At 52.5% G+C, this 71,348-nt stretch overlaps 2 protein-coding genes across 2 annotated transcripts in view; one reads left to right on the plus strand and one right to left on the minus strand.

The window, feature by feature from the left end:
• Positions 1-29,577: 29,577 nt before the first annotated feature.
• fam131c (family with sequence similarity 131 member C) lies at positions 29,578-49,802 on the plus strand. The gene is made up of 6 exons (XM_031906422.1): positions 29,578-30,040; positions 44,237-44,394; positions 45,656-45,749; positions 48,092-48,274; positions 48,381-48,491; positions 49,218-49,802. Exons 1-6 carry the CDS (start codon positions 29,992-29,994, stop codon positions 49,547-49,549), a joined length of 927 nt encoding a protein of 308 aa, XP_031762282.1. The 5' UTR covers positions 29,578-29,991; the 3' UTR covers positions 49,550-49,802.
• Positions 49,803-51,520: 1,718 nt separating this feature from the next.
• Positions 51,521-71,348, minus strand: part of LOC116412401 (chloride channel protein ClC-Kb-like) — a 26,287-nt gene continuing 6,459 nt past the window's right edge. Inside the window, exons 3-19 of the mRNA XM_031906587.1 lie at positions 68,891-69,109; positions 68,635-68,774; positions 66,915-66,992; positions 66,753-66,831; positions 66,485-66,610; positions 65,595-65,679; positions 65,344-65,445; positions 62,387-62,471; positions 62,063-62,236; positions 60,801-60,870; positions 60,440-60,550; positions 58,347-58,560; positions 57,880-58,013; positions 56,085-56,182; positions 54,401-54,475; positions 53,535-53,621; positions 51,521-52,420 (exon numbers count right to left, since the gene is read on the minus strand). Of these exons, the coding sequence (XP_031762447.1) occupies positions 52,382-52,420; positions 53,535-53,621; positions 54,401-54,475; positions 56,085-56,182; positions 57,880-58,013; positions 58,347-58,560; positions 60,440-60,550; positions 60,801-60,870; positions 62,063-62,236; positions 62,387-62,471; positions 65,344-65,445; positions 65,595-65,679; positions 66,485-66,610; positions 66,753-66,831; positions 66,915-66,992; positions 68,635-68,774; positions 68,891-69,109 (1,916 nt within the window). The 3' untranslated portion in view covers positions 51,521-52,381. The remainder of the gene's footprint in view (positions 52,421-53,534; positions 53,622-54,400; positions 54,476-56,084; positions 56,183-57,879; positions 58,014-58,346; positions 58,561-60,439; positions 60,551-60,800; positions 60,871-62,062; positions 62,237-62,386; positions 62,472-65,343; positions 65,446-65,594; positions 65,680-66,484; positions 66,611-66,752; positions 66,832-66,914; positions 66,993-68,634; positions 68,775-68,890; positions 69,110-71,348) is intronic.

The raw sequence follows: 71,348 nt of genomic DNA on the forward strand, positions 1-71,348 counted from the left end.
TACTTGGAACCACAGGGGGGGCCGCCTGTCACCGGGGCAGTAATGGATTTGGCAGCTGATAGGACTGGCCTGACACTTAGGATGATGACAGATGGATGGAAGGAGCTTTAGATGTGTATGGGGGGCTGTCAGAGCCTGGGGGTCCGGTGACGGATAAACCTGCACAGGAACTGCCTGTTGTACTGACAGATCCGCGCGTCACCATCATCTTCCTCCTCCATCTCCTTCCCTATAAACCTTTTGTGGGTACCCCTGGAACTATAGTGGGGTGACTGTTACCCCAATGTCTCTATATATCTGTAACCTTGTTATGGGCTAAGGGGGCCCAGCCTGAAGGCCAGTTAGGGGGGGATTTGGGGTGAGTGCTTATTTGTGCCCTGGGTACCCCTGGAACTATAGTGGGGTGACTGTTACCCCAATGTCTCTATATATCTGTAACCTTGTTATGGGCTAAGGGGGCCCAGCCTGAAGGCCAGTTAGGGGGGGATTTGGGGTGAGTGCTTATTTGTGCCCTGGGTACCCCTGGAACTATAGCGGGGTGACTGTTACCCCAATGTTTCTATATATCTGTAACCTTGTTATGGGCTAAGGGGGCCCAGCCTGAAGGCCAGTTAGGGGGGGATTTGGGGTGAGTGCTTATTTGTGCCCTGGGTACCCCTGGAACTATAGCGGGGTGACTGTTACCCCAATGTTTCTATATATCTGTAACCTTGTTATGGGCTAAGGGGGCCCAGCCTGAAGGCCAGTTAGGGGGGGATTTGGGGTGAGTGCTTATTTGTGCCCTGGGTACCCCTGGAACTATAGCGGGGTGACTGTTACCCCAATGTTTCTATATATCTGTAACCTTGTTATGGGCTAAGGGGGCCCAGCCTGAAGGCCAGTTAGGGGGGGATTTGGGGTGAGTGCTTATTTGTACCCTGGGTACCCCTGGAACTATAGCGGGGTGACTGTTACCCCAATGTTTCTATATATCTGTAACCTTGTTATGGGCTAAGGGGGCCCAGCCTGAAGGCCAGTTAGGGGGGGATTTGGGGTGAGTGCTTATTTGTGCCCTGGGTACCCCTGGAACTATAGCGGGGTGACTGTTACCCCAATGTTTCTATATATCTGTAACCTTGTTATGGGCTAAGGGGGCCCAGCCTGAAGGCCAGTTAGGGGGGGATTTGGGGTGAGTGCTTATTTGTACCCTGGGTACCCCTGGAACTATAGCGGGGTGACTGTTACCCCAATGTTTCTATATATCTGTAACCTTGTTATGGGCTAAGGGGGCCCAGCCTGAAGGCCAGTTAGGGGGGGATTTGGGGTGAGTGCTTATTTGTGCCCTGGGTACCCCTGGAACTATAGCGGGGTGACTGTTACCCCAATGTTTCTATATATCTGTAACCTTGTTATGGGCTAAGGGGGCCCAGCCTGAAGGCCAGTTAGGGGGGGATTTGGGGTTCCAGTTATTATGTATAGGGCCGGGGGGAATAGGAATACAGGGTTGGGCGGCAGATGTGCCCTGAATGAAATGGACCAATAACCCTACATCCTCTGTGCCTGACAGTGAGACAATGGCCCCAATGTGCCATAGAGATCCCATCAGTCACAGCCGCTCCTGTAATGAATGAGTTAGGGGCTCCATCTATCAATCAGTTGCCATGTTGGCCGGAGTGGTAACGGGGCCACAATAGATTCCCTATGGCAGCGTCACACATAGCAACGCAAATGTACATTTAATATATCCCATTACTTTATATTTCTCCCTAAAACCTTCAAATCCCTTCGTTTGTGCAATTCAGCAGCAGATCCCTTCCATATGGGCAAAAAGAGTCATTTTCTCCAATTATCTCCCATTTCTGCCTGTTAGATTTATACCCCACGTCAGTCCGACACCGGCAGCTCTTTCTCTCCTTCTACCGAGTCGGGAACGTTCCCTCTTTCATTTCCTCGTTACGTTCCGAATGGGATCCGACTCCGGAAATGAATTGTGTCAAAGAAAATTACTTGGGTCTCAGTCTCACACAGAACATTTAGTCCCGAAATATTCCTGCGAGAAATGACACGTTCCAGGGAAAGTGTTGGAAGGGTTACTGCCTGCCCTGCTCTCATTTCCCTACAGAAATAGGGGTTGGTAGCACTAGGTAGGTACCTAATATATAGGGGCAGAGACAGGGGAAAGTGTTGGAAGGGTTACTGCCTGCCCTGCTCTCATTTCCCTACAGAAATAGGGGTTGGTAGCACTAGGTAGGTACCTAATATATAGGGGCAGAGACAGGGGAAAGTGTTGGAAGGGTTACTGCCTGCCCTGCTCTCATTTCCCTACAGAAATAGGGGTTGGTAGCACTAGGTAGGTACCTAATATATAGGGGCAGAGACAGGGGAAAGTGTTGGAAGGGTTACTGCCTGCCCTGCTCTCATTTCCCTACAGAAATAGGGGTTGGTAGCACTAGGTAGGTACCTAATATATAGGGGCAGAGACAGGGGAAAGTGTTGGAAGGGTTACTGCCTGCCCTGCTCTCATTTCCCTACAGAAATAGGGGTTGGTAGCACTAGGTAGGTACCTAATATATAGGGCAGAGACAGGGGAAAGTGTTGGAAGGGTTACTGCCTGCCCTGCTCTCATTTCCCTACAGAAATAGGGGTTGGTAGCACTAGGTAGGTACCTAATATATAGGGCAGAGACAGGGGAAAGTGTTGGAAGGGTTACTGCCTGCCCTGCTCTCATTTCCCTACAGAAATAGGGGTTGGTAGCACTAGGTAGGTACCTAATATATAGGGGCAGAGACAGGGGAAAGTGTTGGAAGGGTTACTGCCTGCCCTGCTCTCATTTCCCTACAGAAATAGGGGTTGGTAGCACTAGGTAGGTACCTAATATATAGGGGCAGAGACAGGGGAAAGTGTTGGAAGGGTTACTGCCTGCCCTGCTCTCATTTCCCTACAGAAATAGGGGTTGGTAGCACTAGGTAGGTACCTAATATATAGGGGCAGAGACAGGGGAAAGTGTTGGAAGGGTTACTGCCTGCCCTGCTCTCATTTCCCTACAGAAATAGGGGTTGGTAGCACTAGGTAGGTAGGTACATTTTTCTCCTTTGCCACAATGTGCTGCTCAGTACAGAATAGTGCGATATGATTGGTCGGATGGGCAAGTATGTTATTTTAGGCAAATGGATGGCAGACTAAAGCTCAGGGCCTATAAATACCTCTGGGTTTACAGTTTGGCATAATGTGTAACTAGGGGAATCATACGAGGGAATGGAGCAATCTGATTGGCCAAAGGGTGAATTTAGGGGTAAACGTATTGTATTGACTGAAGCTCAGTTCCCGTAAAGTTGTTGTTCACCTTTGAGTTAATTTAAGTAGGATGTAGGGAGTGGTATTCTGGGACAATTTGCAATTGGTCTTCATTTTTATTATTTGTAGTTTTTTTCATTATTTCATTTTCAGTTCAGTGGCTCTCCAGTTTGGAGTTTCAGCAGCTTTTTGGTTGCTAGGGTCCATGTTTCCTTAGCAACCAGGGAGGGGGTTTGGATGAGGGGCTGGTATATGAATAGGCTAGGGGCTGAGTAGAAAGATAAGGAATAAAAAGTAACAATAACAATAAAACTGGAGCCTCACAGAGCAATAGGGTTTGGCTGCCGGGGTCAGTGACCCCCATTTAAAAACTGCAAAGAGGTGGAAGTAGAAGGCAAATAAATAATGAAGACCAATTGAATAGTTGCTCAGAACAGGACATTCTATAACAGACTGACAGTTAGAGAAGTTTCATTCCATTGGGCCATACTGGGCCCCAGAGAAACCTTATATATAATATACAATATAGGGTGCTGGGGCTTTCCAGAGCTGAAGGGGTTAAATGGGCCAGTGTCGGAGCCGGTTTGGCTCTTGTTAGAGGGAATTATTATGGCTACAGCGGGGGCTCTGGGATGTCAGAGAGAGAATTCCTGCAGTTTATGGGGGGAGCCAGACAAAGGGGGTTTATCCGCGGCTCATTCCCGGGGCCCTGGCAGCGAGGATATTAAAAATCCAGAAGCCATTGCCTAATTCTGGCTGCGGGGCCAGGAAAATGACATACAGATGGGCTCGTACGTGAGCAGCGGGGCGGCCAAACATCTGCAGCAGGGGGGGATTGGGTTGCACGCCCCCCCCCCCATCCCAGGGAGATTTATATGTACTGTCAGTTCTGCCCAAATAGTCACTTTGTGCCATTAAATATCCCTGGGCCCAAACCTCCCCCTGAGTAAGTGAATCCAATCTCCCCCCAGTACTTACCCAGGTACAGAGCTCTGATTCTCTGTACTTCCTGCTCCTGGGCTGCTCTCTTTCCCATGGTCAGGCAGGAACCTCCCCCTGGGTAAGTGAATCCAATCGTCCCCCCAGTACTTACCCAGGTACAGAGCTCTGATTCTCTGTACTTCCTGCTCCTGGGCTGCTCTCTTTCCCATGGTCAGGCAGGAACCTCCCCCTGGGTAAGTGAATCCAATCGTCCCCCCAGTACTTACCCAGGTACAGAGCTCTGATTCTCTGTACTTCCCTGCTCCTGGGCTGCTCTCTTTCCCATGGTCAGGCAGGAACCTCCCCCTGGGTAAGTGAATCCAATCGTCCCCCCAGTACTTACCCAGGTACAGAGCTCTGATTCTCTGTACTTCCTGCTCCTGGGCTGCTCTCTTTCCCATGGTCAGGCAGGAACCTCCCCCTGGGTAAGTGAATCCAATCTCCCCCCAGTACTTACCCAGGTACAGAGCTCTGATTCTCTGTACTTCCTGCTCCTGGGCTGCTCTCTTTCCCATGGTCAGGCAGGAACCCCCCCTGGGTAAGTGAATCCAATCTCCCCCCAGTACTTACCCAGGTACAGAGCTCTGATTCTCTGTACTTCCTGCTCCTGGGCTGCTCTCTTTCCCATGGTCAGGCAGGAACCTCCCCCTGGGTAAGTGAATCCAATCTCCCCCCAGTACTTACCCAGGTACAGAGCTCTGATTCTCTGTACTTCCTGCTCCTGGGCTGCTCTCTTTCCCATGGTCAGGCAGGAACCTCCCCCTGGGTAAGTGAATCCAATCTCCCCCCCAGTACTTACCCAGGTACAGAGCTCTGATTCTCTGTACTTCCTGCTCCTGGGCTGCTCTCTTTCCCTTGGTCAGGCAGGAACCTCCCCCTGGGTAAGTGAATCCAATCTCCCCCCAGTACTTACCCAGGTACAGAGCTCTGATTCTCTGTACTTCCTGCTCCTGGGCTGCTCTCTTTCCCATGGTCAGGCAGGAACCTCCCCCTGGGTAAGTGAATCCAATCTCCCCCCAGTACTTACCCAGGTACAGAGCTCTGATTCTCTGTACTTCCTGCTCCTGGGCTGCTCTCTTTCCCATGGTCAGACAGGAACTTCCCCCTGGGTAAGTACTGGGGGGAGATTGGATTCATGGGCAGAAATCCACAAGCCACCAATTATCTATTGGCACATTCATTAATACACTTCCCAGCAGCATTTATACAATTTACACCCACAGTTTTACAGCAGCCAACCAGGATTGTTAAATTATTGGAGCCAATCATGGGGACTGATACTAAACACTGTGATGCACAGCCAATCAGGAAAGGGGTTCCCATTTCTTCTGTAAGTCGTCCAACCCCATAATACTATAAAGGCCTTGCCCCTTTCCCAAACCCTAGTTGAGCCAATCAGGAAAGCCGTTGCTAAATCCTATATTACTACACTTCAGCCAGTCAGGAAGGTCATTACTAGACCTTATACTTGACCCCTACACAAATATTCTTCAGCCAATCAGGAAGGTCATTACTAAAACCAAAAGAGTCTCCCTGTGAGACAGAGGGCAGATCAGCAGAGTTGCACCCTAAGGGGCAGTTATTCACAAACTGCCCTGACCCCCCATTAGCCCCGCCCACTCATTTTCCTGCCATTTAGCCCTTCTGATGTTTTTGCATATTCCGAATGCCAGGATGACAAGATCCCTCCCTTTGTTCCGAGCTCTCATTAGTGAGTGCAGGGTTTAATGAGCGGTACATTTGGCTACTGAGTCGCAACCAGGTGCACTTTTGTCCCAGGACATGTTTTTGCCATGAGCGCAGCAGTAAAAAGACAAAAAGCGCCGGGGGCTCGGGGCAATAAAGGGAGACATTCCACACGCCCCGGCAACGGCCGCCCCTGGGAATAAATTGGGTGCTATGTACATACCACTGAGTAAATAGCCTGGGGGTCCAAGGGATAATGATGGGGGGAACAGAGATCCTTCCCAATAAACTCGAGACCCCCACATTCATAACCCGGACCCCTGGCAGTGAATATACGGATCAGAATCTATTGTGCGTCTCCTTGGCAACCCTCGAACTATGTCGGGCCCAACAGCGACTTGGGGCAAAATACCCCGTGTGTGGCCCCCACTTACCCCAGTGGCTGGCAGGGAATGCTGGGGCTACAGGCTGCAGGGTGGGATAAATCCCATGTCAGACTGGGGACCCCTGAGCCCACCAAATTACTCAACCTCAATAGCCCCCCACCAATGCCGACCCCCCGTGGGGTAACTACTGAGGGTTCAAGTGGTGGCAATGCACCAGGACCACGACCCCTTGGGGGGGAATAAGATATTGTCATATGTGTGTCCAGAGAAGGAGGCAAGTATGGGGGGGCCCTGGGAAAAAAGCACCCCCCCTAGGGCATCTACTGATAAAGGGCAAGGAACCCGGGGCAGATGCAAAAATTTTATGTTGCTTGTGGAGAAAGGGTTAATTGGCCGTTGCTCCCCATGAAAGCCACCAGTTTTGGGGTACAGTGCTGACTAAAGAATATGGCCGTGGTTTAACCTCTGCATTGCCAGGTGCCCCGAGCTCCTCTGTCAGCTGCTCCTTCTCCATTAACAGAGGAACAAAAACTCATGAATCTTTAGTGGAAACTTCTATCGGAACGGGAAACCCACCGAGACCCCCCCGCCCCCCCCGCCCCCCCGAGAGATCCAATTCCTGCCTTTGTCTCATTCTCTTACACTCACATTCTCTGTTTATTATCCAATATCTGAACTCACAGAGTCGCCTGGGATAATAAATGGGGGGTCCAACAATCACAACTGCCTGATATCTATTGATTAATAGCCCCTGGGGCTGGGGGATAGCAGGTATAGTAGGGAGAGATGGTGCCTATAGTAGCAGTGGGGGGATAATAGCCTCTGGGAAGGGACTGGGGCTGTGGGATAGCAGGTATAGTAGGGAGAGATGGTGCCTATAGTAGCAGTGGGGGGATAATAGCCTCTGGGAAGGGACTGGGGCTGTGGGATAGCAGGTATAGTAGGGAGAGATGGTGCCTATAGTAGCAGTGGGGGGATAATAGCCTCTGGGAAGGGACTGGGGCTGTGGGATAGCAAGGTATAGTAGGGAGAGATGGTGCCTATAGTAGCAGTGGGGGATAATAGCCTCTGGGAAGGGACTGGGGCTGTGGGATAGCAGGTATAGTAGGGAGAGATGGTGCCTATAGTAGCAGTGGGGGATAATAGCCTCTGGGAAGGGACTGGGGCTGTGGGATAGCAGGTATAGTAGGGAGAGATGGTGCCTATAGTAGCAGTGGGGGGATAATAGCCTCTGGGAAGGGACTGGGGCTGTGGGATAGCAGGTATAGTAGGGAGAGATGGTGCCTATAGTAGCAGTGGGGGGATAATAGCCTCTGGAAGGGACTGGGGCTGTGGGATAGCAGGTATAGTAGGGAGAGATGGTGCCTATAGTAGCAGTGGGGGGATAATAGCCTCTGGGAAGGGACTGGGGCTGTGGATAGCAGGTATAGTAGGGAGAGATGGTGCCTATAGTAGCAGTGGGGGGATAATAGCCTCTGGGAAGGGACTGGGGCTGTGGGATAGCAGGTATAGTAGGGAGAGATGGTGCCTATAGTAGCAGTGGGGATAATAGCCTCTGGGAAGGGACTGGGGCTGTGGGATAGCAGGTATAGTAGGGAGAGATGGTGCCTATAGTAGCAGTGGGATAATAGCCTCTGGGAAGGGACTGGGGCTGTGGGATAGCAGGTATAGTAGGGAGAGATGGTGCCTATAGTAGCAGTGGGGGGGATAATAGCCTCTGGGAAGGGACTGGGGCTGTGGGATAGCAGGTATAGTAGGGAGAGATGGTGCCTATAGTAGCAGTGGGGGATAATAGCCTCTGGGAAGGGACTGGGGCTGTGGGATAGCAGGTATAGTAGGGAGAGATGGTGCCTATAGTAGCAGTGGGGGGATAATAGCCTCTGGGAAGGGACTGGGGCTGTGGGATAGCAGGTATAGTAGGGAGAGATGGTGCCTATAGTAGCAGTGGGGGGATAATAGCCTCTGGGAAGGGACTGGGGCTGTGGGATAGCAGGTATAGTAGGGAGAGATGGTGCCTATAGTAGCAGTGGGATAATAGCCTCTGGGAAGGGACTGGGGCTGTGGGATAGCAGGTATAGTAGGGAGAGAATTTTATTAAAATATATTAAACAAATACAATTAAACAATAATTACATTTCAATCAAGCAAAAAACAAACAAACATATAAATCAATATCACATCAAAAAAAACAAAGCGTACCTCCCTCCAAAGCATCTTATTTCTTACAGATCATTATAAAACACATATCAAGAGGCATCTTTATGTTTCTTTTTTTGAAAATTGTCCAAACATTTCCCAGCAGACCGTTTAACCTGTACCCGCACACCTGCCCCCTGACTCTCCATCACATCTTGCTCCCCCAACTCCCCTTCCTCCAGTGACTCCTTTTCTGCCCCCTGAGACTGAAAAGCCCCTTCTCTTTTGCTCTTCTTCCTGCTGGAGATGATATCAGATGAGAGACTTTTCCTTTTCTCCCTCTCCTCCTCCTCCTCCTCCTCCTCCTCCTCTCCCTCCTCCATTCTCTCCAACTCTACCTGTTCCTCTGCTAAATCCCCCCATGACTTCCCTCCTGGCAAAACAAACCTATTTTCAGTTGGGAGGGTAATTACACCCGGGCACTGAGCCTCCTTAGCTTTATTAGATTTGCTGCCCACCACTATCCAACCATCCCCTCCACCTCCCTCCTCTTGGGCTGCCTGTACCGCTGCCTGTACCTTTGTCTGTTTGTTCTCTCTCTCCTTCCCTCTCACCTCTGTTGGGCGCCCCCTGTCTGTCTCTTTTGCCCCACCTGCCCTCTCCTCCCCCCTTCCCTCAGTCTGGGGCAAGTTCTCCCCTGGCATTGGGGTACTCATTACTTTTTCCAGATTGGGACAAGCCTTCCTAATGTTGCGCCAGGCGTCGGGGCAGGCCCTATAAGCATGGCCGGATTGCATACACAGGTTACACTTTATGGCCTTTACACACTCCTTGCTTGGGTGCCCAGTCTCCCCACACAAAGCACATTTCTGTATGTTGCACTTTACAGCATAATGCCTGTTGGACCCACATTTATAGCATAGCCTGGGCTGGCCCACATAGAAACAGACACCCCTTGCTTTCCCAATGAAAAAGGAATTTGGGAGATGTTTCTGAACATTCTGATCCACATGCAGTTTCACTTGGACTTTATACCCCCCTACCCAGAATCCCTCCTCATCAAACACCGGCTCCAGGGGGGATAGGACAGTGCACTGGCGCCGGAGCCATATGAGGATGTCCTGCTCATGCACTGTCTCTCTCTTCATGATAATGGTGACCAGTTTGGTTTCGGGTTTGGACACCGGTATTACCCTAAACCCCTCCCACTCCTTGGCCTCTTTACTCAGATGGTACCGCCTCCAGAACTCCTCTAACCCTTGGGATAACTTATAGCTTAAATCAAACTCTGTGTCTGTGACACTCAGCAAGGCATAAACGTCCTGTGGGGTAAAACCCAGCAACTGTTTAATGATGTTTCTGCCCACAAACCTGCTCCCCGGGAAATCCTCCCTCTCTTTCTCCCACTTAATTTTCACAACATTCTTCCTCTTATCAAACTCCTCATCAAACTCCTCATCCTGCTCACGTGCAAAGAATCTCCTTCCCTCCCAAACACTGCCCCCCGCAGCCCCAGCAACACTCTCAGTCCCCCCGCAGCCCCAGCAACACTCTCAGTCCCCCCGCAGCCCCAGCAACACTCTCAGTCCCCCCGCAGCCCCAGCAACACTCTCAGTCCCCCCGCAGCCCCAGCATCACTCTCAGTCCCCCCGCAGCCCCAGCAACACTCTCAGTCCCCCCGCAGCCCCAGCAACACTCTCAGTCCCCCCGCAGCCCCAGCAACACTCTCAGTCCCCCCGCAGCCCCAGCAACACTCTCAGTCCCCCCGCAGCCCCAGCAACACTCTCAGTCCCCCCATGCACATTGCTTTCCCCAGCAGAATAAACAACATTTTTTCCTTCCCCTCCCCCCTCACTCACACACATTGCATTACCTGCAATCACCTGCACCTCAGCTGCACCACTCCCAGCCGCTTGCACCTCAGCTGCCCCAACACTCACTGCCCCTCCCCCCTCACTCACACACATTGCATTACCTGCATGTACCTGCACCTCAGCCCTCATCCCACTCACGGCAGCTGCACACACACCATCAGTATTGGAAAGACCGTTACTATGCACAGTATCAGTAGCAACGCTACATTCTGCAACAGTTTTTGAAACCTCAGTCTCTTTGAGCAGTTCAACGACTTTAAGCAGTCTCTCAGTAGTCACATTGCCTTCTTTCATCTGCTCAAACCTCTGCTTGTTGCCATACAGCTCCCTCCATGGCTCTATAACAGCCAGAATGTCTTTAATGTAGATCTCAGTCTCTTCCAGCTCCTTATTGAGGAAAGTCACCTCTCTGATAAATCGAGCTCTCCTCTCTCCTTTCAGCGAATCCTCACTCCAGAGATGGTACCTATAGTAGCAGTGGGGGGATAATAGCCTCTGGGAAGGGACTGGGCCTGTGGGATAGCAGGTATAGTAGGGAGAGATGGTGCCTATAGTAACAGTGGGGGATAATAGCCTCTGGGAAGGGACTGGGGCTGTGGGATAGCAGGTATAGTAGGGAGAGATGGTGCCTATAGTAGCAGTGGGGGGATAATAGCCTCTGGGAAGGGACTGGGGCTGTGGGATAGCAGGTATAGTAGGGAGAGATGGTGCCTATAGTAGCAGTGGGATAATAGCCTCTGGGAAGGGACTGGGGCTGTGGGATAGCAGGTATAGTAGGGAGAGATGGTGCCTATAGTAGCAGTGGGGGGATAATAGCCTCTGGGAAGGGACTGTGGCTGTGGGATAGCAGGTATAGTAGGGAGAGATGGTGCCTATAGTAGCAGTGGGGGGGATAATAGCCTCTGGGAAGGGACTGGGGCTGTGGGATAGCAGGTATAGTAGGGAGAGATGGTGCCTATAGTAGCAGTGGGAGGATAATAGCCTCTGGGAAGGGACTGGGGCTGTGGGATAGCAGGTATAGTAGGGAGAGATGGTGCCTATAGTAGCAGTGGGGGATAATAGCCTCTGGGAAGGGACTGGGGCTGTGGGATAGCAGGTATAGTAGGGAGAGATGGTGCCTATAGTAGCAGTGGGGGGATAATAGCCTCTGGGAAGGGACTGGGGCTGTGGGATAGCAGGTATAGTAGGGAGAGATGGTGCCTATAGTAGCAGTGGGGGGATAATAGCCTCTGGGAAGGGACTGGGGCTGTGGGATAGCAGGTATAGTAGGGAGAGATGGTGCCTATAGTAGCAGTGGGGGGATAATAGTCTCTGGGAAGGGACTGGGGCTGTGGGATAGCAGGTATAGTAGGGAGAGATGGTGCCTATAGTAGCAGTGGGGGGGGGGAGGATATAATAGGGGTTTGTGCCAATGAATGTATTTATTTGCCATAAAAAATCTCTATGATTTCACCTTGGAGGAATCTGGCAGAGCGTTAGTTATGAGTGGGGGGGGGTAGGGGGGGGGGGGGCAGATAAAATGGGGACACAGTGACACCCTGCCAGTTCCCAGTACAGAGACGTTTAATGTTCCGGATTCAGTTTCTAAAATGGAAAGAACTGACAACTTTGCTCCGACTTTGCACCTGATTGGCTCCCATGATTGCTGTTACCAATATAATTATTTGTAATCAATAATCTGTGAGTGCTTTGTGTGATTGGGCTGAAAATGTTGGGGGGATCCATCTAATGTGGGGGGCAGAGATCTCAGCACAGCCCTGCCCAGTGCATTTCCCATAAGCCCCTATATAAAGGGGAATGTTGGGGGGGATACACCTAATGTGGGGGGCAGAGATCCCAGCACAGCCCTGCCCAGTGCATTTCCCATAAGTCCCTATATAAAGGGGAATGTTGGGGGGATACACCTAATGTGGGGGGCAGAGATCCCAGCACAGCCCTGCCCAGTACATTTCCCATAAGTCCCTATATAAAGGGGAATGTTGGGGGGATACACCTAATGTGGGGGGGCAGAGATCCCAGCACAGCCCTGCCCAGTGTATTTCCCATAAGCCCCTATATAAAGGGGAATGTTGGGGGGATACACCTAATGTGGGGGGCAGAGATCTCAGCACAGCCCTGCCCAGTGCATTTCCCATAAGCCCCTATATAAAGGGGAATGTTGGGGGGATCCATCTAATGTGGGGGGCAGAGATCTCAGCACAGCCCTGCCCAGTGCATTTCCCATAAGCCCCTATATAAAGGGGAATGTTGGGGGGATACACCTAATGTGGGGGGCAGAGATCTCAGCACAGCCCTGCCCAGTACATTTCCCATAAGCCCCTATATAAAGGGGAATATTGGGGGGATACACCTAATGTGGGGGGCAGAGATCTCAGCACAGCCCTGCCCAGTGCATTTCCCATAAGCCCCTATATAAAGGGGAATATTGGGGGGATACACCTAATGTGGGGGGCAGAGATCTCAGCACAGCCCTGCCCAGTGCATTTCCCATAAGCCCCTATATAAAGGGGAATGTTGGGGGGATCCATCTAATGTGGGGGGCAGAGATCTCAGCACAGCCCTGCCCAGTGCATTTCCCATAAGCCCCTATATAAAGGGGAATGTTGGGGGGGATACACCTAATGTGGGGGGCAGAGATCCCAGCACAGCCCTGCCCAGTACATTTCCCATAAGTCCCTATATAAAGGGGAATGTTGGGGGGATACACCTAATGTGGGGGGCAGAGATCTCAGCACAGCCCTGCCCAGTGCATTTCCCATAAGCCCCTATATAAAGGGGAATGTTGGGGGGATACACCTAATGTGGGGGGCAGAGATCTCAGCACAGCCCTGCCCAGTGCATTTCCCATAAGCCCCTATATAAAGGGGAATGTTGGGGGGATACACCTAATGTGGGGGGCAGAGAGTTTAGAGGAATCTCCCCCACAAGGGCTGACAGTCCCAGTTTGATGGCGGGGGTGCAAGTGAACGCTCTTTGCCCCGGGGGTTAATGTTCTGGGGGGCAGCGGGGCCAGGGGGCGGGGCCACACATTACTGGCTGCTGATTATTCTGTAACTTTGTTTCTATGCTGAATCCTTTGAAGTCGCTAATTACGTTCTCGTTTGGTTTATAAATTGTATAAATAAATCCGGCGTCTCTCTGACTCCATCGCTGATAAGGCTCCCTGGCACCCTGACCTGCACCCTGGGGGGCAGTGCCTTCATTTCCAGGGTGGGTTCCAAGCTGAAGGTATAGAGCACCCCACCTGGACACACAGGGGCACCGACCTGCGGGAACACACGGGCACCCACCTGCGGGGACACAGGGACACCCACCTGGACACACAGGGGCACCGACCTGCGGGGACACAGGGACACCCACCTGGACACACAGGGGCACCGACCTGCGGGGACACAGGCACCCACCTGGACACAGGCACCCACCTGGACACACAGGGGCACCGACCTGCGGGGACACAGGGGCACCCACCTGGACACACAGGGGCACCAACCTGCGGGAACACACGGGCACCCACCTGCGGGGACACAGGGACACCCACCTGGACACACAGGGGCACCGACCTGCGGGGACACAGGCACCCACCTGGACACAGGCACCCACCTGGACACACAGGTGCACCAACCTGCGGGAACACACGGGCACCCACCTGCGGGGACACAGGGGCACCAACCTACGGGGACACAGGGGCACCCACTTGCGGGGACACACGGGCACCCACCTGAAGGGACACAGGGGCACCCACCTGCGGGGACACACTGGCACCAACCTACGGGGACACAGGGGCACCCACCTGCGGGGACACACGGGCACCCACCTGCGGGGACACAGGCACCCACCTGCGGGAACACATGGGCACCCACCTGGGGGGACACAGGGGCACCCACCTGGGGGGACACAGGGGCACCCACCTGGGGGGACACAGGGGCACCCACCTGCGGGGACACAGGGGCACCCACCTGCGGGGACACAGGGGCACCCACCTGCGGGGACACAGGGGCACCCACCTGCGGGGACACACGGGCACCCACCTACGGGACACACGGTGGGCTAATACAGGGCGAACTTGGGGCTAACATGGGGCTAATATGGGGCTAACATGGGGCTAACATGGGGCTAACATGGGGCTAATATGGGGCTAATACAGGGCGAACTTGGGGCTAACATGGGGCTAATATGGGGCTAACATGGGCTAACATGGGGCTAATATGGGGCTAATACAGGGCTAACATGGGGCTAATATGGGGCTAATACAGGGCTAACATGGGGCTAATACAGGGCTAACATGGGGCTAATATGGGGCTAATACAGGGCTAACATGGGGCTAATAGTTACAGTTAGGTGCCCAGACTGCTCTCCTTCACACAAGGTCTCACCCAGGCAGGGGTGGGGGTATCAGCACCCAAGCATGGACCCCTATCCCTAGCAGCCATCTGCACCCTGCCTATAGAGACCCCCAGATCTCATTCTGGATTTGCCTCCAGCTATAACCTCCCTGGGTATCTATAGGGCCCATACATGGGCAGATTTGGGTCCTTCAGACCGATTCGGCTGCTTATCTGCCCCGGGGGGGCTAACGACCGATATTCGGCCTAAAAATTGGGCAGATCTTGATTGGCAGGTTTGATTTTCCATAGAATCGGGGGGCACATCGTTCCGCACGTTGATGTCCCCAATCCGACGGCGCCTATGCCCCGCCTTCGTAGATGGTTTGGCCCTAGGGCCCAATAATTCCCTGCACTTGCCCTTCCTGTGTCCGTCCCTTACGGATTCCCTGCAGCAGTTGCTGTTATTGTCTCAGACCCCTGTTTCCATGGTAACCAAGCAAGAAACACACGTGTGACACGGGAGGCCGGTGGGAGGGTCTTCACTTCCCCTGAAACCAAACCTGCTGTCCTACAACTCCCATAAGCCCCTGCCAGCTGAATTCTCAAGATAAGCTTTACCAGAACCAGATCTTGTATTGGGCTAAATGGGTCACATGGGGGATTTTATTTAACTGTGGTTTGACCATGGGAAAGAGAGCAGCCCAGGAGCAGGAAGTACAGAGAATCAGAGCTCTGTACCTGGGTAAGTACTGGGGGGAGATTGGATTCACTTACCCAGGGGGGGAGGTTCCTGCCTGACCATGGGAAAGAGAGCAGCCCAGGAGCAGGAAGTACAGAGAATCAGAGCTCTGTACCTGGGTAAGTACTGGGGGGAGATTGGATTCACTTACCCAGGGGGGGGGGGTTCCTGTCTGACCATGGGAAAGAGAGCAGCCCAGGAGCAGGAAGTACAGAGAATCAGAGCTCTGTACCTGGGTAAGTACTGGGGGGAGATTGGACTCACTTACCCAGGGGGGGGGGGGTTCCTGCCTGACCATGGGAAAGAGAGCAGCCCAGGAGCAGGAAGTACAGAGAATCAGAGCTCTGTACCTGGGTAAGTACTGGGGGGAGATTAGATTCACTTACCCAGGGGGAGGTTCCTGCCTGACCATGGGAAAGAGAGCAGCCCAGGAGCAGGAAGTACAGAGAATCAGAGCTCTGTACCTGGGTAAGTACTGGGGGGAGATTGGATTCACTTACCCAGGGGGAGGTTCCTGCCTGACCATGGGAAAGAGAGCAGCCCAGGAGCAGGAAGTACAGAGAATCAGAGCTCTGTACCTGGGTAAGTACTGGGGGGAGATTGGATTCACTTACCCAGGGGGGGGGTTCCTGTCTGACCATGGGAAAGAGAGCAGCCCAGGAGCAGGAAGTACAGAGAATCAGAGCTCTGTACCTGGGTAAGTACTTGGGGGGAGATTGGATTAACTTACCCAGGGGGAGGTTCCTGCCTGACCATGGGAAAGAGAGCAGCCCAGGAGCAGGAAGTACAGAGAATCAGAGCTCTGTACCTGGGTAAGTACTGGGGGAGATTGGATTCACTTACCCAGGGGGAGGTTCCTGCCTGACGATGGGAAAGAGAGCAGCCCAGGAGCAGGAAGTACAGAGAATCAGAGCTCTGTACCTGGGTAAGTACTGGGGGGAGATTGGATTCACTTACCCAGGGGGGGGTTCCTGCCTGACCATGGGAAAGAGAGCAGCCCAGTAGCAGGAAGTACAGAGAATTCTATGCCTCCTCCTTTCTCTATGTGACATCTTTGCACCTTTGTCCCTGGCAGCTGCTCAGTAAATCTCCTTAGTATTTACCTGGGGGTTATTAACCCATATACAGTCAGACAGGGCAGAGATTAATGGGGGGTCGGAGGGGATCGCGTGCTGCTCACTATGAGGTGTGAAATGAAAATCGCTCCGAATGCGTCAGGTCTTTGTCAGGGGACAATGCTATTTGCTGAGGGCTTATCTGGTCTCCATGGAAACAAGATCAAACTGCCCCGTCCCTCCTCTTGTTCAAAGCCGCAAGTGACCCCGAGACATTTCCCTGCGCGTGGGGATCAATGGCCGCCGCCCCGGGATCTCCTGTTTGTACAGAGAGGTGCAGTCGGACTTTGCCCCCGGTACTCCACTCGCCCAGGAATTGGGGGATAAAGGAGCTGATCTGTCCCCAAACACAGCTGCGTGGGGCGCTACCGGGGGGGTCACTATGGGTTAATAGGAGGGGTGGGAACGCCAAGGGCAAATAAAGGGACTTGGCTACTATGGGGGTATATGACATTGTTGGCAGTGGCGGATCTACATGGTAAGAGATTCCTTTCAGGGCCCCCCACAAACACCCACCCCTTCTTGGCCCCGCCCCCACTACCCACTCACCTTGCTGCATACATCTCCTGTCTCCGCCCACTCTCAGGTAAGAGGGCGGGGGGATTTCTATAACTGTAGAAGAACCAGACCCTGCATTCCGGGGCCCCCGTCCCCCTTGACCATGGGTCAATTTCCTCTAGGGCTGGCACCTCTCCGGGCAGGGAGGCGGGGCGTGATGTCACAGGGACAGGGCTATGACATGGCTATGACACAGGTTATGACACGGCTATGACACGGGCTATGACACGGCTATAACACGGGCTATTACATGGCTATGACACGGCTATAACATGGGCTATGACATGGCTATGACACGGCTATGACACAGCTATAACACGGGCTATGACACGGCTATAACATGGGCTATGATACGGCTGTGACACGACTGTGACACGGCTATGACACGGCTATAACACGGGCTATGACATGGCTATGACACAGGCTATGACACGGCTATGATGTGGGCTATGACACGGCTATGACACAGGCTATGACACGGCTATGATGTGGGCTATGACACGGCTATAACACGGGCTATGACATGGCTATGACACAGGCTATGACACGGCTATGATGTGGGCTAAGACACGGCTATAACACGGGCTATGACACAGCTATAACACGGCTATAACACGGGCTATGACACGGCTATAACACGGGCTATAACACGGGCTATGACACGGCTATAACACGGGCTATAACACGGGCTATGACACAGCTATAACACGGCTATAACACGGGCTATGACACAGCTATAACACGGCTATAACACGGGCTATGACACGGCTATAACATGGGCTATGACACAGCTATAACATGGCTATAACAGGGCTATGACATGGGCTATGACACAAGCTATGACACGGCTATAACAGGGCTATGACACGGCTATGACACGGTCTATGACACTATGACATATCAATCTTTGAGAATCCTGCTCGGGTTTCCAAATTGGGAACACCGGGCAGGTAGTTTTGACCCAGACAGTCCTACCGAAAACTGGGCTGTTCGGGTCAAAACCAGACAGGGGGCCACTTTGGCTTCCTCTGCATTAGCCACTGATATTGGGGGTGAATTAGAGCCAAACATAAGGGGCCTCCCGCCCCAGTTAGCAGGGAGCGATACCTGTGAGAAAGCCGGACTGGGATTGGCCGGGGGCCCTGACAGATTGGGCCAAGAGCCAGCGCAGGGTGAGGGGAGTCAGGAGAGGGGGCCGCTTGCCGCCTGGGCCCTTTGTACTTGCCCCCCATTATCAGGGGCCGGAGACAGACAGTTCATGCAGATGAATAAGCAGCGCGGCCGGAATGTCAGGAATGTTCTGCTTCTCCAGCGGGATGTGACTCACACACATTCCAGCCCGGAACGTTCCCCGGATCCCCATTGGGTTCCAGAGTCCATTCCCACCTGCCAGTCCTGGACTCCCGGCCGACTCCCTGATAAAGGGGATATAAACCCAACCATAACGCTGCCCCACTGCGCCCCCTAGTGTTGCTATAGTCGTAATTCTAGGTGCAAGGAAATTGCCCAATGAGAATTCTACTGAGCAACAATGTGAGTGTAAGTGCAAGAGAAGTGACCAATGAGAATGCTGATTCCCTGTGTCAGGCCCCTTGCTGGTACCTTACATATAGAGATAATGATGGCATTTTCCCCTCATTATATGGCACAGGAATCAGACATGGGGATAAAGGGACAGACTTGTTCAGTGCTGGGAAACTGTGCTTATTGCTCCCAACTCCAATTGCAGGAACAGAGAACAGGGAGCCGGATTTACTCACATCAGCTGGGATTCTCATTGGGGGATTTCTTGCATTTTAATGCAGTTTTATTGGGCAATATTGCTTTAAGAATACAGCCCTGATGTTGCTGGACTACAGCTCCCAGCATGCCTCACCCTTCATTATATGTTACATTATTCTGGGATTTGTAGTCCGGCAACAGCTGAGTAACGTTTGGTTGCGCCGCGCTGTGCCGCAGGGTTTAGTTCCCCTTTAACTTGACTAATAATCTCTACTGATACAGGTATGGGACCTGTTATCCAGAATGCTCGGGGCCTGGATCTTTCTGTAATTTGGATTTCCATAACTTAAGCCTGCTAAAAATCATTTAACCATTAAATAAACCCAATAGGGCTGTTCTGCCCCCAATAAGGGGTAATTATATCTTAGTTGGGATCAAGTACAGGTACTGTTTTATTATTACAGAGAAAAGGGAATCATTTAACCATGAAATAAACCCAATAGGGCTGTTCTGCCCCAATAAGGGGTAATTATATCTTAGTTGGGATCAAGTACAGGTACTGTTTTATTATTACAGAGAAAAGGGAATCATTTAACCATGAAATAAACCCAATAGGGCTGTTCTGCCCCCAATAAGGGGTAATTATATCTTAGTTGGGATCAAGTACAGTTACTGTTTTATTATTACAGAGAAAAGGGAATCATTTAACCATTAAATAAACCCAATAGGGCTGTTCTGCCCCCAATAAGGGGTAATTATATCTTAGTTGGGATCAAGTACAGGTACTGTTTTATTATTACTGAGAAAAGGGAATCATTTAACCATTAAATAAACCCAATAGGGCTGTTCTGCCCCAATAAGGGGTAATTATATCTTAGTTGGGATCAAGTACAGGTACTGTTTTATTATTACTGAGAAAAGGGAATCATTTAACCATTAAATAAACCCAATAGGGCTGTTCTGCCCCAATAAGGGGTAATTATATCTTAGTTGGGATCAAGTACAGGTACTGTTTTATTATTACAGAGAAAAGGGAATCATTTGTAAAAATTATATTTATTTCATTAGAATGGAGTCTATGGGAGATGGCCTTTCCGTAATTCGGAGCTTTCCGGATAACGGGTTTCCGGATAAGGGATCCCATACCTGTACTAAAAGTAGTGTCTGTCCCTTTCTGTTCTCTGGTTCTGACTCTTGAAACAATGTAGCAGAAGTCAGTTCTCTACCAGGTCTGCCAGTCACTGCTATAAGCCATGTTGCTGTAGGAGTCAGAACAAGCAGTGCAGAGAATATAATGAGAGGGAGCAGGTACCCAGGGACTGGAAGGGCAGGGAACCCAGAGATAAAAGTCATAGGGAGAGAAGGGGGCACAGAATATTTCCCAGCATGCTACTTGTGTGTTAGGGGTGGTCTGTTTGTCATAAAGCACACTCTGGAAAGTGGCGGGGTAACTAGCCCCCCCATAGAGGGCAATGCTCAGTGCCAGCCTGAAGCTGCTCATATCCCTACAGGATTTCATGGTGCTGCTCCCTATAGTCCTGTGTGGCCAAACTGCCCCCCTGGGTACCACTGGGCATGGGATTCACCCACTGCCCCTGCCTAATTGTGCCACTCCCTAATGAGTTTGACTCTGGCCTTGGCTTCAGCGCCATCTGCTGGCAACTAATAAGAACTGCCTTCAGTTAGAGATACAGTCACAGAGGGGGAGCAATAGGGGCAACTACCCTGGGGCAATAGTGGGAAAGCAAACATGTCCCCCCCACAGATTGCTCAGAAGGGCAACAACTATGGGATAATACGGCACAACTGAGCAGCTTTGAGTATATAGATATAAGTAGCTCTTGTTAAACTACAGCTCCCACAGACTATCGACTGCCGAACCCCAAATCTTCCAACTCGCTGTCTTGATTCCCTCGATCCTGTAACCGACTCTCAAATACTCGTTATATTAATGAACTCAGGATCTTCGGGGAAAGGGCCCCACCCTGTCCTACTGAGAGCTGCCCCCCCCCAGCCATTCTAGGCTTTGGGGACAATAAAGAGCCAATCAGCTCATTCGTGAGATTATCAGGGTACATGTGCGCCCCCCGCAGGTGGTACAACCCCGCTCATACCTGCCCCACCCTGACACAAGCGGCAGCTCATATAACACTAAGTAAATATCAGTTGCGCCCGAGGAGCCGGGGTGTTGCCTCTTCCGCATAACTGAGCGCCGGGTCATATAATGTAAAAATAGATATAGATGGATCCTGGGGCCAAGTGAAGCCAACCAGGGCCGCCATCAGAAATCACAGGGTCCCTCACAACAAAATTTTCTGGGCCCCCCTCCTCCCATGCCCCGCCCCCAATGGCCTCTCCCCCAGTGACTCCTCCCATCAGTACAAGGACACACAGACATTGGTAACCAGGGCCCCCCTTAAACATTGGTGGGGTTACGTTTTGCAGTGGTGCCAGGAGGGCAGGGACCCCTAAAACATTGCTCTCTCCCCCCAACTCTCCCCCCAGCATCTTCCAACTCTCCCCCCAGCATCCTGCAGCTCCCCCCCAGCATCCTCCAGCTCCCCCAGCATCCTTCGCAGCATCCTCCAACTCACCCCCCAGCATCCTCCAGCTCCCCCAGCATCCTTCGCAGCATCCTCCAACTCACCCCCCAGCATCCTCCAACTCTACCCCCAGCATCCACCAGCTCCCCCCCAGCATCCTCCAACTCTCCCCCCAGCATCCTTCCCAGCATCCTCCAACTCTCCCCCCAGCATCCTCCAGCTCCCCCCCAGCATCCTTCCCAGCATCCTCCAACTCTCCCCCCAGCATCCTCCAGCTCCCACCCAGCATCCTTTCCAGCATCCTCCAACTCTCCCCCCAGCATCCTTTCCAGCATCCTCCAACTCTCCCCCCAGCATCCTCCAGCTCCCACCCAGCATCCTTTCCAGCATCCTCCAACTCTCCCCCCCAGCATCCTCCAGCTCCCCCCCAGCATCCTTCCCAGCATCCTCCAACTCTACCCCCAGCATCCTTCCCAGCATCCTCCAACTCTCCCTCCAGCATCCTTCAGCTCCCCCCCAGCATCCTTCCCAGCATCTTCCAACTCTCCCCCCAGCATCCTCCAGCTCCCCCCCCAGCATCCTCCAACTCTCCCCCCAGCACCCTCCAGCTCCCCCCCAGCATCCTTCCCAGGGGGCCCGAGCTACCAAGGAAACTGTAACACGGCCAGGCCCCCTTTAATGGTAAATTCGCCCCCTTTAATGGTAAATTCGCCCGGGCCTGGGACGACTGTCCCCCCTCTGCCCCTGATGGCGGCCCTGATGCCAACCGATGCCAACCTGCACAGGCACAGGGGGTAATGGGCTGCTATGGTTTAAAGGGGATATAAACCCAACCATAACGCTGCCCCACTGCGCCCCCTAGTGTTGCTATAGTCGTAATTCTAGATGCAAGGAAATTCCCCAATGAGAATTCTACTGAGCAACAATGTGAGTGTAAGTGCAAGAGAAGTGACCAATGAGAATGCTGATTCCCAGCACTGTGTCAGGCCCCTTGCTGGTACCTTACATATAGAGATAATGATGGCATTTTCCCCTCATTATATGGCACAGGAATCAGACATGGGGATAAAGGGACAGACTTGTTCAGTGCTGGGAAACTGTGCTTATTGCTCCCAACTCCAATTGCAGGAACAGAGAACAGGGAGCCGGATTTACTCACATCAGCTGGGATTCTCATTGGGGGATTTCTTGCATTTTAATGCAGTTTTATTGGGCAATATTGCTTTAAGAATACAGCCCTGATGTTGCTGGACTACAGCTCCCAGCATGCCGTACAATCTGTGGCTTTGGTGCCAGGCCATACTCACAGCTCATTGTGCAAAGAATTACCCAGAAGTCGGGAGCAGATACATGGGCCATATACTGTATATAGATATGTATAAAATAAATGGCCCTGGATTTAGTATTTGGTATTACAGGTGGGCTGCAGGGGCTGCTGGGTAAGGCTATGGCATTCTGGGTAAGTGTTCTGGTTCGGCCTACAGATGCAGTTATTTCAACTGAGCCCCATCATCCTCATCCTCCCTCTGTACATCAGTGACCTTCAGAGACGCGCTGGGTGCAAATGAAGTGCTCAGGCTCCCCCTGCTGGCTGCCCAACTGAACTGCATCTAGTGGGTTCTCTGTTGGTAAAACAAATGAAACCCTGTGTTGCTGTAGTACAGTGCTGTCCAACTTCTGTTGTACCGAGGGCCGGAATTTTTCCGACCTACGTGGTGGAGGGCCGATAATGGAAGCCAGTTTTGACCACTCCCCTTTTTGAAACCGCACCCACTTGAAACCACACCCATGTTATCACATGACCATACCCATATTAATGGTTGTAGTACAGCAAAAACCTGCCATACTCTGCCTGCCCTACCCTGCCTTTGTGTGTGCCATACTCTGCCTTCCCTACCCTGCCTGTGTGTGCCATACTCTGCCTGCCCTACCCTGCCTGCGCGCCATACTTTCACTGTGTGTGCAATTCTTGGCTGGTTTGTGCCATACTTGGCCTGTGTGTGCCATACTCTGCCTGCCCTACCCTGCCTGTGTGTGCCATACTCTGCCTTCCCTACCCTGCCTGTGTGTGCCATACTCTGCCTTCCCTACCTTGCCTGTGTGTGCCATACTCTGCCTTCCCTACCCTACCTGTGTGTGCCATACTCTGCCTTCCCTACCCTGCCTGTGTGTGCCATACTCTGCCTTCCCTACCCTGCCTGCGTGTGCCATATTTTCACTGTGTGTGCCAGTCTTGGCTGGTTTGTGCCAAACTTAGCCTGTGTGTGCCATACTCTGCCTGCCCTACTCTGCCTGTGTGTGCCATACTCTGCCTTCCCTACCCTGCCTGCGTGCCATACTTTCACTGTGTGTGCCATTCTTGGCTGGTTTGTGCCAAACTTGGCCTGTGTGTGCCATACTCTGCCTGCCCTACCCTACCTGTGTGTGCCATACTCTGCCTTCCCTACCCTGCCTGTGTGTGCCATACTCTGCCTTCCCTACCCTGCCTGCGTGTGCCATATTTTCACTGTGTGTGCCAGTCTTGGCTGGTTTGTGCCAAACTTAGCCTGTGTGTGCCATACTCTGCCTGCCCTACTCTGCCTGTGTGTGCCATACTCTGCCTTCCCTACCCTGCCTGCGTGCCATACTTTCACTGTGTGTGCCATTCTTGGCTGGTTTGTGCCAAACTTGGCCTGTGTGTGCCATACTCTGCCTGCCCCTACCCTGCCTGTGTGTGCCATACTCTGCCTTCCCTACCCTGCCTGTGTGTGCCATACTCTGCCTTCCCTACCCTGCCTGCGTGCCATACTTTCACTGTGTGTGCCATTCTTGGCTGGTTTGTGCCAAACTTGGCCTGTGTGTGCCATACTCTGCCTGCCCTACTCTGCCTGTGTGTGCCATACTCTGCCTTCCCTACCCTGCCTGTGTGTGCCATACTTTCACTGTGTGTGCCATTCTTGGCTGGTTTGTGCCAAACTTGGCCTGTGTGTGCCATACTCTGCCTGCCCTACCCTGCCTGTGTGTGCCATACTCTGCCTTCCCTACCCTGCCTGTGTGTGCCATACTCTGCCTTCCCTACCCTGCCTGCGTGCCATACTTTCACTGTGTGTGCCATTCTTGGCTGGTTTGTGCCAAACTTGGCCTGTGTGTGCCATACTCTGCCTGCCCTACTCTGCCTGTGTGTGCCATACTCTGCCTTCCCTACCCTGCCTGTGTGTGCCATACTTTCACTGTGTGTGCCATTCTTGGCTGGTTTGTGCCAAACTTGGGCTGTGTGTGCCATACTCTGCCTGCCCTACTCTTTCTGTGTGTGCCATACTCTGCCTTCCCTACCCTGCCTGTGTGTGCCATACTCTGCCTTCCCTATCCTGCCTGCGTGTGCCATACTTTCACTGTGTGTGCCATTCTTGGCTGGTTTGTGCCAAACTTGGCCTGTGTGTGCCATACTCTGCCTGCCCTACTCTGCCTGTGTGTGCCATACTCTGCCTTCCCTACCCTGCCAGCGTGTGCCATACTTTCACTGTGTGTGCCATTCTTGGCTGGTTTGTGCCAAACTTGGGCTGTGTGTGCCATACTCTGCCTGCCCTACTCTTCCTGTGTGTGCCATACTCTGCTTGCCCTATGCTGCCTGTGTGTATGGCACACACAGGCAGCATACAGTGACACAATGCTGGCACTGCTCCTACAGTCTGCACAATAACTATATATTAAAAAACTTTTTAATTGCATTACCACCTCAGTATATGTTCTTTTTGTAGTGTGCAGGGATTATTTGTGGGTTTCTACTGCTCCTGAGGTGGGAACAGGGGAACAATGGGGTTGATTTCAGCCTGAGCCTGAGGTGGGAACACTGCAGGGGTTGAACAATGCAGAAACTAAAAGGTGGAACAACACAGGGTATTACATATTTAAACAATACAGCCTGATTACAGCCTGAATCTGAGGTGAGAACCATGCAGGGGGGCAGTTAATCACAGTACTGATACCATTTAAAGCTTACACAAGAGTAAACCATCAAAGCAGCCAGACAGGTGGGGGGCCACACAGAGGGGGGTCACGGGCCGCATGCGGCCCGCGGGCCGCCAGTTGGACAGCACTGCTGTAGTAGAACTGCAGCCTGGAACTGTCTCTCCTGGAACCCCACACTCACATTTCTCCTAATAATTTGGCCACAGGGGGCGCTATTGGTTCTACAAAGCGTGGCGTCCCACTGTTTAACTTGCATTTCAATAACTGCAAAATATATACATAGTTTTAGCTATGTTAGTGGGGGCTGCCATAGTGGTTGCTGGGAAAATAGTGACCTCTATGGCCAAACAGGCATAAATGGGTTAAGACTAAACCCTGCGGCACAGCGCGGCGCAACCAAACGTTACTCAGCTGTTGCCGGACTACAAATCCCAGAATAATGTAACATATAATGAAGGGTGAGGCATGCTGGGAGCTGTAGTCCAGCAACATCAGGGCTGTATTCTTAAAGCAATATTGCACCTTAACTCTGTTACAAACTGGTTCCTGTTATTTAAATCTGTTACTGTTCCTTTAAGGGTATGGCAGTAGGGGGGTCAGCAGTGGGCCAGTATTAATACTAAGTACCCTGAGTAATACTTTTCATATTGACATTGAGTGTTGCTCTCTGAACTGCAACTCCCAGAATCCTCTGACAGCCAAAGGCCACTAGTTTGAATGTTTGTCCATCCCCGGCTGCAGGGGGCGCTGGAAGTGAGTGGGTTAAACACAGATATGGGGGTGCCCTGGCCGAGGGGAGACACGTGAGGGTGGAGTGACTTTGCCCAAGGTCGCACTCGGCTTCACCAAAAAAGGGCTCATTCCCACGAGCGCAAGGTTTTTCCAAGGAACAAATGTGCCAACGCCGGCGCCCGCTGAGAGGAACAAGTGTATGGGAGCGGGCACTGCCCTGTGCCAACAGCCAACCCGCGATGGGAAACAGGTGCCCACGGGGAGAGACAGACTGCTATGTACAGAGAGAGAGAGACTGTTATGTACCGAGAGAGACTGTTATGTACAGAGAGAGAGACAGAGACAGACTGCTATGTACAGAGAGAGACAGAGACAGACTGTTATGTACAGAGAGAGAGACAGAGACAGACTGTTATGTACAGAGAGAGAGACAGAGACAGACTGTTATGTACAGAGAGAGACAGACTGTTATGTACAGAGAGAGACAGAGACAGACTGTTATGTACAGAGAGAGAGAGACTGTTATGTACCGAGAGAGACTGTTATGTACCGAGAGAGACAGAGACAGACTGTTATGTACAGAGAGAGAGAGACTGTTATGTACCGAGAGAGACTGTTATGTACCAAGAGAGACAGAGACAGACTGTTATGTACAGACAGACAGACAGAGATACACAGAGACAGAGAAAGAGAGAGAGAGAGACACAGACAGAGACAGACAGACAGACAGAGACAGACAGACAGAGACAGACAGAGACAGACAGACAGAGACAGACAGACAGAGACAGACAGAGACAGACAGAGACAGACAGAGACAGACAGACAGAGACAGACAGACAGACACAGACAGACAGACAGACACAGACAGACAGAGACAGACAGACAGACAGAGACAGACAGACAGAGACAGACAGACAGAGACAGACTGTTATGTACAGAGAGAAAATTCATGAACAAGTCAAAAGGCTTGAGGAGACCGCCTCATACGTATGCAAATAAGTCAAAAGGGATTCTGGGAACAAAAATGTGTTCAGAGAGAGAGAGATTTAGAAACTGCTGGATACAGAGAGATAGAGACAGAGACTGTTATTTACAGAAAGAAAGAGAGAGCAAGAGACTGTTATACACAGAGAGAGAAAGAGATAGAGAGACTGTTGGATACAGAGAGATAGAGACAGAAATATTGCTATGTAGAAAGAGAGAGACTGTTATGTACAGGGAGAGAGACTGCTGGATCCCCAATGCAAGCAGTACTGCAATGAACCAGCTCCCACTGCCGCCCCCGTCCCACAGATCCACTTGGGGGGCCCCCATGTATCTCACTTACACCCCCAAATGCAGTGTTTGCCCCAGAATTAAGCAAAACCACCGGTGCCCATATAACAGGGAGCAACTGGGGCAAATTACTGCCCACATTGGTAAATTGTATGTTGTGTGTATGAATGGGGCCCCCCAGTACAGAGACGGGCAGAGCAGCAGCATCACTATTAATTAAAGGGGAACTAAACCCTGCAGCGCGGCTCAACCAAACGTTACTCGGCTGTTGCAGGACTACAAATCCCAGAATTCTCATTGGGGAATTTCCTTGCATCTATAATTACGACTATAGCAACACTAGGGGGCGCAGTGGGGCAGCGTTATCGTTGGGTTTATATCCCCTTTAATTCTGCTCTGATTAAATCCCATGAGTTCCTGGGCCGGGGCAGTTCACCCTAATTACAAGCACTAAGCGCTCACAGCTTCTTATAAATGCCTTGGCAAGGAGGGGGTTAAAGGCCCATAGCCAACTTGGAAGCCTCATTCCGACCATCAGGACTTGGCCACGAGCCGAGGATTCCTTGGGAACGTCCCACACACTGACAGGGATGTAGCAGCAATGCCCGGGCTGTTCCTGCCAGAACCCTATGTACTAGAGACTCTGTGCCTACAGGTGCCCAAATGGGTCATGGCTGGAGTTTGCACCAGCGCTGCCCCAGGGAAAGCCTTGTGGGGTCTCAGTGGGGTCTTCTAGCCCCCCCGCTCCCTGGGCAGATGCCCAATTCGACCAATCTGTAAGCGGATAGGCTGCGAGGCTGAAGGGCAATGAAAGGTGCAGGATCAATGATTCAATGAGACTGAGGCCCCGGGGCCCTTCCCTGAATCAGCAGCCGCCACTCCTTTGCCTTTAATAAAAGAAATAAGGAGGTGTCAACTTTCCCTTTGCTTCTTTGGTTACTGTGAGAGCGGCCATGCTGCTGGCTCGAGGGGCGGGGCTTGGTGCCAGGAGTGATGTCATCAATGTGAGACTTAGGGCAGAGCTACAAACCCCTCCTCCCATTAATATCCATTCATTCCCTGCACTGCTGGTTCTGACTCCTGATACAACTCCCCAATATCCATTCATCCCTCATTCTCACTGGGTTTATAGTTATGTGTAACTGTCACTGTGTCTGTCCCTTTCCCTTCCCTGCACTGCTGGTTCTGACTCCTGATACAACTCCCCAATACCCATTCATTCCTCATTCTCACTGGGTTTATAGTTATGTGTAACTGTCACTGTGTCTGTCCCTTTCCCTTCCCTGCACTGCTGGTTCCGACTCCTGATACAACTCCCCAATATCCATTCATTCCTCATTCTCACTGGGTTTATAGTTATGTGTAACTGTCACTGTGTCTGTCCCTTTCCCTTCCCTGCACTGCTGGTTCTGACTCCTGATACAACTCCCCAATACCCATTCATTCCTCATTCTCACTGGGTTTATAGTTATGTGTAACTGTCACTGTGTCTGTCCCTTTCCCTTCTCTGCACTGCTGGTTCTGACTCCTGATACAACTCCCCAATATCCATTCATTCCTCATTCTCACTGGGTTTATAGTTATGTGTAACTGTCACTGTGTCTGTCCCTTTCCCTTCCCTGCACTGCTGGTTCTGACTCCTGATACAACTCCCCAATATCCATTCATTCCTCATTCTCACTGGGTTTATAGTTATGTGTAACTGTCACTGTGTCTGTCCCTTTCCCTTCCCTGCACTGCTGGTTCTGACTCCTGATACAACTCCCCAATATCCATTCATCCCTCATTCTCACTGGGTTTATAGTTATGTGTAACTGTCACTGTGTCTGTCCCTTTCCCTTCCCTGCACTGCTGGTTCTGACTCCTGATACAACTCCCCAATATCCATTCATCCCTCATTCTCACTGGGTTTATAGTTATGTGTAACTGTCACTGTGTCTGTCCCTTTCCCTGCACTGCTGGTTCTGACTCCTGATACAACTCTTGGCCTTGCCCCCTTCACCCCACCCTTGCTGAGGAACAAAAGCCCAGAGTGGCAGAATCACAATTCCAGACTAAAGGGCACAATGACCCAAACTGAATAAAGGGAAAAGCCTCAGGTTGCCGGCCCCTGGCATACAGCTTGTGCCTGCCCCCCCGGCACAATCATACATGGAGGTGCCAAGCCTGTTGCTGGCAGAGTCCGAATCCAAAGCAACCCCCCAGCACTGACAGGGTTAATCCCCACCCACCCCATGGCAACAGCTGCTTCACCTACACGAATAAAAGGGAAAGCAAAGGGGCTCGTCAGCGAGACGTTGGCAGCTCCTGCGAGACACCTCCCAGAGACAGCAGGCAGAATGGGAAGGGGTGGTGACATCCAGCACAGACAGTCTGAGAGTCTCTGAGCAACAGCCGCATCCAACGTGACCACTCTCGTCCCCCCCTTCCCATTATTCCCAGTACAATCCAAACCCACAGACACGTATGCAGAGCCCCTCTCTCACCCCCACTCACTGCCCCTGCCATGTCTGTCTGCCACTCTGCCAACCACTGCCAGGGAACTCACACCTTGGGCTGCACGCTGCAGGGCTGGACTGCTGAGACCCCCAGTGGCACAGTGGGAATGGTGGGCAACAGAGAGTGTCGGGAAGGTCTGTAAAGGGGAAGCGAAACCAAACAGAGGCGCCAGGGGGGATCATTCTCTGGGAGGATTTGGATGGCACAGGGCTGCCTGCCCTTCGTTATGGGATCTTGCATCTCCAAAGGTAAGTCCTTATGTTCTCTAACTGGGGGTGAAACACGGTGCTGATGGGTCCAACTACCCTCGGTATAAAGCTAAAAATGGGGCAGATTTATAGGTGGCACCGTGGGCACGACTGGGCACTGACTGGCGCTGTCATTGTGGCCTGTGGGGGTAACAAGGGGGCACAAATATGGAATATAAGGACATGGCAAGGGTTACACCCAAGTTAAGAGGGTGCACAGGTGCCCAGTACCCACAGCCCCCCCAAACGTGATGGGTAAACTGCACGGCATGCTGGGAAAGAAGCTCAAGAACACTTTTGGGTCACACTGCCGGCACCGTCTGAGCCCCCCCGTGCCCCTGTCGGGGCAATATTGGGCACATACTGGGTGCCTAGATCCAGTTCCGCCCAGGGAAAGGGCAACACAATTATTGGGGTTCCAGCTCCACCGGTAAAGTTTTGCCCGACCCAGTTACACATGAGATGTTCCGACTGCTGCAACAAGTAGCACCGACTCCAAGGCAAAGGGGTTGGCACAGATTCCTTCCACTTAGGGAGGCGCTGCCGGTAGCCTGGGGGCTGTTGCTAAATATGTACCCTGGCACAGTGAGGATGGAGGTGCCCAGTGTGGCACAGACCTTGTTGCCATGGCAAGGGAACGGCGGCAGCGGCACAGCCAGACAAACACATCTTGTCCTTGTTTCCCATAGAAGTGAATGGCAGCTCCGTGACCTTCTCGTCTCTGTCACTTTAAATGAGCCCGGTTGGGCTGCCATGCCAAGCAGCGGGCTCAGTTCTTACCCCTAGGGAGGGCAGAGGGGGCATTTGGCAGAAGTACAAAGGTCATATTATATGGGACAGCAAGGGTTAAATATCCTCAGTGTATCAGATACCCCCATAACCCTATTTGGGGGGCATTTGGGGGTACTGGTGCCAGGCTGTTGGTGCCACCCTATAACATGGCACTGGTTCTACCCAGGTGTAAACATTGCAATGTGGGTGCCAGCACCCTGGCAGGGACGCAAAGGGATCATTTATAGGAATGATTGTGTCTTTTAGCCAATAGCACTGCTACCTGCTGGCAGCGACACGCCCACTGATGCCCTTTGCCCACCTGTGTCCTGGCGCAAGGGGCAAGTGTGACATGTGACCAAAGAGAAACCCTGAACAGGTAGATTCTAAAGTGGGTGGCATTAAAAGGGTTAAAGGAGATAATCGCTGTATAATGAGTTTTTTTTTATTTACTTTAATGGAATTAACGATAATTTGCAGTTGGTCGGTATTTCTGTTTCTTTCTCCTCAGCTCTCCAGCCTAGAAATTACCGTTTTATCTGGTTTCTAGGGTCACACTGACCCTAGCAACCAGGCGTTGGTTTAGATACCAACATTGCTGAGACAGAAGACCCAAAACCTATTCAACTGAATGAGAATAAAAAGCAAATAAATCACTAATGGTAAATAACAATATGGGCGGCACGGGGGTCAGTGGGGGCACGGGGGTCAGTGGGGGCACGGGGGTCAGTGGGGGCACTGGGATCCTGGGTTGATTCCGCCCAGGGCACTGTCTGCGAGGAGTTTGTATGTTCTTCCCGTGTCTGTGTGTATGTTCCGCCCACACGTCAAGAACAAACAGGCAGGTTCATTGGCTCCCCATAAAAATTTTCTCTCTGTGCATGAATGTGATAGGGCCCTTAGATTGTAAGCTCACTGGGGCAGGGACTGATGGGAATGGGATAGGGCCCTTAGAGTGTAAGCTCACTGGGGCAGGGACTGATGGGAATGGGATAGGGGCCTTAGATTGTAAGCTCACTGGGGCAGGGGCTGATGGGAATGGGATAGGGACCTTAGATTGTAAGCTCACTGGGGCAGGGACTGATGGGAATGGGATAGGGCCCTTAGAGTGTAAGCTCACTGGGGCAGGGACTGATGGGAATGTGATAGGGCCCTTAGAGTGTAAGCTCACTGGGGCAGGGACTGATGGGAATGGGATAGGGCCCTTAGAGTGTAAGCTCACTGGGGCAGGGACTGATGGGAATGTGATAGGGACCTTAGATTGTAAGCACACTGGGGCAGGGACTGATGGGAATGGGATAGGGCCCTTAGAGTGTAAGCTCACTGGGGCAGGGACTGATGGGAATGTGATAGGGCCCTTAGAGTGTAAGCTCACTGGGGCAGGGACTGATGGGAATGGGATAGGGCCCTTAGAGTGTAAGCTCACTGGGGCAGGGACTGATGGGAATGTGATAGGGACCTTAGATTGTAAGCTCACTGGGGCAGGGGCTGATGGGAATGGGATAGGGGCCTTAGATTGTAAGCTCACTGGGGCAGGGGCTGATGGGAATGGGATAGGGACCTTAGATTGTAAGCTCACTGGGGCAGGGACTAATGGGAATGGGATAGGGACCTTAGATTGTAAGCTCACTGGGGCAGGGACTGATGGGAATGGGATAGGGACCTTAGATTGTAAGCTCACTGGGGCAGGGGCTGATGGGAATGTGATAGGGACCTTAGATTGTAAGCTCACTGGGGGCAGGGACTGATGGGAATGGGATAGGGGACCTTAGATTGTAAGCTCACTGGGGCAGGGACTGATGGGAATGGATAGGGACCTTAGATTGTAAGCTCACTGGGGCATGGACTGATGGGAATGTGATAGGGACCTTAGATTGTAAGCTCACTGGGGCAGGGACTGATATGAATGGATAGGGACCTTAGATTGTAAGCTCACTGGGGCAGGGGTTGATTGGGAATGTGATAGGGACCTTAGATTGTAAGCTCACTGGGGCAGGGACTGATGGAATGGATCTTAATTGTAAGCTCACTGGGGCAGGGACTGATGGGAATGGGATAGGGACCTTAGATTGTAAGCTCACTGGGGCAGGGGCTGATGGGAATGTGATAGGGGCCTTAGATGTAAGCTCACTGGGGCAGGGGCTGATGGGAATGTGATAGGGGCCTTAGATTGTAAGCTCACTGGGGCAGGGACTGATGGGAATGGGACAGGGACCTTAGATTGTAAGCTCACTGGGGCAGGGGCTGATGGGAATGGGATAGGGACCTTAGATTGTAAGCTCACTGGGGCAGGGACTTATGGGAATGGGATAGGCACCTTAGATTGTAAGCTCACTGGGGAAGGGGCTGATGGGAATGGGATAGGGGACCATAGATTGTAAGCTCACTGGGGAAGGGGCTGATGGGAAATGGGATAGGGGCCTTAGATTGTAAGCTCACTGAGGCAGGGACTGATGGGAATGTGATAGGGGCCTTAGATTGTAAGCTCACTGGGGCAGGGACTGATGGGAATGGGACAGGGACCTTAGATTGTAAGCTCACTGGGGCAGGGGCTGATGGGAATGGGATAGGGACCTTAGATTGTAAGCTTCACTGGGGCAGGGACTTATGGGAATGGGATAGGCACCTTAGATTGTAAGCTCACTGGGGAAGGGGCTGATGGGAATGGGATAGGGACCATAGATTGTAAGCTCACTGGGGAAGGGGCTGATGGGAATGGGATAGGGACCATAGATTGTAAGCTCACTGAGGCAGGGACTGATGGAAATGTGATAGGGCCCTTAGATTGTAAGCTCACTGGGGCAGGGACTAATGGGAATGGGATAGGGACCTTAGATTGTAAGCTCACTGGGGCAGGGGCTGATGGGAATGGGATAGGGACCTTGGATTGTAAGCTCACTGGGGCAGGGGCTGATGGGAATGGGATAGGGACCTTAGATTGTAAGCTCACTGGGGCAGGGGCTGATGGGAATGGGATAGGGACCTTAGATTGTAAGCTCACTGGGGCAGGGGCTGATGGGAATGGGATAGGGACCTTAGATTGTAAGCTCACTGGGGCAGGGGCTGATGGGAATGGGATAGGGACCTTAGATTGTAAGCTCACTGGGGCAGGGGCTGATGGGAATGGGATAGGGACCTTAGATTGTAAGCTCACTGGGGCAGGGGCTGATGGGAATGTGATAGGGACCTTAGATTGTAAGCTCACTGGGGCAGGGACTGATGGGAATGGGATAGGGACCATAGATTGTAAGCTCACTGGGGCAGGGACTGATGGGATTGGGATAGGGACCTTAGATTGTAAGCTCACTGGGGCAGGGACTTATGGGAATGGGATAGGCACCTTAGATTGTAAGCTCACTGGGGAAGGGGCTGATGGGAATGGGATAGGGACCATAGATTGTAAGCTCACTGGGGAAGGGGCTGATGGGAATGGGATAGGGACCATAGATTGTAAGCTCACTGAGGCAGGGACTGATGGAAATGTGATAGGGCCCTTAGATTGTAAGCTCACTGGGGAAGGGACTAATGGGAATGGGATAGGGACCTTAGATTGTAAGCTCCCTGGGGCAGGGGCTGATGGGAATGGGATAGGGACCTTGGATTGTAAGCTCACTGGGGCAGGGGCTGATGGGAATGGGATAGGGACCTTAGATTGTAAGCTCACTGGGCAGGGGCTGATGGGAATGGGATAGGACCTTAGATTGTAAGCTCACTGGGGCAGGGGCTGATGGGAATGGGATAGGGACCTTAGATTGTAAGCTCACTGGGGCAGGGGGCTGATGGGAATGGGATAGGGACCTTAGATTGTAAGCTCACTGGGCAGGGGCTGATGGGAATGGGATAGGGACCTTAGATTGTAAGCTCACTGGGGCAGGGGCTGATGGGAATGTGATAGGGACCTTAGATTGTAAACTCACTGGGGCAGGGACTGATGGGAATGGGATAGGGACCATAGATTGTAAGCTTCACTGGGGCAGGGACTGATGGGAATGGGACAGGGACCTTAGATTGTAAGCTCACTGGGGCAGGGACTGATGGGAATGGGATAGGGACCTTAGATTGTAAGCTCACTGGGGCAGGGGCTGATGGGAATGGGATAGGGACCTTAGATTGTAAGCTCACTGGGGCCAGGGACTGATGGGAATGGGATAGGGACCTTAGATTGTAAGCTCACTGGGGCAGTGGCTGATGGGGAATGTGATAGGGACCTTAGATTTGTAAGCTCACTGGGGCAGGGGACTGATGCGAATGGATAGGGACCTTAGATTGTAACTCACTTGGGCAGGGACTGATGAATGGGGATAGGGACCTTTAGAATTGGTAGCTCACTGGGCAGGGGGCTGAGGGGAATGGATAGGACCTTAGATTGGTAAGCTCACCTGGGGAAGTGGGCTGATGGGACTGGGATAGGGACCTTAGATTGTAAGCTCACTGGGGCATGGACTGATGGGCAATGGGATAGGACCTTAGATTGTAAGCTCACTTGGGCAGGGACTGATTTGGAATGGGATAGGCACCGTTAGATGTAAGTCACGGGGCAGGGACTGATGGGAATCGAGATTAGGGACCATAGATTGTAAGCTCACTGGGGAAGGGACATGATGGTCGAAATGGGATAGGGACCTTAGATTGTTAAGCTCACTGGGCAGGGACTGATGGGAAATGGGATAGGGACCTTAGATTGTAAGCTTCACTGGGGCAGGGACTGATGGGAATGGGATAGGGACCTTAGACTGTTAAGCTCACTGTGGGCCAGGGACATGTGGGAATGGATAGGACCTTAGATTGTAAGCTCACTGGGGCAGGGGGCTTATGGAATGGATTTAGGGACCTAGATTGTAAGCTCACTGGGGCAGGGGCTTATGGGAATGCTTGATATGGGACCTTAGATGTAAGCTACTGGGGCAGGGACTGATGGGAATGGGATAGGGACCCTTAGATTGTAAGCTCACTGGGGCAGGGGCTGATGGGAATGTGATAGGGACCTTGGATTGTAGCTCACTGGGGCAGGCTCTGATGGGAATGGGATAGGGACCTTAGATTTTAAGCTCACTGTAGCACGGGCTGTGGAGAATGGATAGGGACATTAGATCGTAACGCTCACCTGGAGAGCGGGCTGATCGGGAATGTGAAGGGACCTTAGATTAAGCTCACTGGGGCAGGGACTGATGGAATGGTGAAGGACCTCTAGCATTGTAGAGCCTCACTGGGAGGCACTCGATGCAATGGGATAGGACCTTAGATCTGTAGCTTCACTGGAGGCAGGGCTGATGGGAATGGGATAGGGACCTAGATTTAACTCACTGACGGGACGATGGAAGGGATGCATGAGCGAACTGCGAGGGATAGGGAACTTCTGTAGGATTGTAGAGTGAAGCTCACCTGGGAAGGCAGGTGCTGATCGGGAATGCGGATTAGGGACTTAGATTGTAGCTCCACTGAGGCAGGGGTCTGATGGATGGATAGGGCCTTAGATTGTAAGCTCACTGGGCAGGGATCTGATGGGAATGGGATAGGGACCTTAGATTGTAACCTCCCTGCGGGCAGGACTATGGGAATGTAGGATGAGGTAAGTACGTCAGGGCATGGATGAGAGGGATTATATTAAGCTCACCTTGCGGCAGGGGCTGATGGAATGGATAGGAGACCTTAACGATGTAAGCTCACTGGGCAGGGATGTATGGATGTGATCAGGGACCTTAGATTGTAAGCTCCTGGGGCAGGGCTGCATGGGATGGATTAGGGACTTAGATTGTAAGCGTCACCCTTGGGCAAAGGGGACTGATGTTTGAATGATCGAGGACCTTAGATTGTAAGCTCACTGGGCAGAGCTGATGGAATGGGATAGGGACCTTAGATTGTAAGCCCTGCAGGGCTGTGGCTGGATAGACCTGAGAGCTCCTAACCGGGAGTGAGGAATGGGGATATAGGGGACTATAGATCTGTAATTCTCACTGGGGCAGGACTAGGGAATGGGATTAGGGACCTTAGAGTGTTAAGCTCACTGGAGGCCAGGGGCTGATTGGGAATGGGGATTAGGCACCTTAGAGTGTAAGCACCTGGGCAGGCTGATGGAATGGGATAGGGACCTTAGATTAAGCTCACTTGGGGCAGGGGCTGCATGGAATGAGATAGGACCTTAGATTGTAAGCTCACTGGGCAGGCTGGATGGAATGGGATAGGGGACCTTAGAGTGTAAGCTCACTGCAGGCAGGGGCTGAGTGGGAATGGGATAGTGACCTAGAGTGTACAGCTCACTGGGGCAGGGGCTGATGGGTAATGGATAGGACCTAGATTGTAGCTCACTGGCGACGATGGACGAAGGAGGACTAGATTCGAAGCAGGGAACTATTGGAGGATAGGACCTTAGATTGTAAGCTCACTGCAGCAGGGACTGAATGGCAATGCGAAGGACTAATCTGTAAGCTCACTGGGGCGTGGGCTTCCGAATGGGATGGATAGGGACTCTTAGATTGAACTCCACTGGGGCAGGGCTGAATGGAATGGGATTATGGACCTTAGAATTGAAGCTCACTGGGCAGGGACTATGTCCTCCATCTTGCCCTACTGTCTCCATCTTGTCCTACTGTCTCCAATCTGCTCCTACTGCTTCATCTTGCCCTACTGTCATCTTGCCCTACTGTCTCCATCTTGCCCTACTGTCCCCATCTTGTCCTTCTGTCTCCATCTCTTGCCCCTACTGTCTGCCCTACTTGTCTCCTCTGCTCTCCATCTTGCCCTACTGTCTCCATCTTGCCCTACTGTCTTGGCCATCTTGCCCTACTGTCTCCATCTTCCCTCTTTACTGTTCTCCATCTTGCCCTACTGTCCCATTCTTGTCCTCTCTGTCTCCATCTTGCCCTACTGTCTCCATCTTGCCCTACTGTCTCATCATTCTTGCTCATCTTCTTGTCGTCCATCTGTACCTACTGTCTCCATTCTTGTCTCTTCATGTCTTCCATCTATGCCCTTATGTCCCCATTCTTGTCACTTTCTGTCTCCATCTTGCCCTACTTTGCCATCTTGCCCTACTGTCTCCATCTTGCCCTACTGTCCCATCTTGCCCTACTGTCTCCATCTTGCCTACTGTCTCATCTTGCCCTACTGTCTCCATCTTGCCCTACTGTCCTCCACTCATCTCTGTTCCTACTGTCTCCATCTTGCCCTACTGTTCTCCATTCTTTGCCCCTACTGTCTCCATCTTGTCCTACTGTCTCCATCTTGTCCCACATGTCTCCACTTGCCTACTGTCTCCATCTTTGCCTTACGGTCTCCATCTTGCTTCCTACTTGTTCCCATCTTGTCTACTGTCTCCATCTTGCCTTACTGTCTCCACTTGCCCTCACTGTATCTTCCTATCTTCTCCTCTTGCCCTACTGTCTCCATCTTGTCCTACTGTCTCCATCTTGCCCTACTGTCTCCATCTTGCCCTACTGTCTCCATCTTCCCTACTCTCTCTACTCTCTTGCCCTACTGTCTCCATCTTGTCCTACTGTCTCCATCTTGTCCTACTGTCTCCATCTTTGCCCCTCACTGCTCTCTATCTTGCCCTACTGTCTCCATCTTGCTCCTACTGTCTCCATCTTGCCTCCCTACTGTCTCCATCTGCCTCTACTTGTCTCCATCTATGCCCTACTGTCTCCATCTTGCCTACTAGTCTCCATCCTATGTTCGCTACTGTCTCCATCTTGCCTTTACTCGTCTCCATCTTGCTACTGTCTCCATCTTCTCCTACTGTCTCCATCTTGCCCTACTGTCTCATCTTGCCCTACTGTCTCCATCTTGCCTACTGTCTCCATTCTTGTCCTACTGTTCTCCATCTTGCCCTACTGCTCCATCTTGCCCTACTGCTCTTCCACGTTCACTTGCCCTACTGTCTCCATCTTGCCCTCCTACTGTCTCCATCTTGTCCTACTGTCTCCTATCTTTGTGCCCTACTGTCTCCATTCTTGTTCCCTATAACTTCCCTCTCCCATCTTGTCCTACTGTCTCCATCCTTGTCCCTACTGTCTCCATCTTGTCCTTACTGTTCTCCATCTTGCCTACTGTCTCTATCTTGCACCTACTGTCTCCATCTTGTCTCTGTCTTCCATTCTTTACCTACTGTCTCCATCTTGCCCTACTGTCTCCATCTGTGCCCCTACTGCTCTCCATGTCTTGCCCTACTGTCTCCATTCTGCCTACCCTGTCTCCATCTTTCCCTACTGTCTCCATCTTGCCCTACTGTCTCCACTTGCCTACTGTTTCTCCATCTCTGTCTCTACTGTTCTCCATCTTTCCCTCTGTCCACTGTCCTACCTGTCCCATCTCCCTCTAGTCTCTGCCCTACTGTCTCCATCTCCTTGCCCTTACTGTCTCCAATCTTGACCCTACTATGTCTCCATCTGTCGACCTACTACTAGTCTCCATCTTGCCTACTGTTCTCCATTCTTGCTCTACTGTCTCCATTCTTCTCCTACTGTCTCCATCTTGCCCTACTTCTCTATCTTGCCCTACTGCTCTCCCCCCACTTGTCCTACTGTCTCATCTTACCCTACGTCTCCATCTTGCCTCTGTCTCCATCTTGCCTACTGTCCCATCTACTGTCTCCATCATTACCTTACTTGTCTCCATCTTGCCTACTGTCTCCATCTTTGTCCTTACTGTCTCCATCTTGCCCTACTGTCTCCATCTTAGTCTCTGCTCCTATCTTGTCCTACTGTCTCCATCTTGCCCTACTGTATCTCATCTTGCCTTACTGTCTCCATTCTGCTACTGTCTCATCTTTGCCCTACTAGTCTCCATCTTGCCTACTGTCTCCATCTTGCCTACTGTCCCCATCTTGCCCTACTCGTCTCCATCTTGCCCTACTGTCCTCCATCTTGCCTTACTGTCTCCATCTTGCCACTCCTCTTGCCCTACTGTCTCATCTTGCCCTACTGTCTCCATCTTGCCCTACTGTCTCCATCTTGCCACCTGCTGTCTCCATCTTGCCCTACTGTCTCCATCTTGCCCTACTGTCTCCATCTTGCCCATACTGTTCTCATCTTGCCCTAGCCCACATGTCTCCATCTTGCCCTACTGTCCCATCTTGCCCTACTGTCTCCATCTTGCCTACTGTCCCCATCTTGTGCCTAACTGTCTCCATCTTGCCCTACTGTCTCCATCTTGTCCTACTGTCTCCATCTTGCTCCTACTGTCTCCATCTGCCCTCCATCTTGCCCTTGTCTCATCTTGTCTACTGTCTCCATCTTGCCCTACTGTCTTCCACTTGCCCTATGTCTCCATCTTGCCCTACTGTCTCCATCTTGCCTACTGTCTCCCTCTGTGTCCTACTGCTCCATCTTGCCCTGACCTGTCTCCATACTTGCCCATCTACTGTCTTCCTATCGTTCCCTACTGTCTCCATCCTGTCCCTACCTGTCATCTCCCTCTGTGCCTACTGTCTCCATTTTCGCCCTACTGTCTCTCATCTTGCCCTACTGTCTCCATCTTGCCTACTGTCTCCCATCTGTCTCCTTTCGCATCTGCCCTACTGTCTCCATCTTGCCCTACTGTCTCCATCTTGCCCTCACTGTCTCCATCGCCCTACTGTCTCCATCTGCCCTACTGATCTACCATCTTCGTACTGCACTACTGTCCTCTCTTGCCCTACTGTCTCCATCTTGCCCTACTGTCTCCATCTTGTCCTACTGTCTCCATCTCATGCACTCCTATCTGTCTCCATCTTGCCCTACTGTCTCCAATCCTGTCCTACTGTCTCCATCTTCGTCTACTGTCTCCATCTTGCACCTACTGTCTCTCATCCTTGCCTACTGTCTCCATCTTGCCTACTGTCTCTCCATCTTTGCCCTCACTGTCTCCATCTTGCCTACTGTCTCCCATGCTTGACTTCCTACTGTCCCATCTTGCCCTATCCTGTCTCCATCTTGCCCTACTGTCTCCATCTCGTCCTACTGTCTCCATTCTTGTCCTACTGTCTCCATCTACTGCCCTACTGTCTCCATCTTGCCCTATACTGATCTCCATCTTGCCCTTTACTGTCTCCATCTTGCCACGGCTCTCTCACTCTTGCCCTCACTGTCTCCATCTTGCCCTACCAATACTACCTACTTGTAACATCATATCCCATCACTGTCGAACCATTAGCCTATTCTCCATTCATCCCTACTGTCTCCATCTTCTCCCGCTACATCTGCCCTACTTCTATCTGCTCAACGTCTCATCTTGCCGTCGTCCCATCTTTGCCTACTCGTCTCCAATACTTGCTTTCCCTGTATGAGTGGTTAACGTACATTCTTGCCAAACAAATTGCCCCTGAGGGCACTTGTGCCAGGGCGAGCCCATGTTTGACATGAATTTAGCATTCTGTGAACTAGATACACGCAGACTTTTGCAGTGGTCTTGATTCGCTTACTACCCCCCCTTAACCCCCTGTAATTCAGATTGTACACACCACTGTGAATTCTCTTTTGTGGATATAATATAAAGGCGCCACGGGGCCCCACAGCATAACGGCAGAACAAAGATGGGGGGGATCATGTGACTCATGAGTAATGTGGCCCCTGCAGGAGCCCCGGCTGAATCCGCCCAATGGCAGTGCCCTGAGCCTCATTCTCATCATTAACCTTTGTTATAGATACAATTTCCTTTCAGATGTTGCACCTGGGGCCCCGGAGAGGGAGGGGCCACAACCTCCAATTGGCTCATTTATTAGTAACTACAGGTGACAGATATGGGGGAGGGGGAAACAGTAGCAGTGATACTAAAGGGGATATAAACCCAAAATATGATTTTGCCCAATGAAAGAAAATATAATTGTGTCTGTCTGTCCCTTTCCCTTCCCTGCACTGCTGGTTCTGACTCCTGATACAACTCCCCAATATCCATTCATTCCTCATTCTCACTGGGTTTATAGTTATGTGTAACTGTCACTGTGTCTGTCCCTTTCCCTTCCCTGCACTGCTGGTTCTGACTCCTGATACAACTCCCCAATACCCATTCATTCCTCATTCTCACTGGGTTTATAGTTATGTGTAACTGTCACTGTGTCTGTCCCTTTCCCTGCACTGCTGGTTCTGACTCCTGATACAACTCCCCAATACCCATTCATCCCTCATTCTCACTGGGTTTATAGTTATGTGTAACTGTCACTGTGTCTGTCCTTTCCCTTCCCTGCACTGCTGGTTCTGACTCCTGATACAACTCCCCCAATATCCATTCATTCCTCATTCTCACTGGGTTTATAGTTATGTGTAACTGTCACTGTGTCTGTCCCTTTCCCTTCCCTGCACTGCTGGTTCTGACTCCTGATACAACTCCCCAATATCCATTCATTCCTCATTCTCACTGGGTTTACAGTTATGTGTAACTGTCACTGTGTCTGTCCCTTTCCCTGCACTGCTGGTTCTGACTCCTGATACAACTCCCCAATATCCATTCATTCCTCATTCTCACTGGGTTTATAGTTATGTGTAACTGTCACTGTGTCTGTCCCTTTCCCTTCCCTGCACTGCTGGTTCTGACTCCTGATACAACTCCCCAATATCCATTCATTCCTCATTCTCACTGGGTTTATAGTTATGTGTAACTGTCACTGTGTCTGTCCCTTTCCCTTCCCTGCACTGCTGGTTCTGACTCCTGATACAACTCCCCAATACCCATTCATTCCTCATTCTCACTGGGTTTATAGTTATGTGTAACTGTCACTGTGTCTGTCCCTTTCCCTGCACTGCTGGTTCTGACTCCTGATACAACTCCCCAATACCCATTCATCCTCATTCTCACTGGGTTTATAGTTATGTGTAACTGTCACTGTGTCTGTCCCTTTCCCTTCCCTGCACTGCTGGTTCTGACTCCTGATACAACTCCCCAATATCCATTCATTCCTCATTCTCACTGGGTTATAGTTATGTGTAACTGTCACTGTGTCTGTCCCTTTCCCTTCCCTGCACTGCTGGTTCTGACTCCTGATACAACTCCCCAATATCCATTCATTCCTCATTCTCACTGGGTTTACAGTTATGTGTAACTGTCACTGTGTCTGTCCCTTTCCCTGCACTGCTGGTTCTGACTCCTGATACAACTCCCCAATACCCATTCATCCCTCATTCTCACTGGGTTTATAGTTATGTGTAACTGTCACTGTGTCTGTCCCTTTCCCTTCCCTGCACTGCTGGTTCTGACTCCTGATACAACTCCCCAATATCCATTCATTCCTCATTCTCACTGGGTTTATAGTTATGTGTAACTGTCACTGTGTCTGTCCTTTCCCTTCCCTGCACTGCTGGTTCTGACTCCTGATACAACTCCCCAATATCCATTCATCCCTCATTCTCACTGGGTTTATAGTTATGTGTAACTGTCACTGTGTCTGTCCCTTTCCCTTCTCTGCACTGCTGGTTCTGACTCCTGATACAACTCCCCAATATCCATTCATCCCTCATTCTCACTGGGTTTATAGTTATGTGTAACTGTCACTGTGTCTGTCCCTTTCCCTTCCCTGCACTGCTGGTTCTGACTCCTGATACAACTCCCCAATACCCATTCATCCCTCATTCTCACTGGGTTTATAGTTATGTGTAACTGTCACTGTGTCTGTCCCTTTCCCTTCCCTGCACTGCTGGTTCTGACTCCTGATACAACTCCCCAATACCCATTCATTCCTCATTCTCACTGGGTTTATAGTTATGTGTAACTGTCACTGTGTCTGTCCCTTTCCCTTCCCTGCACTGCTGGTTCTGACTCCTGATACAACTCCCCAATATCCATTCATCCCTCATTCTCACTGGGTTTATAGTTATGTGTAACTGTCACTGTGTCTGTCCCTTTCCCTTCTCTGCACTGCTGGTTCTGACTCCTGATACAACTCCCCAATACCCATTCATCCCTCATTCTCACTGGGTTTATAGTTATGTGTAACTGTCACTGTGTCTGTCCCTTTCCCTTCTCTGCACTGCTGGTTCTGACTCCTGATACAACTCCCCAATATCCATTCATCCCTCATTCTCACTGGGTTTATAGTTATGTGTAACTGTCACTGTGTCTGTCCCTTTCCCTTCCCTGCACTGCTGGTTCTGACTCCTGATACAACTCCCCAATACCCATTCATCCCTCATTCTCACTGGGTTTATAGTTATGTGTAACTGTCACTGTGTCTGTCCCTTTCCCTTCCCTGCACTGCTGGTTCTGACTCCTGATACAACTCCCCAATACCCATTCATCCCTCATTCTCACTGGGTTTATAGTTATGTGTAACTGTCACTGTGTCTGTCCCTTTCCCTTCCCTGCACTGCTGGTTCTGACTCCTGATACAACTCCCCAATATCCATTCATTCCTCATTCTCACTGGGTTTATAGTTATGTGTAACTGTCACTGTGTCTGTCCCTTTCCCTTCCCTGCACTGCTGGTTCTGACTTGCTACTGACACTGTCCCTCCCTTGCAGAGTTCTTCTTCAGTGGCCAAAAGGAGATTCACTTGTCCAACAATATCACAAAGTCAGCGTCCCCCCCAGTGTCTGCACCGGCCCCCTGTCCCCCAGGGGATCCAGCACCAACAGAAAGTCCTGATGAGGAAGAGGATGAAGATGACGAGATGGGAAAGGTAAGAAAATAATTGCTATAAGCCCATCTATGGGGCTATTCCAATATCCCCCAGTACTTACCCAGGTACAGAGCTCTGATTCTCTGTACTTCCTGCTCCTGGGCTGCTCTCTTTCCCATGGTCAGACAGGAACCCCCCCTGGGTAAGTGAATCCAATCTCCCCCAGTACTTACCCAGGTACAGAGCTCTGATTCTCTGTACTTCCTGCTCCTGGGCTGCTCTCTTTCCCATGGTCAGACAGGAACCCCCCCTGGGTAAGTGAATCCAATCTCCCCCCAGTACTTACCCAGGTACAGAGCTCTGATTCTCTGTACTTCCTGCTCCTGGGCTGCTCTCTTTCCCATGGTCAGACAGGAACCCCCCCTGGGTAAGTGAATCCAATCTCCCCCCAGTACTTACCCAGGTACAGAGCTCTGATTCTCTGTACTTCCTGCTCCTGGGCTGCTCTCTTTCCCATGGTCAGACAGGAACCCCCCCTGGGTAAGTGAATCCAATCTCCCCCCAGTACTTACCCAGGTACAGAGCTCTGATTCTCTGTACTTCCTGCCCTGGGCTGCTCTCTTTCCCATGGTCAGACAGGAACCCCCCCTGGGTAAGTGAATCCAATCTCCCCCCCAGTACTTACCCAGGTACAGAGCTCTGATTCTCTGTACTTCCTGCCCCTGGGCTGCTCTCTTTCCCATGGTCAGGCAGGAACCTCCCCCTGGGTAAGTGAATCCAATCTCCCCCCAGTACTTACCCAGGTACAGAGCTCTGATTCTCTGTACTTTCTGCTCCTGGGCTGCTCTCTTTCCCATGGTCAGACAGGAACCCCCCCTGGGTAAGTGAATCCAATCTCCCCCCAGTACTTACCCAGGTACAGAGCTCTGATTCTCTGTACTTCCTGCTCCTGGGCTGCTCTCTTTCCATGGTCAGACAGGAACCCCCCTGGGTAAGTGAATCCAATCTCCCCCCAGTACTTACCCAGGTACAGAGCTCTGATTCTCTGTACTTCCTGCTCCTGGGCTGCTCTCTTTCCCATGGTCAGGCAGGAACCTCCCCCTGGGTAAGTGAATCCAATCCCCCCCAGTACTTACCCAGGTACAGAGCTCTGATTCTCTGTACTTCCTGCTCCTGGGCTGCTCTCTTTCCCATGGTCAGGCAGGAACCTCCCCCTGGGTAAGTGAATCCAATCTCCCCCAATACTGACCAATAACAGAATTTAGTTTAGTTACTGCCCCATTCATACATTGGGTTTAATGGTTCTGTTCTGGCCCAACAGAAATGCTTCAAGTCTCCCAATGGGTTTTTGTGCGAATCCAAGGAAAACGCCAGCAATTACAACATCGCAGAACTCGCCACCTCATCGCTTACGGGTATGTGGGAGCCTGTGATTGGCTTCAGGGGGACATGTGACTTTGACTTGATTGGGACCCAGAGTATCAGAACCCAATATTTGTTTTTAATTTAAAGAGACAGTGTTCACCAAAAAACTCCTTTTTACTAAAATGATCACAATTAAACGGGGTGTGTACTGTCCCTTTAAGAATGAGGGGTTTTAATAAAGCAGTTGTATTAGATGCCCCGGGGCATTTAATGAGTTACCCCAAGGGCCAAAGTTTCCTGCCCCAGGATCAGAACCCCATTAGGTCAGAGACCTGCACCTATTATACGAATACAAACTTAGCCTTGATACAAATATGTCTACTAGTTGCTATAGCCACTGACCCTGGCAACCAAACAGCCTTGTATGTATACATTGTGGGAGTTGTAGTTCAGCAACATCTCAGTGGGTTGCAAGTGGGACACATCCCGCCCCTCCCCCCCAGGCTTACCAGGGGTACGTGGCAGTTTTGGGAGATGCCCCAGGATGACACAGGTGGAGTCGGGCAGGAACAGGCTGGGGGGCTGCCGGGCAACATGTCAGAAATTAGCTGCGATCTAGAGACGCGCAGGGTCCGTGTTACTGTGGCAACTGCCTGGGACTCTCAGATCCCTCATTACTGGCAGTGCGACTCCCCACGCCCCTTGGGTTATTTTTGGGCTGTTCACGCTGGAAAACGTGTCGCACTGATTCCATTTCTGCTCGACCCGCGGCGCTGAGCGGCCACAGCTTTCTGCCGGAGGTGAGAGAATCCCTACGGTTTGTTTTTCAGCTGTGCAGCCTGCGGCGCGGGGCCGTGACATTATGATAGGGCGGCTCCATATATTTATGCAGGAACAGCCCCCTAAGATTCCCCTGTACTAAGCACAATTCAGCAGGAACAGCCCCCTAAGTTTGCCCATAGCCTGTACAGAGAGATACCATAAAACTATGGCACATAGGGATTCCCCTGTACTAAGCACAATTCAGCAGGAACAGCCCCTAAGTTTGCCCATAGCCTGTACAGAGAGATACCATAAAACTATGGCACATAGGGATTCCCCTGTACTAAGCACAATTCAGCAGAACAGCCCCCTAAGTTTGCTCATAGCCTGTACAGAGAGATACCATAAAACTATGGCACATAGGGATTCCCCTGTACTAAGCACAATTCAGCAGGAACAGCCCCCTAAGTTTGCTCATAGCCTGTACAGAGAGATACCATAAAACTATGGCACATAGGGATTCCCCTGTACTAAGCACAATTCAGCAGGAACAGCCCCCTAAGTTTGCTCATAGCCTGTACAGAGAGATACCATAAAACTATGGCACATAGGGATTCCCCTGTACTAAGCACAATTCAGCAGGAACAGCCCCCTAAGTTTGCCCATAGCCTGTACAGAGAGATACCATAAAACTATGGCACATAGGGATTCCCCTGTACTAAGCACAATTCAGCAGGAACAGCCCCCTAAGTTTGCTCATAGCCTGTACAGAGAGATACCATAAAACTATGGCACATAGGGATTCCCCTGTACTAGCACAATTCAGCAGGAAACAGCCCCCTAAGTTTGCTCATAGCCTGTACAGAGAGATACCATAAAACTATGGCACATAGGGATTCCCCTGTACTAAGCACAATTCAGCAGGAACAGCCTCCTAAGTTTGCTCATAGCCTGTTACAGAGAGATACCATAAAACTATGGCACATAGGGATTCCCCTGTACTAAGCACAATTCAGGCAGGAACAGCCCCCTAAGTTTGCTCATAGCCTGTACAGAGAGATACCATAAAACTATGGCACATAGGGATTCCCCTGTAGTAAGCACAATTCAGCAGGAACAGCCCCCTAAGTTTGCCCATAGCCTGTACAGAGAGATACCATAAAACTATGGCACATAGGGATTCCCCTGTACTAAGCACAATTCAGCAGGAACAGCCCCCTAAGTTTGCCCATTGTCTGTACAGAGAGATACCATAAAACTATGGCACATAGGGATTCCCCTGTACTAAGCACAATTCAGCAGGAACAGCCCCCTAAGTTTGCCCATAGCCTGTACAGAGAGGTACCATAAAGCTATGGCACATAGGGATTCCCCTGTACTAAGCACAATTCAGCAGGAACAGCCCCCTAAGTTTGCCCATAGCCTGTACAGAGAGATACCATAAAACTATGGCACATAGGGATTCCCTTGTACTAAGCACAATTCAGCAGGAACAGCCCCCTAAGTTTGCCCATAGCCTGTACAGAGAGATACCATAAAACTATGGCACATAGGGATTCCCCTGTACTAAGCACAATTCAGCAGGAACAGCCTCATACCATAAAACTAGAATTTCCCCTCACTGTTTCAGGGTTGGTGCAGACCATAAAGGACCATATAACGAAGCCGACGGCCATGGCCCGCGGGAGGGTCGCCCATCTCATAGAGTGGAAAGGCTGGAGTGCCCCCCAGTCAGGCTGGGACCACTCTCTGACTGATGATGAACATTACTCGGACCTGACGGATGAGCTGAAGGAGGCACGCTTTGCCGCAGGTACAGCCCCCCCCCCGGGCAGTTCCATTGAATTTGCCCTCCCTGAACCCCCATGGTGGGTATTTGCCTATAGGGGCAACTACTGATTCTCCCTCCTTCCGCGCAGGGGTCGCAGAGCAATTCGCCATCACGGAGGCCACACTGAGCGCCTGGTCCTCTCTGGATGATGAAGAAATGCATTTTGGGTTGGGCTCCCAGGAGGTCCCCCAGCTGCAAGGTAACTACCCCCCATTCTCCCTGGTTACTAAAGGGGATGTTCACCTTTAAATTAACTCTTAGTAGGATGTAGAGAGTGATATTCTGAGATAATGTGCTACCCATTTAGTGTAGCCTTTAATCATGGAGTGTCTGCCTATTGGCCGATATAACCATGATGATGTCACAGAGCAGTGGGTCATTGGCCGAATAGTTTCAGAATATAAAGGCTGCCAGTCTGGGCCTGGTAGATCCCTGTTCCCATAGGGCAGAGTTCCTACATTGCTGTGATTGGCCGAGCATGTATGTATATATTTCTGTGCTCCAATAGGAGGTCCCTGTGTAACTGTACTGGGTGGGGCCATTAAAGGGGCAGGTTAACTGTTACTATGTTACAGAATGGCCTATTCTTAGCAACTTTTCAGTTGGTCTTCATTTTTATATTTTTTTTTATTATTTGCCTTCCTCTTCTGAGATTTCAAATGGGGGTCACTGACCCCGGCAGCCAAACCCTATTGCTCTGTGAGGCTCCAGTTTTATTGTTACTGTTACTTTTTATTCCTTATCTTTCTATTCAGTCCCTCCCCTATTCATATACCTGTCTCTCTTTTAAACCCCTGCGTGGTTGCTAAGGTAACTTGGACCCTAGCAACCAGATAGGCGCTGAAGAAAAAGCTAAATAATCCAAAAACTACAAATAAAAAATGAAGACCAATTGCAAATTGTTCTTCTGTTTCTCCCCACTCAGACCTGGAGAGTCTGTACCTACAGGGAAGGCTGCTGAGTTACGCCCACGGCGCCGGCGGTTCGGACCTGGGTGGGAGCCTCCCCGGCCTCTCTTACTCCTCGGCCGTGTCCCTATCCGGGGCCCCCCAGCACTTGCTGCCCATGGAGAGCTGGGATGTGACCCTCCAGCCTGCGTTCCCCTGTGGGCCAATGAGCAGCAGCTCGGATAATTCCAAAGCACCAGCAGCAGGGGAGGGGGAGGCCCCCCGGGAGTCCTGCAAGCTCCGCCTCAACAACTCCCTGCACTACGTGGACAGCAGCTCCCTGTCTGAAGACGAGGTGTTCTACAACTAGGGGGGGGCCCTGATGGGGGCCACAAACTCCCTCTGATTGGCTCCTCGCCTCCTCAGAACCGGACCGGAGAAACACCCACTTGATCGGCAGCGTGAATGTCCTGAGCAACAGGGAATCCCCCCCCCCCAATAGGTTCTGAGGGGGGGTCCAATTTCACTGGATCTCAGGCCCGGTGGGACGATACCAATAACCAGCAGAACCAATTTATCTCTATTGAACTTCACTTACTGGATATTTCACGGGGGGGGGGGGGGGGGGGTCCGATTCACTTGTCTGCGTCGTGTTTTCTACATTCTTAGTGCAAATCAGCAGGGAACAGACTGTCCCTCCCGCCCCTTGTTCAACTGTAACACTCAGCATCAAGGGTTAGTCTGCCTGGCTAAACCCTGCCCATTAGGAATAGCCCCCTGGGGAAGAGAATCCTACCCCCCCCCCCCCCCCCCCCCCCCCCCCCCACACTCACTTACCCAGGTACAGAGCTCTAATTCTCTGTACTTCCTGCTCCTGGGCTGCTCTCTTTCCCATGGTCAGACAGGAACCTCCCCCTGGGTAAGTGAATCCAATCTCCCCCCAGTACTTACCCAGATACAGAGCTCTGATTCTCTGTACTTCCTGCTCCTGGGCTGCTCTCTTTCCCATGGTCAGGCAGGAACCCCCCCCTGGGTAAGTGAATCCAATCTCCCCCCAGTACTTACCCAGGTACAGAGCTCCGAGTCTCTGATTGGGTTTGCTTACCCGGGGGAATTCTTGCATGACCATGGGAAAGAGAGCAGCCCAGGAGTAGGAAGTACAGAGAATCAGAGCTCTGTACCTGGGTAAGTACTGGGGGGAGATTGGATTCACTTACCCAGGGGGAGGTTCCTGTCTGACCATGGGAAAGAGAGCAGCCCAGGAGCAGGAAGTACAGAGAATCAGAGCTCTGTACCTGGGTAAGTACTGGGGGGAGATTGGATTCACTTACCCAGGGGGAGGTTCCTGTCTGACCATGGGAAAGAGAGCAGCCCAGGAGCAGGAAGTACAGAGAATCAGAGCTCTGTACCTGGGTAAGTACTGGGGGGAGATTGGATTCACTTACCCAGGAGGAAGTTCCTGCCTGACCATGGGAAAGAGAGCAGCCCAGGAGCAGGAAGTACAGAGAATCAGAGCTCTGTACCTGGGTAAGTACTGGGGGGAGATTGGATTCACTTACCCAGGAGGAGGTTCCTGCCTGACCATGGGAAAGAGAGCAGCCCAGGAGCAGGAAGTACAGAGAATCAGAGCTCTGTACCTGGGTAAGTACTGGGGGGAGATTGGATTCACTTACCCAGGGGGAGGTTCCTGTCTGACCATGGGAAAGAGAGCAGCCCAGGAGCAGGAAGTACAGAGAATCAGAGCTCTGTACCTGGGTAAGTACTGGGGGGAGATTGGATTCACTTACCCAGGGGGAGGTTCCTGCCTGACCATGGGAAAGAGAGCAGCCCAGGAGCAGGAAGTACAGAGAATCAGAGCTCTGTACCTGGGTAAGTACTGGGGGGAGATTGGATTCACTTACCCAGGGGGAGGTTCCTGCCTGACCATGGGAAAGAGAGCAGCCCAGGAGCAGGAAGTACAAACGGGTGCACAGTTGCCATTTAACCCCGTGTAATTAGGGGATAATCATCCGCTCAGGGAATCTCAGAGACTTTATTTAGAATAAATTAAGAATTAAAAAGAAGAAATCCAGGACTGGATTATTAACCCCCTAATGCCATGGGGGTATGCTGGGATCATTTCCTATATGTGTGGTAATTCCCTGGGAGCACAACTAACCTGGGAGGGCAGGAATGGATCAAGGGATCGGGTCTGGTTCAGCCCATTCTCTCTAGAGGCTATTTATAGGCAAACGTTTCCCCTTTAGTAAATCACAGCCCCTCCCCCCTTCCCTCTTGCTCATTCTGCCCATTGCCCTTTAGAGGGCGCTATCTGCACAGTGAAACATTGAACCTTGGGGCATTTAGAGGTGAAGCAGGAACTTTACATTTTCTAATTAAAAGAGTATCTTGGGCCCTTCACCAGAACCAAATCAATGTGACGGCGATTATCGGGGGCACAACCGGGGCGACGCCACCCTCCACCCCCCCACCCTTGTGTTTATCTTCTGCAGGTGATATATTTTTGTATGTTCTATCGATGGAGCAGTGTGGCTTCCCGTGGGCACCGTATGTGAGCTACAATGTGCAACGTGTGTTTGATGTGTCCTTTTATAACCACCGCGCTGCTCCTGGCGCCCTGTCGACGGGTGGTTGTAAAAGCTCAGGTGCAACAGCTTCTCTGAAATCCAATAAAAACGGTGTCACAAGTAACAAAGAGTCTGTTTGTGGGGGGGGGGTAAGGGAGGATTAAATACTGGGTGCTAGGGAGCCCCCTTTCTCAACCTTATATGGAATTCTTATGGTATTCTAGCACCACCTAATGGCTCCTATAGGAACTGCAGGACTGGTATAATCCTATTACAGTGGGATACAGAGTATAAAGATTTATTGATGCATCTGGCGCAGGCAGGAATCTGTTGGACAAAGGCATCAAGGGGGGGGGTTGGCAGGTAAGTGGCAGAATAGACTCAGTCGAGTGGAAAGTATGTGTTTGATTCAAGAGTAAATGTTACTAAGTGTACTTTGCCTTTAAATACAGACGTGGCTGCTTTAGATTGTCAGTTCTTGGGTCAGTGTCTGCAATCATTCCACTGGGGGATGTGTAGAACCTGCTACTGGGGGGAATGATAGTTCAGCAACGGCTAAAGGAGGAAAGGTGTTTCTCGCCCACTCGGGGGCCCTATCCGTCCCCCCCAGACTGCTCCGGCTCCAACCAAATTGATCACTTGGGGTTCGCAAGCTCCTCAATTGCTTTCTTCATCTAAAGGAAAAAGGGAAAGTAAACCAAATGTTCTGCTGCTCTCAATCAGCCAATCAGCTTTTTTGTCTAATGTAGTTAGAATAATGACAGAAGTTGCTATGGGTTACTGCACTGGGGCAAAGCTGCACAAATGTATTTACCTTCATGAACCATGTCAAGTGCAGAGAATCAGAGCTCTGTACCTGGGTAAGTACTGGGGGGAGATTGGATTCACTTACCCAGGGGGAGGTTCCTGTCTGACCATGGGAAAGAGAGCAGCCCAGGAGCAGGAAGTACAGAGAATCAGAGCTCTGTACCTGGGTAAGTACTGGGGGGAGATTGGATTCACTTACCCAGGGGGAGGTTCCTGCCTGACCATGGGAAAGAGAGCAGCCCAGGAGCAGGAAGTACAGAGAATCAGAGCTCTGTACCTGGGTAAGTACTGGGGGGAGATTGGATTCACTTACCCAGGGGGAGGTTCCTGTCTGACCATGGGAAAGAGAGCAGCCCAGGAGCAGGAAGTACAGAGAATCAGAGCTCTGTACCTGGGTAAGTACTGGGGGGAGATTGGATTCACTTACCCAGGGGGAGGTTCCTGTCTGACCATGGGAAAGAGAGCAGCCCAGGAGCAGGAAGTACAGAGAATCAGAGCTCTGTACCTGGGTAAGTACTGGGGGGAGATTGGATTCACTTACCCAGGGGGAGGTTCCTGCCTGACCATGGGAAAGAGAGCAGCCCAGGAGCAGGAAGTACAGAGAATCAGAGCTCTGTACCTGGGTAAGTACTGGGGGGAGATTGGATTCACTTACCCAGGGGGAGGTTCCTGCCTGACCATGGGAAAGAGAGCAGCCCAGGAGCAGGAAGTACAGAGAATCAGAGCTCTGTACCTGGGTAAGTACTGGGGGGAGATTGGATTCACTTACCCAGGGGGGGGTTCCTGTCTGACCATGGGAAAGAGAGCAGCCCAGGAGCAGGAAGTACAGAGAATCAGAGCTCTGTACCTGGGTAAGTACTGGGGGGAGATTGGATTCACTTACCCAGGGGGAGGTTCCTGTCTGACCATGGGAAAGAGAGCAGCCCAGGAGCCCCCTCCCCCCCCCCCCCCCCTTTTAAGTTGAATATCCCAGTACTTTACCTCTTTCCGGGTGACCTGCCCCACAATCCGGCCAAACTTAGTCACAAACGCTTTCTGGAGATTCAGGAGCTCAAAGAGATGATGGGCCTTTGGGGCAGAAAGGAAACATTAGGTCGGTGGCACAAACGTTGCTGATCTCATTGGATGGTGACGCCCGGAAGTAGGAAAGTCTCCATATTACGTGGGGGGGGGGGGGGGGGGGACACGGGCACTTTAGCCACAGGACAGAGCTGTGAGGCCCATTGGCCCCGAGGTCGGTAGAGGAGTTGAGAGAAGATAGTGAGATGGAAAAATGAAGAGCAGAGAGACAGGGAGGGGTATAGAGGGGCAGACAGGGGGGCTCTAGAGGTGCTGGGGTATCAGTACGGGGGGGCAGTGGTATTAGAGGCCGATGTATGGTGCTCGGATGTCTGTATGGGGGTAAGAGGGGCATTATGGGCAGTTACTGATAGAGGGGGACACAGTATGGTTGGGGCTGAGATGTTCAGATGTTATATATAGAGTGCAAAGGCTGATGGGTAATGTCCCTACAGGGGACCCAGTGGAACCGATGGTTGGTGCAGACCTGTTGCTATGGAGAGAAGAACTAGGTGATAATAAATGTCCAACAGGGGACCCAGTAAAACCTGATAACTGGGCTGTGAGGCCGACACGGAAGGGACAGTGGCACCAGGGACAATGGAGATAAAGTTGATGTTGGAACCTTCATATGGAGACCCTTGTTGCTAAGCCCTTAGGGGGGTTGTTGCTAAGCCCTTAGGGGTACAGTAGGGGCCCCAGGGATGGAGGCCTTGTACCTGGGGGAGGAGCAGGAGGTGACGTTCGGGGGTGCAATGGGGCCCAATGGGAAAGAGCCTGGTACCCACCTGGTGTAGAGATGTCCATGTGGAGAGTTGGAATGTGACCGGCTCTATGGTCTCCCCGAGGCCTTCAGCCCAGTGCTACGGGGAATCAGGGAGATCGTTAGTGAGTCGGGGAGATCGTTAGTGAGTCGGGGAGATCGTTAGAGAATCGGGGAGATCGTTAGAGAATCGGGGAGATCATTAGAGAATCGGGGAGATCATTAGAGAATCGGGGAGATCATTAGAGAATCGGGGAGATCGTTAGTGAGTCAGGGAGATCGTTAGAGAATCGGGGAGATCATTAGAGAATCGGGGAGATCGTTAGTGAGTCAGGGAGATCGTTAGAGAATCGGGGAGATCATTAGAGAATCGGGGAGATCGTTAGTGAGTCAGGGAGATCGTTAGAGAATCGGGGAGATCGTTAGTGAATCGGGGAGATCGTTAGTGAATCGGGGAGATCGTTAGTGAGTCAGGGAGATCGTTAGAGAATCGGGGAGATCGTTAGTGAATCGGGGAGATCGTTAGTGAATCGGGGAGATCGTTAGTGAGTCAGGGAGATCGTTAGAGAATCGGGGAGATCGTTAGTGAATCGGGGAGATCTCTAGAGAATCGGGGAGATCGTTAGTGAATCGGGGAGATCGTTAGAGAATCGGGGAGATCGTTAGTGAATCGGGGAGATCATTAGAGAATCGGGGAGATCGTTAGTGAGTCAGGGAGATCGTTAGAGAATCGGGGAGATCGTTAGTGAATCGGGGAGATCGTTAGTGAATCGGGGAGATCGTTAGTGAGTCAGGGAGATCGTTAGAGAATCGGGGAGATCGTTAGTGAATCGGGGAGATCTCTAGAGAATCGGGGAGATCGTTAGTGAATCGGGGAGATCGTTAGAGAATCGGGGAGATCGTTAGTGAATCGGGGAGATCGTTAGTGAATCGGGGAGATCGTTAGAGAATCGGGGAGATCGTTAGTGAATCGGGGAGATCATTAGAGAATCGGGGAGATCGTTAGTGAATCGGGGAGATCGTTAGTGAATCAGGGAGATCGTTAGTGAATCGGGGAGATCATTAGAGAATCGGGGAGATCGTTAGTGAATCGGGGAGATCGTTAGTGAATCAGGGAGATCGTTAGGATGAGTTTAATTACAAGGCCATAGTTGGGGGGCTGTTTCCCCCCTATTCCCTGCCCAAAGGGTCCCCACAAGAGGTATCAGACCCCCTACACCCCTACATGTCAGTTGCAGCTCCCCGTCAGCCGGCAGTGCCCCCCAGAGTTCCCATAACATAATAAGCCCCCTTTATATTATATTGGGGGGGGCCCTAGAAATACACTGTGATACATGGCAGAACCCCCATTTATCTTTACTGCAACTTACACTGCCCCCCGTGGCCCAGTAATACATTGCACGGCTTATTTATTGCCCCCCCAGTGACCCGACAGTACCAAATGGCTGTGTAGAGAAAACCCCCCAATGTTCCCGTGCCCCCCCAATGTTCCCGTGCCCCCCCAATGTTCCCGTGCCCCCCCAATGTTCCCGTGCCCCCCCCAATGTTTCCATGCCCCCCAAATGTTCCCGTGCCCCCCCAATGTTCCCGTGCCCCCCCCCCAATTTTCCCGTGCCCCCCAAATGTTCCCGTGCCCCCCAAATGTTCACATGCTCCCCCCAATGTTTCCGTGCCCCCCCCCAATGTTTCCGTGCCCCCCCTCCCCACACCTCTTTCTCTGTGCTGCTCGCTTGCTGCTTGGACTCGTGGGTCTCCAGGAAATGGACCAGCTGGGACCTCTTGATTGTGCCCACCAATATCTGCGACTCTGCCGGGGGGGGGAAATAAAGCACAAAGTACTGACAGGCGCCCCCCTAATCTCATCCCATTGAACCACCACTTGGGGGGAGATCCACCCAACTGTATTATCCACCACTGGGACCCCCCGTACCTGTATTATCCCCCCCTGGGACCCCCCGTACCTGTATTATCCCCCCCTGGGACCCCCCGTACCTGTATTATCCCCCACTGGGACCCCCCGTACCTGTATTATCCCCCACTGGGACCCCCCTTACCTGTATTATCCCCCCCTGGGACCCCCGTACCTGTATTATCCCCCACTGGGACCCCCCGTACCTGTATTATCCCCCACTGGGACCCCCCCGTACCTGTATTATCCCCCACTGGGACCCCCCGTACCTGTATTATCCCCCACTGGGACCCCCCCGTACCTGTATTATCCCCCACTGGGACCCCCCCGTACCTGTATTATCCCCCACTGGGACCCCCCCCGTACCTGTATTATCCCCCACTGGGACCCCCCCGTACCTGTATTATCCCCCACTGGGACCCCCCGTACCTGTATTATCCACCACTGGGACCCCCCCGTACCTGTATTATCCCCCCTGGGACCCCCCATACCTGTATTATCCCCCACTGGGGACCCCCCGTACCTGTATTATCCCCCCCTGGGACCCCCCGTACCTGTATTATCCACCACTGGGACCCCCCCGTACCTGTATTATCCCCCACTGGGACCCCCCGTACCTGTATTATCCACCACTGGGACCCCCCCATACCTGTATTATCCCCCCGGGACCCCCGTACCTGTATTATCCACCACTGGGACCCCCCCGTACCTGTATTATCCCCCACTGGGACCCCCCGTACCTGTATTATCCACCACTGGGACCCCCCCTTACCTGTATTATCCCCCCTGGGACCCCCCGTACCTGTATTATCCCCCACTGGGACCCCCCGTACCTGTATTATCCCCCACTGGGACCCCCCGTACCTGTATTATCCACCACTGGGACCCCCCCGTACCTGTATTATCCCCCACTGGGACCCCCCGTACCTGTATTATCCACCACTGGGACCCCCCCGTACCTGTATTATCCCCCCCTGGGACCCCCCCGTACCTGTATTATCCCCCACTGGGACCCCCCGTACCTGTATTATCCCCCACTGGGACCCCCCGTACCTGTATTATCCCCACTGGGACCCCCCGTACCTGTATTATCCCCCCCTGGGACCCCCCGTACCTGTATTATCCCCACCTGGGACCACCCGTACCTGTATTATCCACCACTGGGACCCCCCGTACCTGTATTATCCCCCACTGGGACCCCCCCCGTACCTGTATTATCCACCACTGGGACCCCCCGTACCTGTATTATCCCCCCCTGGGACCCCCCGTACCTGTATTATCCCCCACTGGGACCCCCCCCGTACCTGTATTATCCCCCACTGGGACCCCCCGTACCTGTATTATCCCCCACTGGGACCCCCCCCCCGTACCTGTATTATCCCCCACTGGGACCCCCCGTACCTGTATTATCCCCCACTGGGACCCCCCCCCCGTACCTGTATTATCCCCCACTGGGACCCCCGTACCTGTATTATCCCCCACTGGGACCCCCCCCCCCGTACCTGTATTATCCCCACTGGGACCCCCGTACCTGTATTATCCCCCACTGGGACCCCCCCATACCTGTATTATCCCCCACTGGGACCCCCCCATACCTGTATTATCCACCACTGGGAACTCGGAGTCGTCGGACCCGGTTATGACTTTCAGAACATCTTCAAATCCGGCTTCTCGGGCCAGAACCGTGACATCTGGATTCATAAACTCCTCTGTATTCACCTTATAGGAACTGGGGCGACAGAGGGGGCAAAATCAGGGTTGGAATGGGGGGTGTGGGGGCCAACAGGGCTGCTACCCCCAGGAGCCCCCACTGCCCACATACCCCCTACCAATCCCCATCCCTGAAGGAGCAGAGCCCATTTGCAGGAAGGTGCTGGATACAGGTAAGTACTGCAGGAGCTGCTTTCCTTCACCACTAGGGGGAGCCGGTTGCTAAGAACAGATTTCTACAAAATGAACTTTGCCTTTATTTAGAGTTTATCTTGGATTAACCAATGAGCCTCTGGGAATTGATCGTGGGTGTAACCCAGTTTGTAGGGGGGAGGGGCAGATATTTCCTTACTTAATGTCGCGGCTCCGGATGCGGGGCAGATAGGGCAGTTTCTTCACAATGATGGTTCCATCGTAGAACGACGGCTGCAACTTCTGGGTGAAAGCGTTAGCGATTAATACGCAAAGCAGCACCGGCAGGATGTGCGCAATCTGTCCTGTGGCTTCGAATGCGAGCAGCGCGGTCGAGACCGAGTGGGTAACCGCCCCCGAGTAAGCCGCAGCCCCTGATTGGTTACAGAGAAACATAATCTATAGGAAAACCTCTGTACACTGCTATATTCAGCATGTCACTCTGTTTCAAGCTCCACCCCCCCTCACCTGACCATGGGAAAGAGAGCAGCCCAGGAGCAGGAAGTACAGAGAATCAGAGCTCTGTACCTGGGTAAGTACTGGGGGGAGATTGGATTCACTTACCCGGGGGGGGGGGGGTTCCTGCCTGACCATGGGAAAGAGAGCAGCCCAGGAGCAGGAAGTACAGAGAATCAGAGCTCTGTACCTGGGTAAGTACTGGGGGGAGATTGGATTCACTTACCTAGGGGGAGGTTCCTGCCTGACCATGGGAAAGAGAGCAGCCCAGGAGCAGGAAGTACAGAGAATCAGAGCTCTGTACCTGGGTAAGTACTGGGGGGAGATTGGATTCACTTACCTAGGGGGAGGTTCCTGCCTGACCATGGGAAAGAGAGCAGCCCAGGAGCAGGAAGTACAGAGAATCAGAGCTCTGTACCTGGGTAAGTACTGGGGGGAGATTGGATTCACTTACCTAGGGGGAGGTTCCTGCCTGACCATGGGAAAGAGAGCAGCCCAGGAGCAGGAAGTACAGAGAATCAGAGCTCTGTACCTGGGTAAGTACTGGGGGGAGATTGGATTCACTTACCCAGGGGGAGGTTCCTGTCTGACCATGGGAAAGAGAGCAGCCCAGGAGCAGGAAGTACAGAGAATCAGAGCTCTGTACCTGGGTAAGTACTGGGGGGAGATTGGATTCACTTACCCAGGGGGAGGTTCCTGTCTGACCATGGGAAAGAGAGCAGCCCAGGAGCAGGAAGTACAGAGAATCAGAGCTCTGTACCTGGGTAAGTACTGGGGGGAGATTGGATTCACTTACCCAGGGGGAGGTTCCTGCCTGACCATGGGAAAGAGAGCAGCCCAGGAGCAGGAAGTACAGAGAATCAGAGCTCTGTACCTGGGTAAGTACTGGGGGGAGATTGGATTCACTTACCCAGGGGGAGGTTCCTGTCTGACCATGGGAAAGAGAGCAGCCCAGGAGCAGGAAGTATTTACTGAGCTCTTGTTGAACTCCGGTGTATACTTCCCCTTTAACCCCTGCATTTTCCCACTCATTACTGTGACACAGATAACCAAGTGGGACGAGGGTATCCCGTATGAATGTGATTTATCGTCCCACTTGGTGACATTCATTAAAGGGCTAAATGGGCCAATAGTGACCCCTGGGCCCCTGAGTGCACATTGCAGAGCTGGGGGGGAAGCGCCTGTCAGTGCGGAAGACTTGTGACTCGGACCGGAGCCAATTTTAGAAGCAGAATCTGCCAGGGGGTCATTTATCATTGGAGTGAGACTCGGGACTGGCAAGAACTCAGAGTGAAAATTGGCTCCTATTACCCCTTAGTAAACAACACCCCCCCCCAACCCACCCTCCCGGCAGCCAAGTCCCTTATAGCACAAACACAGGTAAGTGAGACGCTGCCAGTTGGGCGTATTCCAACCCTGAATGGAAATGTCCTCTGTAGGTGAATACTCAGTACCAATGTGCAGCATAACATTATGTTCTGTTACATACAACCCAACCCAGGCCCAGAATGGGTTTCAAAGTACAGCCCCCCCGGCATTCCCAGTACCCAGAGGCACAAACAGCCCCCCCAGCCCAATAAATAGTGACTGTCTGTGGTACCTTACAGCCCCCCCGGCATTCCCAGTACCCAGAGGCACAAACAGCCCCCCCAGCCCAATAAATAGTGACTGTCTGTGGCACCTTACAGCCCCCCTGGCATTCCCAGTACCCAGAGGCACAAACAGCCCCCCTTTTGGGATTTGCCCAACACTGGGGTACAGGTCACATCACACAAGGGTAATACAGTGGGTCGGTACCTGCCAGGGCATAGCCTCCTGGAATGATAGGGTTAACAATCCCATCTGCGGTGATTCCCCCAGGAAAAAGAAAAGCCACGGTCTCCCCGACCAAGCGCCCAATGGCGGCACCTACAGAGAGAGAGGGGGGGGGAGGAGGGAGAGTGATGGCAGTTAGAACACTGTGAACATTCAGATTTTGTTGTACTACAACTCCCAGTGAGACGCTGAGAGATGGGCGGGGCTAACAGAACCCAGTGGATCTCCCAGGGGCCCCAGCCTGGGCCCATTTCCTACTGCTACCCTAGGTCCTTCTAATGCCTGTAATACTGGCCCTAAAGCCCCCCCAGAGCCACATTCACCCCCCTCCCCAAACACTCACCGAACACAAACACCGGCATGAAGTACCCGGCCGGCATGGGCAGAGTTGTGGCCAAAATGAACATCCAGAACTGGGAGAGAAGGAGAAATAAATCCAACATATAAACCCAGTGAGAATGAGGGATGAATGGGTATTGGGGAGTTGTATCAGGAGTCAGAACCAGCAGTGCAGGGAAGGGAAAGGGACAGACACAGTGACAGTTACACATAACTATAAACCCAGTGAGAATGAGGGATGAATGGGTATTGGGGAGTTGTATCAGGAGTCAGAACCAGCAGTGCAGGGAAGGGAAAGGGACAGACACAGTGACAGTTACACATAACTATAAACCCAGTGAGAATGAGGGATGAATGGGTATTGGGGAGTTGTATCAGGAGTCAGAACCAGCAGTGCAGGGAAGGGAAAGGGACAGACACAGTGACAGTTACACATAACTATAAACCCAGTGAGAATGAGGAATGAATGGATATTGGGGAGTTGTATCAGGAGTCAGAACCAGCAGTGCAGGGAAGGGAAAGGGACAGACACAGTGACAGTTACACATAACTATAAACCCAGTGAGAATGAGGAATGAATGGATATTGGGGAGTTGTATCAGGAGTCAGAACCAGCAGTGCAGGGAAGGGAAAGGGACAGACACAGTGACAGTTACACATAACTATAAACCCAGTGAGAATGAGGAATGAATGGATATTGGGGAGTTGTATCAGGAGTCAGAACCAGCAGTGCAGGGAAGGGAAAGGGACAGACACAGTGACAGTTACACATAACTATAAACCCAGTGAGAATGAGGAATGAATGGATATTGGGGAGTTGTATCAGGAGTCAGAACCAGCAGTGCAGGGAAGGGAAAGGGACAGACACAGTGACAGTTACACATAACTATAAACCCAGTGAGAATGAGGAATGAATGGGTATTGGGGAGTTGTATCAGGAGTCAGAACCAGCAGTGCAGGGAAGGGAAAGGGACAGACACAGTGACAGTTACACATAACTATAAACCCAGTGAGAATGAGGAATGAATGGGTATTGGGGAGTTGTATCAGGAGTCAGAACCAGCAGTGCAGGGAAGGGAAAGGGACAGACACAGTGACAGTTACACATAACTATAAACCCAGTGAGAATGAGGAATGAATGGGTATTGGGGAGTTGTATCAGGAGTCAGAACCAGCAGTGCAGGGAAGGGAAAGGGACAGACAGTGACAAGAATCGTTTTTGGGCAGAGTTCCCCTTTAATTAATTAATTATGAGAAACTATTTACCTTCATGACGATGAAGAAAGTCAGGGTTCCGAATATAGTGAATTGCGGGTCGGCCCATTCCAGCCACAAGTTGTTGGGGTCGACCACAGGGGCCCGGGCCAGTGAAGCATTCTGGGAAAGGGTCCACCACGTCCGGTTGTCAAACAGGGAGGTGAGAAGCTCCTTCATCGTCAGCTTTATATGGGGGGGGGGGGGGCATAATGGGGAAAGTAAATTGGGGAAAACTCTGATGTAGCAATAGGGGCCCATAACAGCCAATCAGAATCCTGCTCTCATTAGCTCCAGCTGAACATTTATATAACTGGGTACTTACTGGGTACTTACCCTTGATGCCAGGAACTGCCCCAGGCCCTCGGGGAAGGTTATGCAGGAGACCAGGAGAGCCACCAGCGCCGAGTACATGGGTTTACTGGGGGGGGGGGGGTAATAAAAAGAAATATTAGAGATTTACACAGAATGATCTCAGTAGAATGGAGCCACGAAGCTTGGGGCAAAGGATAATACAGCCATGTGGTTGGTCTGACTGCCCTTACGGCTTGTGTGCCACACAGATACCCGGCTGCCCCAGGGGCGGGACTGGCACCGCGCAACTGCCCATCAGATGGGAATCCTGCCCGATCCCATTACTCAGGGATTTTAAAAGAAGCAAAATATTCTTTTGAGTAATAAAATGATCTTTTCTATCCTACCCTATCCATTTCTATCCATTTCTATCCTATTCTATCCTATTCTATTCTGTTTTATTCTATCCAATTGTGTTCTATCCTACCAAATCCTTTTCTGTTCTATCCTATTCTATTGTATTCTATTCTATTTTATACGATTCTGTTCTATCCTAACTTAATTCTATTTTATTCTATTCTATCCTATCCGCTTCTTCTATCCTGTTCTATCCTATCCTATTCTATTTTGTTATATTTTATCCTATCCTAACCTATTCTATCCTATCCTGTTCTGTTATATTCTATTCTATCCTGTTTGTTCTATTTTATCCAATTCTATCCTATTCTATCCTATCCTATTCTGTTCTATCCTATCCTAATCTGTTCTATCCTATCCAGTTTCATCCAGAAACCATTGTTACACATAAAATGATATCCCTGAGGGTTCCCATGAATGCCGGAGGCCTAGGGCACATACCCTCACTGCCCAACTTTAAAACTGGTTCTGCCCATGTAACACCCCCTACAGTGTACTTGCCCCATTACAAAATGCCCGTGCCGGGATTCAGAGAGAGGGGAAGCCACTGGTTGCCAGGATGGGGGGGCGGGAAGCCTACGGTTGCCAGGATGGGGGGCGGGAAGCCTATGGTTGCCAGGATGGGGGGGCGGGAAGCCTATGGTTGCCAGGATGGGGGGGCGGGAAGCCTATGGTTGCCAGGATGGGGGGGCGGGAAGCCTACGGTTGCCAGGATGGGGGGGCGGGAAGCCTATGGTTGCCAGGATGGGAGGGCGGGAAGCCTACGGTTGCCAGGATTGGAGGGTGGGAAGCCTACGGTTGCCAGGATGGGAGGGCGGGAAGCCACTGGTTGCCAGGATGGGAGGGCGGGAAGCCTACGGTTGCCAGGATGGGAGGGCGGGAAGCCTACGGTTGCCAGGATGGGAGGGTGGGAAGCCTACGGTTGCCAGGATGGGAGGGCGGGAAGCCACTGGTTGCCAGGATGGGAGGGCGGGAAGCCTACGGTTGCCAGGATGGGAGGGCGGGAAGCCTACGGTTGCCAGGATGGGAGGGCGGGAAGCCACTGGTTGCCAGGATGGGAGGGCGGGAAGCCACTGGTTGCCAGGATGGGAGGGCGGGAAGCCACTGGTTGCCAGGATGGGAGGGCGGGAAGCCACTGGTTGCCAGGATGGGAGGGCGGGAAGCCACTGGTTGCCAGGATGGGAGGGCGGGAAGCCTACGGTTGCCAGGATGGGAGGGCGGGAAGCCACTGGTTGCCAGGATGGGAGGGTGGGAAGCCTACGGTTGCCAGGATGGGAGGGCGGGAAGCCACTGGTTGCCAGGATGGGAGGGCGGGAAGCCACTGGTTGCCAGGATGGGAGGGCGGGAAGCCACTGGTTGCCAGGATGGGAGGGCGGGAAGCCTACGGTTGCCAGGATGGGAGGGCGGGAAGCCACTGGTTGCCAGGATGGGAGGGCGGGAAGCCACTGGTTGCCAGGATGGGAGGGCGGGAAGCCTACGGTTGCCCAGGATGGGAGGGGTGGGAAGCCTACGGTTGCCAGGATGGGAGGCGGGGAAGCCACTGGTTGCCAGGATGGGGGGCGGGAAGCCTACCGGTTTGCCAGGATGGGAGGGCGGGAGCCTACGGTTGCCAGGATGGGAGGGCGGGAAGCCACTGGTTGCCAGGAATGGGAGGGCGGGAAGCCACTGGTTGCCAGGATGGGAGGGCGGGAAGCCACTGGTTGCCAGGATGGGGAGGGCGGGAAGCCACTGGTTGCCAGGATGGAGGGCGGGAAGCCACTGGTTGCCAGGATGGGAGGGCAGGAAGCCTACGGTTGCCAGGATGGGAGGGCGGGAAGCCACTGGTTGCCAGGATGGGAGGGTGGGAAGCCTACGGTTGCCAGGATGGGAGGGCGGGAAGCCACTGGTTGCCAGGATGGGAGCGGAAAGCACGTTTGCCAGGATGGGGAGCCCTACGGTTGGAGAGGCGGAAGCCATGGTTGCCAGGATGGGAGGCGGGAAGCCATGGTTGCCAGGATGGGAGGGCGGGAAGCCACTGGTTGCCAGGATCTGGGAGCGGGAAAGCCACTGGTTGCCAGGATGGGAGGGCGGGAAGCCACTGGTTGCCAGGATGGGAGGGCAGGAAGCCTACGTCCAGGATGGGAGGGCGGAAGCCACTGGTTGCCAGGATGGGAGGGCGGAAAGCCCACTGGTTGCCAGGATGGGGGGCGGGAAGCACTGGTTGCCAGGATGGGAGGGCGGGAAGCCACTGGTTTCCCAGGATGGGAGCGGGAAGCCACTGGTTGCCAGGATGGAGGGCCACGGTTGGAGGGCGGAAGCCTACGGTTTGCCAGGATGAGGGCGGGAAGCCATGGTCCAGGAATGGCAGCGGAAGCCACTGGTTGCAGGAGGACGGAGCCACTGTTGCCAGATGGTAGGCGAAGCCACTGGTTGCCAGGATGTACGGTTGCCAGGATGGAGGGCGGGAAAGGATTAGGGCGATGGAGTGGTGCCAGGATGGAGGGCGCTGGTTGCCGGATGGGAGGGCGGGAGCGCACTGGTTGCCAGGATGGGAGGGCGGGAAGCCACTGGTTGCCAGGATGGGAGGGCGGGAAGCCACTTACTCAGAGGCCAATAACTTGGAAGTGAGGGAATTTCTCCTGACGAATCCGAGGAGCCATCGCTGACAGAAGAGATAGGCGCAGCCAATCAGCCCACAGAGCACCCTAAAGGGCCACACGAGAGACATAAAGGTAAGTGGGGGGGCTGTTGGTTGGCTCGGGGCAGCGGGGTAACAGTCTCATGGAGCAATTAAATCTTGCCCCGAGGGAAAAGTGTTGGGTTTAAGCCCACAAGCAGGAAAGGGCGGACTTACCCCAAAATGGCAAAGAAGAACATCTCTGGGAGGTCAAAGGGGAAACTGATCTTGAAACTGGTTCTGAATACGGCGGTGATTGTTTCTATGGGAATAAGGAACCCAAATACTTATATTCAGCGAACTGACTGGCCTCATTACTTGGAGCTGCCCCCCAGCACCCACTACCCTGCCCCCCAGCACCCACTTACCCTGCCCCCAGCACCCACTTACCCAACCCCCAGCACCCACTTACCCAACCCCCAGCACCCACTTACTTCCCCTTGCTCCCCCAGCACCCACTTACCCTCCCCCAGCAACCCCACTTACCCTGCCCCCCAGCACCCACTTAACCTTTGCCCCCCAGCCACCCAACTTAACCCTGCCCACCCAGCACCCACTTACCCTTGCTCCCCCAGCACCCACTTACCCTCCCCCCAGGCACCCACTTACCCTGCCCCACAGCACCCACTTACCCTGCCCCCAGGCACCCACTTACCCGTTGCTCCCCCAGCACCCCCACTTACCCTCCCCCAGCACCCACTTACCCTGCCCCCCAGCACCCACTTACCCTGCCCCCCAGCACCCACTTACCCTGCCCCCAGCACCCACTTACCCTTGCTCCCCCAGCACCCACTTACCCTCCCCCCAGCACCCACTTACCCTGCCCCCCAGCACCCACTTACCCTGCCCCCCAGCACCCACTTACCCTTGCTCCCCCAGCACCCACTTACCCTCCCCCAGCACCCACTTACCCTGCCCCCAGCACCACTTACCCTGCCCCCCAGCACCCACTTACCCTCCCCCCAGCACCCACTTACCCTGCCCCCCAGCACCCACTTACCCTCCCCCCAGCACCCACTTACCCTGCCCCCCAGCACCCACTTACCCTCCCCCCAGCACCCACTTACCCTGCTCACTGTTGAACACAGCTAGGAGGCGGAACATGAGGGCTCCGCAGGTCGCTGCAAAGAACCCGCGCCAGTAATTCCGCACAGCGAAATGCGACGACATCACTTCCACGCTGAACAGCACCCCTGGGGGGCAGAGGGAGGGGCCAGTTACACACAAGGGGCCCCAGGAACAATTTAGGGCCACAGATGAAGGAGGAGAATGAAATCAATTTTGGGTTATTTAATTCGCCCGCCCAATAGGAATAATCTTTGGCCAAATTCTTACCACTGATTGGTGCTCCAAAGACTGTGGACACTCCCACGGCAGCCGCCGCCACCAGCATCTCATGCTCTTTGCTCTTATTCTGAGAGAAGCAACACGGGCAGTGAGCAACAGCGCCCCCACAGGCAACTCAGTGTATTACAGGGAACATTCAGCTCTACCCACCTCATAATCCCCAGTGACGGATGTGCGCATCCTGCCCAAGTAGGCCGCAATCATGCTGGAGAGGTGCACGAACGGGCCCTGTAGGGAGAGAGGGAAATATCGGACCAGTACTTTGTACTGAAGGGTCAGAACAGAAGCAAACCCTTTACTATATGGGACCCAACCCAGCTGTAACTGACTGTAACTAAGCAACCAACTCAGAACTGGTTATCAATTTTATCTCCCCCAACACTTACCCAGGTACCCTGTGGGCTGCTCTCTTTCCCATGGTCAGGCAGGAACCTCCCCCTGGGTAAGTGAATCCAATCTCCCCCCCAGTACTTACCCAGGTACAGAGCTCTGATTCTCTGTACTTCCTGCTCCTGGGCTGCTCTCTTTCCCATGGTCAGGCAGGAACCCCCCTGGGTAAGAGAATCCAATCTCCCCCCAGTATTAACCCAGGTACAGAGCTCTGATTCTCTGTACTTCCTGCTCCTGGGCTGCTCTCTTTCCCATGGTCAGACAGGAACCTCCCCCTGGGTAAGAGAATCCAATCTCCCCCCAGTACTTACCCAGGTACAGAGCTCTGATTCTCTGTACTTCCTGCTCCTGGGCTGCTCTCTTTCCCATGGTCAGGCAGGAACCTCCCCCTGGGTAAGTGAATCCAATCTCCCCCAGTACTTACCCAGGTACCAGAGCTCTGATTTCTCTGTACTTCCTGCTCCTGGGCTGCTCTCTTTCCCATGGTCAGGCAGGAACCTCCCCCTGGGTAAGTGAATCCAATCTCCCCCCAGTACTTACCCAGGTACAGAGCTCTGATTCTCTGTACTTCCTGCTCCTGGGCTGCTCTCTTTCCCATGGTCAGACAGGTAGCCCCCCCCCTGGGTAAGTGAATCCAATCTCCCCCCAGTACATTACCCAGGTACAGAGCTCTGATTCTCTGTACTTCCTGCTCCTGGGCTGCTCTCTTTCCCATGGTCAGACAGGAACCTCCCCCTGGGTAAGTGAATCCAATCTCCCCCAGTACTTACCCAGGTACAGAGCTCTGATTCTCTGTACTTCCTGCTCCTGGGCTGCTCTCTTTCCCATGGGTCAGGCAGGAACCTCCCCCTGGGTAAGTGAATCCAATCTCCCCCCAGTACTTACCCAGGTACAGAGCTCTGATTCTCTGTACTTCCTGCTCCTGGGCTGCTGTCTTTCCCATGGTCATGCAGGAACCTCCCCCTGGGTAAGTGAATCCAATCTCCCCCAGTACTTACCCAGGTACAGAGCTCTGATTCTCTGTACTTCCTGCTCCTGGGCTGCTCTCTTCCCATGGTCAGGCAGGAACCTCCCCCTGGGTAAGTGAATCCAATCTCCCCCCCAGTACTTACCCAGGTACAGAGCTCTGATTCTCTGTACTTCCTGCTCCTGGGCTGCTCTCTTTCCCATGGTCAGACAGGAACCTCCCCCTGGGTAAGTGAATCCAAACTCCCCCCAGTACTTACCCAGGTACAGAGCTCTGATTCTCTGTACGTCCTGCTCCTGGGCTGCTCTCTTTCCCATGGTCAGGCAGGAACCTCCCCCTGGGTAAGTGAATCCAATCTGCCCCCAGTACTTACCCAGGTACAGAGCTCTGATTCTCTGTACTTCCTGCTCCTGGGCTGCTCTCTTTCCCATGGTCAGGCAGGAACCTCCCCCTGGGTAAGTGAATCCAATCTGCCCCCAGTACTTACCCAGCTACACTGGGACCTCAACTCACCACTTTGCCCAGGAAGACGGTGCTGCCGGCCGAGAGAGTGCAGGTCAGACCCACGACCTTGGCCCCGAAGTTCTTGATGGTGAGATATTCCTCTAGAATCACTCCAGACAGAATGGTCTTTAATTCCGGGATTCCAGAACCTGCGGATACAGAAAGGTTCTATTGGGGCAGCAATAGAGAGAACAGAGACAGTCTGTTATGAGCCAGAGGTAGGTGGGCGGAGCCGGCTCCTTACTCTCTGTAGGTGGGTACTTACCCCCTGAGTGTGGGGTGATGCTCTGAGCGAATCCGGTAGAGAAGGCAACGAGCGCAATGGGGTACACGACCCAGGAGAGGAACCGGAGCAGCACGTTCCCCCCAAGCTCCTGTTGGAGCCACCTATGGGCTGAGAGAGGAAGAGTGTGATGGGCACAGCCTGGGCACCAGGGGGCAGTGTACTGGGCATCTATACAGTCCCTGGGGCATCTCTGTGTTACTTACACACAAGAGCCAACACAAGGGGGCGCTGTTTATTACACATATACACATGCATGTCTGTCTGAGCGCCGGGCAGGGCCGGAGAGGGGAACCAATACATGCCCCCCCCCCCCCATTCAGCCGCTATAGGGATCCTCGTTTTTGATTGGCTGCCAACCTACAAGCACCTGTCAGCGGTTGGGAAGAAAATGTTCCGTCCTCTTGACCTTCCGATAATACAACTGACTTCCCATCATCCTCTGGGCCCTAAATAGCCCCGGGCTAAGGGCAGAGCAAGGTTAATAAGTGGCCAGTAAGTGGCCTGAAGGGGCCAATTGCAGGGTCAGACAGAGGATCTGGGGGGGCTATTCCTGGGGAGGTTAGTGACTCGCTGATTCTATTACATAGAAATGTACAAGCGCATGGTTGCCAGGGTCAGTGTCCCTAGCAACCAGAGATCAATTAATTAAAAAAAACAAAAGAAACATGAAGACCAACTGCAATTTTTTGCGCGCAGATACATATGTGGGTCTATTTACCCAATTCAGCAATGAGATGTAGTACGTTTTACGTATCAAGTATTGTGGTCATTTTGGAGACGGATGAAGCGATCCGATGAGTGTGAAGAAGCACTTGAATCAGAGCGCACTGAAGTAAGATATACTGCCCAGTAGCGACGAACTAGCGAGGGAACGTTACCTGAGACGTGGATCTGGTCGCACGAGGAGGGACATGAGTAAAGCGAGAAGTCGGAAAAAAGGAAGTGCTCGACTTGTACGACGCGCTCTGTCATGCATACGGATCGCCCGTCGATCGGGACAGAGTAGATAGGTAGGTAACTGAGCTATTGTGCCATACCCTATGCGAGTTTTAGACTGTCATGCTATATCGATCCCTCTTGTTAGGACCAGGCTGCGTGTCCAGATTCCCTGTATGTGTAGCCTGCTCAAGTGCTGCCAGTCCCTCTGATCACCCCTCAATAAGGAGTCGACTCCGCGTGCCACAGTATTCCACGTCGATCAACACATCTTATATTAACTGTACGCTACCACACCAACTCGAATAGCCAGACATCCATGCCCGATACTATACCGCCTCCCGCCGATGCGACGGACCCGCAACAGCCGAATCGTTGATCCTGCTATAGGTAATCGATGTGATTCGTCGCGCCCGGGACGACAAGTGAGTTCGGCCCAGACGGCGCGATCGTTCTCCTTACACCAGCGCGTCGCCGCCAGAGGACCGAACGACGCCCGAGAATCCCGTCTTACCGAAGTATTGCTACTCGGCCAAGAACGTACAATACCCTCTCTCACACGACTCCATAACATCCCAATGTAGCGCATGGCAAGCTACTCGAGTCTCTGTATGAGGCCTGACGGCAGGCTAGTGACTTGGATTTAGAGCGTGGGCAGTGACCCGCAGCTCACGACCCGCTTCCATCTTAGCCCATGATAGACTAAGCCGCCGAGATCAAGACTTCGCAACGAGGTTCTCCCGTTCGTAACCGCTCCCCCAACTATCACCACCAGCACGCTGATCATCCAAATAGCGTTAATCCGCCTCTACTCACATAAGGTAAGGAGTTCAGCTTACCACATCGGACAGTCGTAACGATCTAGATCCTTGCCTCACGGACGTGTCACCATGTCGTGCTGAGCTCAGGGCCACCGGACGCGCAAATGATGAATCTGTTCAGGACTTCGACAGCGGCGAGTAACCATGCACATATGGTAACGGACTCAGCTATCACCGCCACCGGATTAACACCCAGTACCTATGCCCCTCTTTACTGCGCTCCCCATCGGCAGACCCGATACGAGTTCCTCTAACCGCTCCCCGCGGCCCAGACGCCGGATCCAGTCTTACGCGCTTACCCCTGGCCCAGACCGCGATCCCTCTTAACACGCCGCTCCCAGCGGCGCCAGACCTGATGCCCTCTTAAGCCGCGTGACGCCCCAGACCTGCAGTCCCAGTCTAACCGCTCCAGTCCCAGGCCAGAACCGCGATCCCTCTTACCGCTCACGGCGGCCCAAGACCCAGTCCTCATTACCAGCTCCCGCCGGCCCCAGACGCCGATCCCTCTTTACCGCTGCCGTTGCGAAAATGCCGGACCCAGACCACGATCCCTCTTGAGGCCGTCCGCCCCGACCCGGCCCCAAGACTGCGCGATGCCCTCTTCCCATATGCTGCGCTCTCCCAAGCCGAAGACGACCGATGCCCTGCTTACGCGCTGCACGCGGCCCAGACCCGATCCC

This window comes from Xenopus tropicalis, chromosome 7 (genome assembly GCF_000004195.4).
Source record: "Xenopus tropicalis strain Nigerian chromosome 7, UCB_Xtro_10.0, whole genome shotgun sequence".
Taxonomy (NCBI): Eukaryota; Metazoa; Chordata; class Amphibia; order Anura; family Pipidae; genus Xenopus; species Xenopus tropicalis.

Bases quoted from the DNA above. Each gene is read 5' to 3' on its own strand.
- fam131c (XM_031906422.1), top strand. From the start codon at position 29,992: ATGGCACAGGGCTGCCTGCCCTTCGTTATGGGATCTTGCATCTCCAAA. The intron at 30,041-44,236 runs GTAAGTCCTTAT...CCTCCCTTGCAG, and splicing joins GGGATCTTGCATCTCCAAAG to AGTTCTTCTTCAGTGGCCAA. The intron at 45,750-48,091 runs GTATGTGGGAGC...TCACTGTTTCAG, and splicing joins CGCCACCTCATCGCTTACGG to GGTTGGTGCAGACCATAAAG.